The following is a 72089-nucleotide window of genomic DNA, read 5'->3' on the forward strand; positions in this document are numbered from 1 at the left end:
AATGGGGAAAGGATATAATAACTTAGAAACTTCTATCGGGCTATATGTAAAACCAATCGAGTAGACTTGATATGAGTCGTTCGAGAACCAGCTCTCTCCAATGCGTTCAACCTATTAGCCTCCATCTAAGCTATTTTTTTTAAGATCTGAATAACTCCAAAACTCTTGCTACATTATCTCGAGCTTGATTTGTTCTCTTTCCCTACAGAAAATGTATTAATAACTATATTTGATGGAATAATTGAGATGGGCTCCTGCCATTTATGCATCACAATATGATCAAACATTTATTGCAGCAAGTGAGCAAACGATGCTAATAATCAGTATAACTGAAGTCTATAGTAGTCATATTTCATGACTTTACATCCCGATAGTTGAGAGTTAAGTACACATTACAAGATTACAGCTCAATCATTTTTCACTGGTCTTCTGCTAATCAAGGCTCAAAATGAAAAATGTTGAAAGCACCAGCTTGCTAGCATCATGGATGTTCATCATTAATTGCGGTCCGCGGGTGCTTGCTATACCCCTTAGTGTTGGTTGTTTAAATGATTTCTAGCTTTCAGACGTTGGTAATTGAGTGAACACTTGATAACCCATATCTGCACATGTAGTTACTGAAAGAGGCCCGAGACACTGATTGAGTAGCCATCCACTGTAGAAATTATCAAATCACCAAATGTGTTGAAGAAGAAAGGAAACGGAAATGCAGCAGATATGAGCAAAGAGAAGAAAGAGACGAAATATGGCATTGGGCCATTTAAAACATTGGGCTCAAAGAATTATCCAACTCAGGCCCAAAGATGACATCAATTTTCAGCTGATCAAAGTTCAGCCCAAATAATGATTTCATCTCAACCATCCAAAGTTGACAAAATCACATGAGCCACACGATCAAGACAATCTTGATCAATAAGCATATTTAGATAGTTATGGGAAGATTTCATTATAGATAGGACAAAGTTTGTTATAGTATAACAAATAGAAATTAGACAAGTGTATAAGATTTTTTCATTATTCTTTATTTTTGAATTGACTATTGTTTGTATATATAGGCATGTCTTGCAATGAAATAAACAAGCAAACAATTTCCAATTCCAGTGTTTTATTTCATGGTATCAGAGCAAAAGCTCTAAATCATCTCTAATCAAACTCATACAACACATCAGTCATGTCTAATAACAGGGAAAATTTCCCAGCTAATGTCACTGCAGGACAAACTTCCACTGGTACTGGTGTAGACACGTGATTTCTGACCCTCCCGGAATGTATGAAAAAAAAAATTATAATATAAGTTTTGTTTTCATTTGTGACAAAAGCAAGAAAATTTACCAAAAAATACATTTTTTTTTTATATTTTAGTTAATTTCCAATTTTAAAGATTGTAATAAAAGAGTATCGAGTAACGGAGTATTTTTAATCTTGCTTTTTAAATTAGGAGTAGTATTTTTATCGCTTAAAAATCAAAAATAGAACCAATAGTGTATTGCCACTTGGCAAAATTTCACTCTTCCACACAAAAAGCACATTCCATTTTGGGAAGGAATATTTCATTCTTCCTTCCCAAGATATTTTTTTTACACATGGGCATTTTGGAAAAAAGGAAAAAAATAAGCACACTTAAAACCCTACATCTAGACACACTATAAATAACTAAAAATAGAAACGTAATGGACCCTAGAGTCCATCATCATCAGCAACCGTAAGACTCTAACATCATCAATATCCAGCCGCAACACACTAAAAAACACACAGAATCAGCTGCATACAAAAATGAATCAACAAGTCCTTCTTCATTTTTTCTAGACTAAGCACCTAGACTACGTACACTAAGCAACCACAATAGCTCATACACACAAAAACTAGCAACTCTTAAACCTCCATAGCCATGAAAACAAGCTCTTAAAACTCCATAGCTACCACCAAACACCATATGGATTTCCACCGTTGGTAATGTCTCTTGTTCGAGGTCGCCGACGTGATTTTTGATTTTAAGTCGGACTCCATTAAAGGTCCTGCTTTTGTCACGATTTTTCTCATCTTTTCCGAACAAAGGTTTCTGTTGATGTACTTGGAGATTCATCAAATATATTAAAGGCATTTGGCTGCTGTAAAGGTTCATTTTTATATATCTTACTCTCTTAGGTTCATTTTTATATATCTTACTCTCTTACTTTGATTCATGAAAGCTATCTTGAACTACTAGTTTTGTTATTCTTCTTTCGTGAAAATGATTGCCATGTTTAGAATTCATTTAAAACAATACCTTTGTTAGCTGGGTTAGTATAACTTGGACTCTAAATGTTTAAGATTTGTTTCATTTATAAAGGGAAATTTTATGATTTTTTGTGAATGCCTTTCCATCTCTCTTTTAGCGAGTTAAATGCAATCTGAGTTGATATTAAATGTCTGCATGTGTATGTAAGTTCTCATTTTTATTGGCTATTGGCTTTAATGGTAACTGAAAGATATATGGATTTGTCAAACGATTTTTTGAACAACAACAACAACAACAAAAAAAAAAAAAAAAAAAAGAGCTCTGGGGTTGATAAATGAGGAAATAACATCATTTGGTTATGTAGATTTAATAGTAATTAACTCATGTCTTATTTTGACTCACTGGTATATTGCATTTATTTATCTTAGTTCAATTCGTTCTGCCAGTTATGTTTCTGTAAATGCCTTATTCGGTCTAATTTGGTCTGATGCATTTAACTGGGCAAGGGGATCGATCTTAAGCACGAAAAAGAACATTTGTCGGCTTAAACAAATATTTAAGGCCTAATCTATATATAATATAAAGCTAGGCATAGACAAGGTGATGTGGCACCTCTCTATGGCCAGCATTGCTCTTTATCTTTTTTGTGGTTTTTTTGCCTTTTTCTCCTATTTTTTCTGTTTTTTAAATATTTAAAAGTGGCTAAATAATTACATAATTAACTGAGAAGGAAATAATTGCATTATTAAATGAGGGGAAGCTTGAAAGTTTCCAGCATATGAACCCACGATTTAACTGTTACCAGAAGCTTAAAAGTTTCCAGCATATTACTATTTCTTTATTGGCAATAGAAGAATGAGCCATTTCAAGGGTTGCTGGTTTCTTATTTTCCAAGATCGCATTTTTTCTTTCTTTCTAAAAGCTATTCCTACTGTTTTTGTTTCCGTAAAGTGTTATTCCACTATCTTTTTTCTTTAGGTGTATATGTGGAAAACATAATACTTTATTATAAGAATTTTTCCTCCATAACTCATATGTATGGTTGGGTTTATAATTTTCGTCAGTTTTAATTTTCGTATTTCTTCGTCATTCATCATCTTCTTCCCATCTTCATTTATAATATCTATTGCTTTCTCTGATTGTACAACCTGACTTATTTGATTAGGGTAAGCTAATAGATCTTTACTTTTGTGTCTTGATTGCAGAAGAAGATTCACGAGACTTTTAAAATAATTTGGTATGAAGAGCATTACATCATCGAATACATGATTGTTCTCAAAACTCTTAGAAGCTAGATAAGGTATAGTTCCTTTGTCCCAATTTATGTGATATTTTTGCCTCTTAAGAGTTAAATTATGTAAAGTTTGATCAATATTTTAATTTGAAACTAGATTTTGCCATATTGACATGAGAAGATATCCATATTTCAATTTTATAATACTTAGTTGATTTAATCCAACATAAAAGTCAAATTAGTCACATAATTTGGGACGGAAGGAGTATATTTTTTTCCCTTTTAACTCAAGGTCTTAAATTGTCCAATTGTTGCTTTTCTTTGGTTTTAACTCTAACCAGGATGAATTTTTATTTTATTTGGTGACATGTAATTAGGGTCGGATTGAATTTTTTTTGACAGATTTATAGATTGGTATCTATATATCTGTTTACAGGATCTACCAAATCAACAAATTATAAATGTTATAAAAGATTCGAAAAGGGATTAAAGAAAAAAAAAAGAATGACAAAACAAAAGCTACCACAATTCTTAAAAACTCCCATGTCATTTCTATTCCTACCGATCTATTCCCCTTGCACCACTACATGCGAGTTTGCTTTTTAAATTTGAAATCGTCATAAAAAAAAATTGACAATTTATAACTGTAAAATATTTCCAGATATTGAGCTATTCATTCCTATAAACTTTTTGAACTTTTTTTTTTAAATTTTAGGTCGATGTGATCAGAGAGAGGCTCACGGCTAACAAGCACGTGTGTTCATAATTTTTTTATGGACAATGTATTCAATATCTTTGTGTATTAAAGAAGAAAAAAATGGCTGGCTTTAAAATTATTCCTTAATATTTTATTGATCGGCATGTAAATATCATTAGCTTTCTTAAATTGATTTACTTCGTACTTTTCGACTTGTAATTTTTTGAAATTTTAATATTTTTATTTGTGTCAAGTCAATGGGCTTGTATAACATTTATAATTTGTACTGTGCATGAAATCTGGAAGAGAAGTTCATAATTTGTAGAAGAAAGAATAGGGGAGGCAAAAAAGTACTAATAATTGGCTCATAACTTCTTATAATTATGGTAATTAACTGTTGCATAGAAAACTTTTCATTTGTATACTTTACTACATTCTTATTGAATATGATATATGGCTAATAAATATACAATTACTCGTAAAATAACCAAAAACCGTTTTAATTTTGAATCGTAAAAAGGAGTTACTACTAATACACAGTACGCAACTATTCCCTCCGTTCACTTTTAATTGTCCACTATTCTAAAATAGATTTTCACTTTTACTTGTCCACTTTCGCATATCAAGAGAAAAAAAAATTATTTTTCCTGTTTTGCCCTTGGCATTAATTACTCATTCCAAATCATTTTTCAAATCCAATACAATTATACACCAATTAATATGGGTATCATGGTAAAATATGAACTTTATTTATTATTTCTTAAAGAATGTACAAAGTTCATAATGGACAAGTAAAAGTGAAAGGAGGAAGTATTGTTTTGCAGACAGAACCTCTCTTTATTGCATTACTAAATGCACAGCCAAATACTGCAATTGAGAATTGAAAAAAATGGGAGAAAAAATAGGAAGAAGTGGAGTATTAATTATTGAGCCATTTAATATTATTAGAAAGATACATTGAAAATAGAAGGGAAATTACAAAAAAAAAAAATAGAGAAAAGTAAAAAAAAAAAAAAAAAAAGAGATAAATATGATTCTTGGCTTATGAGAGGTTTAAGACCGACAAACATGTTATGTTATTATTGCCCTTTTTCATCTTTTTTTTCTCCATATATTTCTCTTGCTTTTCAGTACATCTACAATTGTTATGCTTATTAGCATGTGTTCACTTTTTGTGCATTTATCTGTAAAATTTTATTCCCTCGGAAGAAATAAATATTTTAAGCTAAATGTGGAGATTATCTATATTTTAATTTATTTATGACAAACTTTTTGTATCTTTTATTTTTCTTTCATTAAATCTATGATTCTATATGTGTAAAACAAATTCTTTTCGACCGCGCGAAGCGCGGGGAAGTACACTAGTTAATTAATAAATGTGAGTTGAGCAAGATGGGTGCGAATTATTTCAAACCCCGTTGTCTAGTATAAAAGAAAAGAGCGGAAAAATCAATTGTGAGGGAGCGAGATGGGTTGCGAACACGTTTCAAAGCCCGTTGTCGAAAGAGTGAAAATTAACCAATTAATAATAAAGTCTCGGATTTTAGAGACAAACAACTGTTTCTAACGGAAGACTCTTTAGGCATGTCTTAAATTGTGTTGATCATGTGGACTGACCTGTTCCTTAGTTAAATGCATATAATTAAAGAAAAGTCACGTGGGTCATCCCGCTCCTTGACCCTCTAATAATAATTGTGTTGACCATGTGGACAGAATTATTCCTTGGTTAAATGTATATAATTAAAGAAAAGTCATGTGGGCCACCCCGCTCCTTGACACTCTAATAATATAATTAATGGAAGACCTTGTGTGCATACACGCTCCTAAGTTTAAAACAATTAAAACCCGTTTTATCCAAGAATTAATTATAACCAATTACAAGTCGATAAAAGCGACCGTGCTAGAACCACGGGACTCGGGGAATGCCTAATACCTTCTCCCTGGTCAACAGAATTCCTTACTCGGTCTTTTGTTTTCACAGACCAAAAATAAAGAGTCATTTCTTTTTTATTAGGGATTCAATAAGGTGACTTGGAAAACCAAAACTCAATTCCAAGTGGCGACTCTACAAATAAAATAATCCCTACTCAAAACCGTCACTTCAATTGGAAAAACCCTTTAATAATAAATCTTGCGTGTTCTTCAGGGCGCGAAAAAGGAATGTGACAACTCGGAACATTGATTCAAACCATGCTTATTATCTACATTCTTCTAATACTCCAGGAATGGCATTCATTAATAATCCATTTGATGGAAGGGGTTATCAAGGGTGGAAGAAGACTGTTCTCATTGCTTTGTCCGCTAAAAACAAAATTGTATTCATCACAGGTGCACATATTGCACCATCAACAGATTCCAGTGATTTTCAACTATGGAGCAGATGTAATGACATGGTTATATCGTGGTTGCTGAACTCTTTGTCAAGAGACATAGCTGATAGTGTCATATACTCCAGATCTGCTAAGGAGCTCTGGACAAGTCTTGAACACAGATTTTGCTAATCTAATGGGGCTAAATTATATCTCTTACAAAAACAACTAAGTGGATTAGCTCAAGGTACTTCTAATGTTGCTGCATATTTCACAAAATTGAAAAGATTATGGGATGAGCTAGATTCACTAAATGCTAACATTAAATGTAGCTGTCTTGGTACTTGTGAAGGGAAAGATAAGTTACAGAAATCCCTAGATGATGAAAGGTTTATCCAATTTCTTATGGGGTTGAATGATGTGTTTTCACAGGCAAGGGGAAACATTCTTATGCTAAACCCCTTGCCCTCTATCAACCATGCTTATTCTCTCCTTCTCTAGGATGAGAATCAGAGGGAAGTGTATGTGAACCCTCTAGTTAACACTGATTCTTCTTCTTTTATGGTGGTAAATCAACCCCAAAAATCTTTCAGAAATGGTAAAAAAATCCAAAAAGGATTAGGTTCTTTCCAAAGATCTAATGTTGGTTTTAAGAGGAATGGTAATGCGGGACAAGAGTTTCCACCTAACATCTACAGGGCTAGAAAAGTAAGTATAACCCTGATGTGTCTTGTGCTTATTGCAAAAAGGTAGGTTATGTTATGGATGACTGTTATAGGTTGATAGGGTTTCCACAAGATTTTCAGTTCACAAATCAAAAAAACAACAACCAAGGAGACAACAACCAAGTGAACAAAAGGGGAAATGCAGTCAATACATCAGAAGAAACAGAAAAAACCAATGCTTACAACAATGAGGATCTGAATTTCATAAGCCAGCACCTTAATAAGAATCAGGTTGCTTAAGTTTTGCACATAATCAAACAAGTTAAGCTAGGAGAAGGAAGTTCAGGAACCACTTGAGGTTCATAAATCAATTGCAATGTAGTGGCTAGTACTATATCAAAATATTCTGGAACTTGTTTTTTAATTTTTAATTCAAGCACCTGGATCATAGATTCAAGTGCTTCTGAGCATATGTGTTTTGATTCCACTGGATTCATGTCTTTAACAACCCTTGACAAACCATTAAACATCAATTTTCCTAATTCTCATACCATTACAGTCACTCATATAGGACAGGTTTCTATATTTCCTAGTCTTATCTTGAAAAATGTTCTTTATGTGCCCAGTTTTAGATATAATCTTTTATCAATTAACAGATTTTGTTGTCAGTTTTCTATTACAGTTTTATTCACTTTCCTTGGGTGTCTCTTGCAAGGCCCTTTATTGAAGAGGCCACAAGCTTTTGGTGAGACAAGACTTTATCTTCTTCGGCCTAGTCAATCTAAGTCTAGTTTTTTATCACAAGAATATATTTATTTTCTGTCTTTAGGAAGCCTTAATGTCAATGTTTCTAGTAAAAGTTTAAATTCAGTTCCTGTTTCTAAATTATGTTGTAATAGTGTAAGTGTTTTTACTAAACTGTGGCACATTAGGCTAGGGCATTTGCCCTTTTCATCAATGAGAAATATCAGTTTTATTCAATCTCCTTCTTCTTCTGATTGTTATTGTGATATTTGACCCTTAGCTAGGCAATCCAGACTCCCATTCCTCACCAGTCATTTTCTTCTACATCTAAGTTTGATTTAATTCATGTGGATACTTGGGGCCATATAAAGTTTCAAATTATAACAACTATAGTTATTTCCTTACTATAGTTGATGATTACACTAGGTGCACATGGACCTATCCCTTGAGTACAAAAGGAAATCCATTCTCAGCTTTACAAAATTTCTTACACATGATAGAAAGGCAATTCAGTACTAAAGTAAAGATAATCAGATCTGATAATGCTATGGAATTGGGTAAAATTTTCAATCACAAGGAATTGTTCATCAAACATCATATGTAGGAACCCCTCAACAAAATGGAATAGTTGAGAGAAAACATAGACATTTACTGGAAATTGCAAGGGCTTTGTTATTTCAATCTAAACTACCTTTAGTACTGGGGTGAATGCATTTTGATTGCTACTTATTTGATCAATAGGTTTCCTTCTAAGGTACTTCACCACAAATCGCCTTATGAAGTTCTTTTTGGGCATGCACCTAGTTATACTTCTTTAAAATGTTTTGGTTGCTTGGCTTATGCTTCCACTTTGAGACAAAACAGGACTAAATTTGATCCAAGAACAAGGGCTTGTGTTTTTATTGGTTATCCAAATGGGCAGAAAGGTTTCTAACTTATGGAATTGGCTACTAAGAAGATTTTTCTTTCTAGAGATATGATATTTTATGAAACTATTTATCCATTTGCTTCTACAACCAATCACTCTACTTCATTTTCAGTTCCTGATCTTGATAACACTGATCATCATCATCACTTTTCCACACCTACTTCTTTTCCTCCAGTTACATCAGATGATCCAACTTCTACACCTTGCACTCTCATTCATACCACATTTAATTCCTCAGATTCCACTCCTACTTCCTCATCTACTTCCTCTCCAAATTCTTCTACTTCTATTCCTCTTTCACCAACTATCCCTAATACTTCCACCTCTGCACCAAATATCCCATATTCTTCCATTCCTAATACCTCTTTACCAACTCTCCCTGATACTTCTACTCCTTCATCACCATCTATCCCACCTATCCCTGCTAACCAACCCATTGCACCTTCTACTATACAATCCAGTAGGTCAAATAAAGGTGTTCACCCTAGTTATTTGCAAGATTACTACTGCAATAACATCTTTCTCAGTAATGTCACTGATTTTTGTCTAGTTACTCCTACTCAACCCACTACTCTTCCTATTAACACTTTTTCTTCATCCAACCAACACGTACTTCATTCAGTTTCTTCCATTACTGAACCAAATAGTCATTATCAGACTTCTCAACACCCTGGTTGGAGACAGGCTATGCTTAATAAGGTAGACATTTTGCAATCCAATCATATTTGGTACATGATGCTTTTACCACCTAATAGAAAGGCTTTACCTTGTAAGTGGGTATACAAGGTCAAGCATATTTCTGATGGAACTATTGAAAGATTAAAAGTAAGGTTGGTTATCAAGGGTGATATTCAAAAGGAGGGGGTTGACTATACAGAGACTTTTCCCCAGTTATCAAGATGACTACAATAAGGTGTTTAATTGTTATTGCAGTCAAGAAGAATTGGGACATCTCACAGTTTGATGTCAATAATGCATTCTTGCATGGTGAACTACATGAGGAAGTCTACATGAAATTTCCTTCAGGTTTCAATTCTCCTAATCCTAACTTAGTATGCAGACTAAGGAAATCTCTATATGGCCTGAAGCAAGCTTCTAGGCAATGGTATGCTAGATTGGCAGGGGCACTTAGTTTCAAAGGTTATGTTGCTTATTTAAATGACTATTCTTTGTTCTTCGAAGTCACGGAGGATCTTATTTTTATCATTGTTGTATATGTGGATGATATCCGCATTATAAGCAATCACACCTCTAAAATCACTAGTCTCAAGCATTTTCTTAATTCTGAGTTCAAAATCAAAAATCTTGGTCACTTGCATCACTTATTAAGGATAGAAATTCTTAGAGAACCACAAGGTGCTATTCTCAGCCAAAGAAAATACACATTGGACCTTCTTAATGAGTTTGATGTTTCTCATCTTCCTACTGTTTCTTCTTCTTTGGACCTCTACTAACTGATCCTACTCTTTATAGACATTTAGTAGGTAAGTTAAACTATCTCACACACAAAAGGCATGATCTTTCCTTTGTTATATTGACTTAAAGTCAATATATGTAGCAACCTTGTGTTGGTCATTTCAATGCAGCTTTAAGAGTTCTACAATACCTGAGAAAAAAATCCTAGACAAGGTCTATTTATGTCTTCTAATTCTTCATTCTCTTTGATTGCCTTTTGCGATGCTGATTGGGCTTCATACAAAGACACTCGAAGATCAATCAGTCGTTTTTTCATCAGTTTAGGCGGTTCCCCCATTTCCTGGAAATTAAAAAGGCAAGCATCAATTTAATTATCATCTGCAGAGGCAGAGTATCGATCTATGAGAAGATTGGTAACTGAACTTATGATTGCTAGCAGATCTCTCCATTTCTCCATCTCTTCCAGTTCCGATCCATTCTGATAGTCAAGCTGCAATTCATATTGCTCGCAACCCCGTCTTTCATGAGAGAACCAAACATGTGGATCTTGATTGCCATTTTATCCGACAACAATACTTGGCTGCTTAATCTCTCTTTCATTCCTTCCTTCGCGAGATCAATTAGTCGATTTGCTTACCAAATCGTTATCTGGACCAGCACATTTTGGTGTTCTTCGCAAGTTGGGCATCATTTCATTCCCCTCCAACTTAAGGGGGATGTAGAAATTATCAAATTACCAAATGTGTTGAAGAAGAAAGGAAATTGAAATACAGCAGAATGACCAAAAAGAAGAAAGAGACGAAATATAGCATTGGGCCATTTAAAACATTGGGCTCAAAGAATTATCCAACTCTGGACCAAAGATGTCATCAATTTTCAGCTGATGAAAATCCAGCCCAAATAATGGTTTCATCTCAACCATCCAAAGTTGACAAAATCACATGAGCCACACGATCAAGACAATCTTGATCAACAAGCATATTTAGATAGTGATGGGAAGATTCAATTATAGATAGGACAAAGTTTGTTATAGTATAGCAAATAGAAATTAGACATGTCTATAGGATATTTTTCATTATTCTTTATTTTGAATTCACTATTGTTTGTATATATAGGCATGTCTTGCAATGAAATAAACTAAGCAGAAATTCCAATTCCAGTGTAGTTCTTTCATCCACGTGCCCTTCAGTTACCTTTCCCGATACAGAGTGTACTACTGGAATGCTAGTCGAGTGATACCAGCTCAGTCTATGCATAACAATGCATCAATATTACTCAAGGATATGGTCAGGACTCAGCTACCCAATTTAAAATAAATCATGCAACTTTCATGATCATGCTGATGACTATAGTTGATGAAAAAATACATGTAAATATAGTTGATACTGAAACATGCAACAAATTGGCATTTTGTTAAATCGTAAGATGTAGGTCAAATAATTTGAAAGCTCTCCAGTTCACAAAACTGAACTTGCTTACAGGTATGCGCTCATCCTAACATATAAATAGTATAATCCTGAACTAGTTTTCAAGACATTCCTTCCGGTCTCAAATCATACAATATGCTAGTTATCAAAATGAGCATCTGGGGATAAGGTCTCAACTTACCCCTAATCAAAAACTAAAACTACTATTACAAAGTATCAAGAATTAGTTGACGACCGTTAATATATACCAACCAAGGTTTAATAGTGTATGTTGATGATGTTAGCTCAAATATATTTATCGAAGGTAGCACGACTTTATGTCACTCCGAGAGTTCTAGTTATTCATCTTATTTATACATTGTATTTATTTATACATATGCACATTGACCCATGACCAGAAGGCATTATATTCGCGTATATTATATGTATATGGGGTATGGGGAAAGGGATAGGCATTATATACGCATTACCACCTGATCAGCTGGTACACAGTGATAATGATGATATATGGATCGGGTCGTACGTTCCTCGATACTATTATATAATGTATGGATAGGGCCGTACGTTCCTCGGCACTAACATATGGGATATGGATCGGGTTGTACGTTCCACAGCACTGACAGTTATATTATGACCTATGCATATCATACGCCCTCAGAGGCACTTTCAGTTATACAGATTTATGTAGATATTTACAGATGTTAGTCACAGATGCATTCAGATATTCAGATGTCTCTCATATTTCTTATGTACTTGATGTTCTTATATGTCTTACATACTCGGTACATTATTCATACTGACTCCCTTATTGCCTGGTGGGGGCTGCATTTCATGCCCGCTGGTCTGCAGATACAGATTGGTGATCCATCTAGTAGGATGTCAGCTCAGCGGTTAAGATTGTTGCACTCCATTTGTTTTGGAGATGTCAGGGATCAGCATGATTACTTATGCATGGGTATGGCGGGGCCTTGTCTCGGCCAAGTTATGTTATGTTTCCAGTAGAGGCTTGTAAAAAGTTATGTACAGTCAGATAATGTTTAGTCCTGTTGTTTTATATATTTCCACACAGATGATCATGACAGCCTTGTTGGCTCATATAGTATGTTCAACATATCCATATAGATGAGTCTTTCAAACTATTTAATACAGACACGTTTTCCTTATGAGTCTATTGAGTATCATATGATGGCCCTACTGGCCCACCTATGTTTATGTTGATGTCACAGATGTATGTCAGATGGTGCTTGACTAGTACAATCAGGTGCCCGACATGGCCCTCCAGTTTGGGTCGTGACAAATAGTTGCAAATACACCCATACAAGTGAATACCCAAACTTGGGTTTTGAGTTAAAAACAAGACCAAGTATAACTAATCAAACTCAACAAATCAACCAGTCCATTGCTTTCTAGGTTACTCGCTTTGTAGGTTACTCATAGTCTTATTCGCCCATTATAGTCCTCTATGTTCATTAGATTCAAATCCCAAAATTTTCAATTTTGGAGTTTTAGACTAAACTAGTGAACTTTTATAGTTTGATCTAATATTTGAAGGCTAAATGATGTGTACGTTCACATATTTAACTTCAAAATAGAAGTAGGGGCCTTATATAATATTAGATGTTGATTTAGAACGAAATCACCCTCAAACCCGAGCTATGATCATTCAAAAGAGTGTTGAAAATGAGAAAAAATCCCAGTATTCATACTCAGGGTTAATTTCTCAAGTGATCACCCAACTAATAGTTATCATCTCATAAAATCACATTTCTTCTTGATTCTAGTAATTTCCTTCAGCAAAGAAAATGATTTTCTAAGATAATAATTATTAGTAGAGTGACCAGAGAAATGAACTCTTCATACTCATATACTTTTCAGGACTCTGATCACAACATTACTCTGTTATAGGGTTGGGCTAGACAACACCTTTATTGTAGGAGCGCTCCTGCTATCACAGAAAATTAAAGTAATCGCCTTGACTTGGCCAACCTTGATTGTGATCGCATATTCGCATGCGATCGCAACTTTGCTGGGTCATCCAAATCATGTGAGCGCGGCTCAAATCCTTACAATCGGCAGGTCATTATTTTCTTTTGCCTTTCCACTTTGTTTGATACAAAATTGCGGTCAAAGTTCTACGATTGCAGCTACACTAGATTTATTTTACACTGAAGTTTATTAATTAAGTCCATATTAGACCCATATACATAGTCCGAACCCCTCTAAACTCAATTTTAACCATCCACACAAGTCACAAACAGTTATAACAACTTAATAACATATTCAAAATACCATCACTATAAGAAAGTATAGAAATTGCAAGCAGCTCTTTTGGCAACAAAATAATATAGTTAGCAAAAGTCAATATTTGGCAACAACTTAGTTTTATTGTTGGCATATATGATAAATCTTTTAAAAATGAACTTTTTTTTGTTGCCAAAAAGTTAATTTTGGTGCTATATAGTATTGACTATTGTTGCAAAAAGTACTTTTGGCAACTAAAAAAAGTTGTTGCACGTCATTGCAATAATAGCCGTTGGGAAAAGTTTATGCAACAACAAAAAAAATGTTCTTGCCAAAAATACTTTTTGCAACAATAACCTCTCTATGGCAACAAAAAAAAAAAATGTTGTCAAATGTCTTCTTTCTTGTAGTGCATTTATAATATAAATTCAGAATGTGGGTCAAGAGTGTTACATAATATTCTCACTACTAGAAAAACTCGAATTACATGGGGATTTTACCTAGAAAGTTTTTTGCAGATAATTCCTGCAGACGTTCATGCGGAAATCTAAAAATCCCTAAACTCTATTATTTTTACCTGCGGATATAATTTCCCCAGGTAAATCCACAGGTGAATTTGGCGCCGTTTAGTGCCAAAAATTTTCATGGGGATTTATTTGAGGAAAATAATCCCCAAGTATCATTTTGTAGGTAATTCCGCAAGTAAAAGATCAAAAATATGAAAATTCTATTTCCTTTGTGAATTCGCAAGAAATTCCCCATGTAGCAATACTTGCGCATTTACCTGGGGATTATTACTTAGGGATTTACTTGGGGATTTATTACCTAGAGAATTACTTAGGGATTTTGTTGCTGCCGATTTACCTGGGGATATTTTTTGGGGACTTATCTGGGGATTTTGTTACCTACGAAATTACTTAGGGATTTTGTTGTTGCGGATTTACCTAGGAATTATTTCATGGGGATTTACTTGAGGATTTTATTACCGGGAATTACTTGGGAATCTGGTTTCTGCGATTTTAGTTGGAATTATTTCTTGGGTATTTATCGAAAATTTTATTTCCTATGAAATTACTTGGGTTTTGTTTTTTTGTTTCTTTTGCATCGGTTTTGTCGGATTTAACTGGGATTATTTCTTGAGGATTATCTAGGGATTTATTACCTAGGGTATCACTTGGGGGTTTTGTTGTTGCGATTTTAGTTGGGATTATTTCCTTGGAATTTATCTAAGAGTTTTATTACCTAGGGAATTAATAGGAGATTTGTTGTTGCGATTTTGTTATGGATTATTTATTGAGAATCTATATATCTGGGGTCTATATACCGAAATCATTTTTAATACAAATTCTATCTCTCGTATATATTTTAAATTAATTTTATAATAGGTGTACTATTTTAAATATTAAATTTCAATATATTTTAAATATTAAATTTTAAACTTATTTATTTATATATTTTAAATATAATACTCCATTCATCTCACATAAAGGTTGATGATATTATATTTATTTAGATTGAATATTACATTTCATTACACATGATGGCCGGGTACAAATCCAATCCTTCATCCGTTTTAATTTTAAGTGTCTTAATTTGACTAAGCGCATAAATCTATATATAATATAAAGCTAGGCATAGACAAGGTGATGTGGCACCTCTCTATCGCCTAGAATGTTATTTATCTTTTTTCTCCATTTTTGAATTTTTTCTCACTTTAAATTAATGTATCATATATTAGATAGCCAAAACTCACTCTCAAAATTCTAATTACACCTCTTAATTCTATTAATCACACCTTTTCCTCTTCCTCTCAACTGCTAAAAATGTTTAAGAAATTTTCTACGTTTGAACGATTCACTTACTGTCAAACATCAATGTTTATTCCTCATTCTGAAAGCAAGTGGAACAACTAGCATTTATTTCCCTATAATTAGCATTTATTGGTACATATTAGTAGTAGTAACATTCACAGACTGTTAGCTAGCAGCGGAAATAATGAGCACGTAATCCTCCCAATTAATTAGTAATCAGCACGTAACCCTCCTAATTAATTTGCTTCATGCAGCTTTTTACTTCATGCGGCATGTTAAAAGCAATGGTCATCCAGTGAATTGCTTGAGCCAGGTAACACATCTCTCTCTCTCTCTCTCTCTCTCTCTCTCTCTCTCTCTCTCTCTCTCTCTCTCTCTCTCTCTCTCTCTATATATATATATATATATATATATATATATATATATATATATATATATATATATATCTTAATATAATTTCTTTTCTCTTAATGTTTCTCTCATCCTTTTTACGATATTTAATTGATCGAATGTTGGACGTCATGTTTTTGTTTGATTTTTCTTCTCATGGGTGTTTTTTATTTTTGATTTCTGATGATTATTATTGAGCTTTTAGTGACAATGTATTATACAGAACCACGAGAATCATTTGAAGTCTTCATCTTGTGGCAAAAGACCAAAATTTCACAGGTAGAGATTTCAAGTATTTTTCATTTGAGTATTTCTTTTGTTGTATGATATTCGAAGTATTTGTTGAGAATTTTATTTTATTATGTTGAATTTAATTGAAATAATATCAATATGTTTGTAGGAATATCATTTGGATTACATGTGAGTGAATTGTACTTGCAAGAATGAAAAGGGAGTCTCGTGAGAAGAGATTTTTCCAGAATTAGGATTTTGTATTGTATATTAAAGTTAGGCATAGACAAGGTGATGTAACACCTCTCTATAGCAAAAAAACTCTATTTATCTATTTATCCTTTTTTTTTTTTTTTGGCCTTTGATCTTTCATTTGTTCATTCAACATATTTTAAAAACTCAAAAACTCTTTAGTAAATTTCTCTAATAACCTGCTTAGAAACACAAAATTTTCTACAAAATCAAGAAAAAGAATGGCGTTGCTGATTAGCGATTGGAGTGCAGTAGCTATTCCAACCATAAATTCTATACTTGTCTCACTTATGAAGAAGTACTGTTTCAATTTTAATTAACCCATCTTTCGTATTCTTCAATGCAGAAAGCTTAAGAGTCTCTAATATTGTTATTACTTTATCTTTTGGCATTCCCCTCCATTATTGTTATAAAGCACTTAGTGTTTTCAGTAAGTATGTTAGGGAAACTAATTTGGGCCTAAATGATGTTCAAGGAACTCTATTGGACATGGCAGAAATATTGGAGGTTTTTATGTATGTCAAATGAGAACTTCAAAAGGTTTATCATTTTTATTTATAGATGTCTACCATGTAGTTTCTTTAGTATGTGCACTCATCTTTATTATATGTTATATTTTACCTAAATCTTATTGTGAATCACTTAATCTTGTATGTCTTAAATTTTTGTTCCTCGAACTATCTTGAGAAACTGATATTGGAGGAGGGATCCGTACTGATTCCATGACTTTGGAGCCTAAAGTAAGGATTGGTTATGCTTATTCATTTTTTCATGTGGTCTTCTTTATATTGTTGCTTTTATACTATTAAAAAATTGTGAAATAAATAAAATTTAACTCTCTACTTAAGGAAAAAATAGATAATACAAAGAAAAAATTATATTTTAAAATATGAATATCAATCATAGATATATATCTTACTAATCCCATTGTTTTTTTTCCTAAACGGAGCCTGGATATTTCATTTTTTTAGTCCAACCAAACTAACCATAAATTATTTTAATTGATAATAGTAATATGAATCCCCTAAAAAAATGTATCTAATTGCACTTCACGCTCCAAATTTTTTATGATTCAATGTATCGTTCTTGTGTGAAACGGGGCATATCGGGTAAGAGAACGAGAAAATAGCACATGACCCCATATATCTGACAAGTCGAACTACACGTTCGACCCAAGATGCATTTTCTTCTATTTTTGTAAACATATAAGCTTATATATATTTTAAATAGACAAAGAAAAAAATATGTATGTTATACACATACACACATAGAGAGCTTCAACTTTTTTAAATGATATATATTACTTTTTTTTACAAAAATAAACGGGGTAGTTTCAACTATCCGAAAAGTATCTTCAGAAGATCGAAGACTCTTAGGCAATTCAAGTACAAAAAAAATGTAAAAATTAAGTATATATTAATAATAAAATAATTTAAAACTCGATGAAATCCTATATATTTGGAGTTGAACACTAAAAGAATCTTTAGAATATTTTAAGCACTCAAATGTTTAAAAAAATTTATGTAAAAAATTAGCTATGGTATTTTACAACCGAGCGAAGCGCGAATAAATTCACTAGTAAGTAATAAAGAGAGACTTTCGAATCTCGTGATTTTAAACTAAACATGTTTAATGGTCCAAAATCTCTTTAATTTTAGTATTATTATCTTAAACTTATCATGTAGGATGTTTGAATTAAAAACTTACTAAATTAACACACGTACACTTTCAGTTTCAAAAGGAAACTAAGGCCACTTAAATCGGAGGGAGTGACAAAAATAATTCTCATAAATCTTATTATATTTAAAATTAAGAATTTAATATTGTTGATGTAACAAAATATGACAAAGTAAATATACAATCGCATCAGACATTCAGCTGATCCAACTTTGTATAGGAGTATATGTTATTTCTTCACAATTATTAAACATGGTGTAATTTTATTGTAGTATGTTACTTAATGATTAATATTAATTTGTAAATATTAGTGCTAAGATTAAGTATCAAGTGACCAAATAACTTTATTATAAAACATCTTCTCGGTTAACTTCTAACATTATTGAAGTGACTTGATCAAAATAATTTAACTAATTTATATTGTCCACATGTATTTAAAATGAATTTATTGTGCCAATGTAAATTGAAAAACAACTGAGAGTTCCTTTTATAAAATAAAAGTAGCATAGTCATAATTTAATCCACTTTCTGCCACTTGAATTGTTTAGTTTCATTGTGAATTGTGGAAGCCTTAATTTGATATAGAATAACTTATAGAGTAAATGCAAATAGGGAGAGAATGAGGGTAGTAGACTAAAAAAAAGGTACGACATCGATTAGGAATATAAAAGTTCCACAGTTTATTAAACATGAGTCACATTGCTACTGCCAGCTCAGCACACAGTGGGGCATTTGCTGGGAGTTGTACATCAAAGCCTAGTTTGTCGAATCTATAAGCTTAGTCGGTAAGGGAATTAGCGGAGTTGAATAGGTGTTAAAGATATAAAATTGGATAGGACACGCCTGGGGGTGGGTTCGGATAGATGTTAGTGATAAGGAAGTTGTAAAATTTTCTAAAAACCTCTCAGTTATTACCTCTTTTAAAGGAGGAAGGATAATGACTTCTTAGATGAAAGGTTGACGAATTCTAGCTCAAAACTTAACTCTTTATTTTCAAAAATGATCTCAAGACTAACTTTGAAATTGAAATCTGGTCTGGTAATAGTTTAATGGGCCGTGGTCCAAAAATCCGATTCTTTGTTGGTTTTATCAAAAATCATGACAGTTTTCAAGAGCAAAGCACAATACTCATTTTTTTGATTTGTCTTCGAGTTTACCACAACACTAAGGACCTTTTTATCGCTAGTTTTTACAAACTGGGTTTTATCATGAAAAGAGACATGTCCCTTTTAGTGCTAAAAACTTTAGTGAATGATCTCAATAGAAAATCTTTTAAGTACTAGCGTCTACACGAATTTTTATTTCCAGTTTATTTCCTTATAGAAAAACACCTGTTTTGCCTACTGTTTTAGAAATTATTTTTGAAAGTGAGAAAATAAAAATAGGTTTTTGAAAATTCGCAAAGGGGCCTAAAGTCAAACTAAACAGCTTAAGTACCGTTTGCCTAAAACGTCTAGTTCCAACCATTTAGTTTCCCATAATGTTGTGAGTTTTACAAACACAAATGTGAAGATAAAACATATCATATCGCAAAAAATAAAGCAAGCAAAGTTTGGGGTGTACCAAGCCCCTTAACCATTTTCCACCATGGTTGGGCCTTCATAGACATATATATTAGCTTCCCTTTGTTTCTCGTATTCGGCAGATTTTGAAAGAATTATCCTATTGGGCCTTAGGCCTAATAGGGAGGCTGCCCGACCCAAGCGGACATGTGAAGAGTGAGAGAAAGAGGGGGAAAGGAGGGGGGGGGGGGGGGGGGGGGGGGGAAGAAAAGGAAATAGGTTAGACTGAATCCTACGAAAATTCACACGATATACACTAAAAATATACACATATAATAATAACATTTAGATAGGAGGAACCAAGTTGTCCTAGCATGGTATTTTTTTTTCCCATGATGCATTATAGTGATGTGTGGCTGAGTGTATTGGAGTGATACTAGGTGGTTGCCACCCTCCTTATTCCAAGTGTCGCACAAGATCCAAGGGGTTTCATCGAACCCCAGGCATGGCTGGCACTGGGGGAAGGTTTGGCCAACCCCAAGTGATCCTCAACCTTACCACAATCAAGCACAAGTGCATAGCTAGGATCCAATATCACTAAATAGTTTTAACTTTCATCCCAAGATGGAGTACATATATAACTCTTGAGAAACAAGACACTACTTCATACCTACATTCATCACTGCCCTTTAATCATCAATGAAACAGGAGCAGATTCATTACATCATGCATGGTATTTAGGCTAGGGGTGGTTTATACCAAGTAAACTTATCAGTTCCTATATATAAAATGTACAGTCATAGCAAATATCAATATAAAGCTCAATTACAAACTGAACATGTATAATGAACCAAACAGACCCTAGTAAATAACGAAATGCATCCTAAGTCACGGTTTATAAAGGCCAAGTATAGACTGAGCAGGCAGACAGGTACTATCATAAGAGAGGGACTATCTTTAAGTCAAAGTCAAGATACATGAATCATGGAAACAGGTGAGGAATTCCAGATCCCATTTGGACCAAACAAGACGAAGACACCAAGCAAGAAATAATGCAAGCTACACTTATAATATAAAGGGGTTATACATAACATCATTTGTCTCTTTGGGTGATGTTCCTTTTAAAAGAAAAACTGTATGATCTTTAATAATCTCAACAACTCTATTTCAGTTTTAGCCCGTGATTGTTCAAGTTTCTTACCTTCTTTTAAAGTCCTTCCCTTGGTATTCAATGAGATCATGCACAGATGTTTCATTGGTTCATCAATAAGTCTTTACTAAACCTTTATCTATGTGTTTCTGACTTAACCTATTCCTTTAGGTTCTAGCAGTAAGTCTACATAATTTTAGGGGTATGTATTCAGCCAACATGCACCACCATAGGCCCAGGAAAATGCCATGGTGCCTTTTATACAAAGGGAAGATGTGGTGGATCCAACAGTGTTATGATCACCCCTTCTTTAGATCCCTTCTCAAAGCACCTCTTTTTGAAAAGACACTTCCTGGCCATGGGGTTTTAGTTTGCCTTCAATCCCTTCCAATTATAAAGGCTATTTGCTACCATATATCTTTTCTTACAGCCAAGTGTCTTAATAAGTTCAATTACTAGAGTGTATAAATGATTGGGATTATTTAGGCTAGAGTCAAGGTTTTTTCAACACTAGAAGCCAACAAGTTCATGCAGGTTCACAAGACAAATCAAATGTCATAAGCAAGTTTTCTTAAGTCACTCGGCAGAACTACCCTAGATCAACTCAAGAATGTATTAATGTTGTGTTATATCACAAACCACACTTAGATAGACCATGGAAAGTGTACATGAGACAGTCAAGGAGATAAAGACAATCAAACATCTTGACAGGGCATTGAAAGTCAAGTCTAAAACATAAAATTACTCAGGTATTGGGCAGTAGGCAACTCCCCTTCTTATTTTAAGCTAGCCAAATTCCAACAGAGTCCATACAAAACATTTCATGTTCTAACAACACTGATCAAAGGGAGGGAAATTTGAACTTAGAGATGGGATCAATCACTTCCTTTTTAAGAAGACAGCATTCAGAGCCTCTAAATAGAGCACAAAGGAAACTCAGACTGCCATTTACCAAATGGCCATGAACCAAGCATTTATATGTTTTTAAGTAAACTACTCCATTTTTCTAAAGGGACATATCCTTGAGCTTTGAAACATAACAAGATTTCACAGAAGTAGAAAAACAAAAGGAGAAGGGAAGAGCTGCATTAACTGGCAAATGAAGCACACTTCTGAAACTGACATACAAGTGCAAAGAACAAAATGGCATTTCATGAATAGGCCATATGGCAAACATTTTAGGTTTCTAGTCCAATTCTTAAGAGACCAGTCAATTAGCAAAAGATTGACCTAAACCCCCTCCCTTGTTAACCTATTCTCTAGGCAGAATCCTACTTAACCTGCACATGGTTCAATCTAGTCTAAACAGTCTCACCTTTTTCTCCTTATGTTATATCCCGTGTTTTCACACGTTTGGAAAAATTCGATAAATAATGGATTCTTGAGATACGAGGTCAAATTTGATATTTTGTTGAACGTAGGAGTTATGCATGAAAGAATAGAGTCATGAAAGTGTGGGACAAGGTTAAGGGTAATTTTGGAATTTTGGAAATTAGTTTCGGGAATTATAAAATACGATCCATAAGTTATTGGGCTCAAAAATTGAATTGTAAGTGAGGCCCAAAAAGGGGTGTATGGCCGGCCACATTAGGCCATGATCCAAGCCCAATTTTAGTTGGTCATGTGACCAAGCACTTCAACTACATATACCATAGAAGACTTAAGAAATTAGAGGTAAGAACAACAAAAAAAATAGAAGGTGAGAAAGAAGACCATTTCGGGTTTGAGGTGCAAACATAGCCACCATAAATATTGTTCTAAAAATTCAATTCTTGTTGTTTTCCTACTAAGTCAAGGTTCCTTTGCATCTTGGTATAGTTGGTTTGGAGTGGGAAGCATTAGATTCCTCAAAGTGAACACAAGTTCAAGTGAAGAAGACTTGAAGAAAAGGTAAGAATTTCTACCTTTTTATTGTGTTATGAAGTTTTGTTTGTGTCGTAGTATGTAGAAATGTGTTGATTATATGGAAAAATGGAAGTTTGTAATGTGGGTTTGGAATTGGAGGTGTAGCCGTGTGTATATATATGTTGTATAGCCAAAATGTATAGAATTCATGTTATATTCTAGTTGTGATTGTGATGAAATGCATATGGGAATTGAAAGTTGGATGAATTTAGTTGATATGGAAAAATAAGCATATGGCCGTGTGGTATATTGCATTTGGAATAGAAATGAATTAAGTTGTTTAGTGTATTGGAGTGTTGTTGTAATGCTTGATATGTAAATGAAGTTAGAATGATATAAGTTTGTATTGAATCGGAATGTAAACACTTATGTCGTTTTAGTATGATTTTCCGACATTAAGGAAATGAAGTCGTTTGGTTGTGAATTATGATGATCATTGATGAATTTGGAAGTTGGAAACTTGTTATGAAATTATATGCCAAAGATTTGATGTTTTGCATAAGTTAAGACTTTGGCGGAAAGTTGTATATTATGTATATCGAGTGTATACCTTAAGGAAAATGAAATGAAATGTCTCTAAATCTATATTGTGATGATCTTGAGTGATAATGGATGTGAAATCATGATGTTAGTCGAAAGTTTGGGTTGAATTGAAGATTATGTCAACTTGTGAGAAAAATGACTAGTTGAAGGATATTTGTGTTTTTAATGTTCATTGTTGATATTGATGTTGTCGTTTGGGTTGTTGTTGATGGATTATAGCCGAGTTGAATTCTCGGGGTGCTATATGTATAGGGGAAGTGCTGCCGAAATTTCGGTAGCCAAATATGCATTAAGTTGGAACTTTGGTATTCATAGCTTACAATTGGTAAACTTGACCAATTGCAGTTTTTCGACGAAACGGGAAGTGAGTTTGGAAAGGCTTAAGGAGCGTGAAAGGTATGTAAAGCAACCCCTATTCTTCCCTTGGCATGCCCTTAGTGTGTTAGGGTCGGATCCGGGCCTCGAAGGACCTCTTGGCCCTCGGAATCCGCAAGAGAAAATTTCAGTTTTTCCTTCAGTAGAATTGAACCATTTTAATACGCTATTTCTTGGAATTATGCAATTTTGTTCTAAACTACTTGGAAAGTCATAGAATGTTTGTAGAACCTTTTTAGGTGATACCATAAGCTTAGAGGGCATGATTTGAGCCCGCCGCCTTATTTGTCCCGAGGCGGGCCCACTATTTCCGGTTTTGCCCCTAATATGCTAAAGCTTACTTTCTAAGCGATTTTTGAAAGAAATGTTTTGATTACCCTACTAATCGCTTAAAGAATATTATTTTAAATATTCTATTAAATCTTATAAATTATTTTGACACTCGGAATGACTTCAGGAAGGTTATATTTCTGTAAATTATTATGATATCTGAATTGTATTAATTCTGATTCCGTCCGACTCCATTGGATTTGTTTGGCTTTGATACGCTTCATCGAGTCTTTGAAACCATTTATGATATTTTTAAATTGCATTAGTCTCTCACTACTCCATTCGTGGATGTCCCAATGTTTCCCACACTGAGCCCGGGCCAGGATATGTTGTCAAGCGTGATTCTCTGCATTGTTCGCCGCGCCCCGATGTGAGGGGGCAGGTATACGCGTACATGGGTCTGTGGAGTATGATGTGCCATGTCCGCCTATTCTGATTTGATCTGTTATGGCCATTCTAATATGACATTTTATGATACGGGGCCACGCCCCTTTTTCTGATTCCTCTGTATTGTGGCACCAGTGTCGGGAGGGTGACCACGTTCTGTCTGCCGAGTCCCGTGGCAGGGACCGGATATGATATGACATATGTTTCTGTACCCATTCTGTCTGATTTGGAAGTATGCATTTGACACTCTGGATTATGTACTCATTTTCTGTAAACATTATGATTTGACTTCTGTGATTCCGCTTTACATATTCAGTACATATTTCGTACTGACCCCCTTTCTTCGGGGGCTGCGTTTTCATGTCGCGCAGGTACAGACGACAGGTTTGCTGATCCATCTGTTTAGGATCCCACTTCTGCTATTTTGGGGCGCTCTCTTCTACAGAGCCCATCTTTTGGTACAGTCTGTCACTGCTGTCTGGATATGTACTTTGTTCAGGGTATGACGGGGCCCTGTCCCGTCTTATGATTATGATATGTTCTGTAGAGGTCTGTGGATACATCTGTGTGGGTTCTGTACATATGTTTGGGATGTTTTGTTTTGTGATAGCCTTATCGGCTTCTGTGTGCCAAGTCTGCTCTTCTGCTAAATTCTGTAGCATCCACTAATGTTATTACTATATTATTATTCTGATAATATGCTAATTTGGGTATCGGGTACGTATAGGTGCCCAGCTAGGGCACTGGTCGCGGCCCACGGGGTTGGGTCGTGACAAAAGTGGTATCAAAGCGGTTCGTCCTCGGATTGTCCACAGATTGTGTCTAGTAGAGTCTTGTTTATCGGTGTGTTGTGCACCACACCTATAAACAGGAGGCTACAGGGCATTTAGGATACTACCCTTCTTTTTGTCTTAGATCGTGCGATAGAGCTGTGTTATCAGGATGACCCCTCCCTAACGAGTGGCTATATTTGCAGATATGCCTCCAAAAAAGGCAACAGCGGCCCAAAAGGCCAAGTCAGCAGCCTTGGGAGAGACTAGCCGGGTCCAGAGGATTACCAGGGCCCAGGCACATATTGCTCCGGAGACTTTGCCCCAGACAGAGGGTTCTTCTACACCGCCACTCGTGGAGGAGATAGGGGCAGTCGTAGCTGCAGATCGGGGGGCGGCTCCACCGCCAACTCCCGCAGTTCCAGTACCAGAGCCTCCAGCTCCGCGGCCAGGCACTGAGGATCAGTCTATGAGGGAGGCAGTCCAGTTGCTGACGAGACTTGTGGCAGGGCAGGTTCAGGGGCATGGACTGGGAGGTGACCGGGCAGTCAGGCGTGACAGTTCGAGAGCCCGTGAGTTTTTGACTTGTAGTCCTCCAGAGTTCTTCGGGACAAAGCCCGAGGAGGATCCTGAGGAGTTTATCAGGAAGATGCGATGCACTCTAGATTTGATTAATGCTTCCGAGACAGAGTCAGTCGCGTTAGCTTCGTACCGGTTATATGATGTGGCGGCAACCTGGTACGAGTCATGGGGGCTATCCAGAGGGGACGGCGCTCCCCCAGCAGTTTGGGGCGATTTTTCTCAGGCATTTCTTGGACATTTTCTGCCCCAGAGTTGCGACGAGCCAGATCAGATAGATTCTTATTATTGAGGCAGAAGGGCCGCAGTGTCCGGGACTATAGTTTGGAGTTTGATTCCTTAGCCCGATATGCACCTACTGTGGTGGCTACTATAGCGGACCGGATGCACAGATATATTATGGGGCTGGATCGGTATTTTGTTGATAGCTGCTTAGTATTGGCTGCTCAGCCCGGTATGGACATTGCCCGTATTCAGGCCCACGCCCAGGGCATGGAGGATCGGGGCAGAGGAGGACATCAGCCTGACAGGGGCCAGGATCGGAGACAGCCCAAGAGGGCCAGGTCATCTGGAGATTTTCGGGGCAGACAGCCCCAACAGCCGCAGCAGCCTAGCAGATTTTCATCTCAGCCGGCGCAGAGCGCGCCTCCCCAGCCTACCGGTCGCAGATTTGATAGCCCAAGGTATTCAGGAGCAGGCCAGAGCTCCAGGGCTTCAGGTTCACGGACAGATAGGGGTTCTGGTCAGATGAGGCCACCCAGGGTTCAGTTTTCTTTTTGCGGCAGATACCATACGGGAGAGTGCTACAGAGCCACCGGTGCATGCTTTTCTTGTGGTCGTCAGGGCCATTCTGTGAGAGATTGCCCGTATAAGGGTAGTTCGGGTGGTGCAGCGCAGCCTACCGAATCAGTCGCTGGGTCTTCATCTTCGTCAGTAGCTATGCGCCCTACGGGGCAGGGTATTCCAGCGCCAGCGGGTCGCGGCAGAGGCCGTGGTGGAGCTTCTGGTATTAGCGGTCCTTCGAACCGCATTTATGCTTTGACCAGTCGCCAGGATCAGGAGGCATCTCCTAATGTCGTTACAGGTACTTTATTGGTCTTCTCTCGGTCTGTGTATGCATTAATTGATCCAGATTCGACTTTATCATATATTTCACCCCTTGTTGCTGGAAAAATTGGTATTATGTCTGAACCTATAGAGCCATTTGAGGTAGCCACACCGATAGGGGATTTTGTTATAGCGAAACAGGTTTATAAAGACTGTTCTGTGATTGTTTGTGACCGTGACACTAAGGCAGATCTGGTAGAGTTAGATATGACTGAATTTGATGTTATTATGGGTATGGATTGGCTAGCTTCCTGTTACGCTAATGTTGACTGCCAGAATAAGGTAGTTCGCTTCCAGTTTCCCGGGGAGCCAGTTATAAATTGGGCTGGTAATACAGCATCGCCGAAAGGTAAGTTTATTTCATACCTTAAGGCAAAGAAAATGATTAGAAATGGTTATATCTATCATCTGGTACGGGTACAAGACTTGGACGCAGAGACGCCGACACTTCAGTCAGTCCCCGTGATTAATGAGTTTCCAGATATTTTCCCCGACGAGCTTCCAGGTCTTCCTCCAGAGCGGGAAATAGATTTCTCTATTGATTTACTCCCAGGCACTCAGCCTATCTCGATTCCTCCGTACAGAATGGCGCCTGCAGAATTAAAGGAGTTGAAAGAGCAGCTGAAGGATTTGTTAGATAAGGGCTTCATCAGACCCAGTACTTCGCCTTGGGGAGCCCCGGTATTATTTGTGCGTAAGAAGGACGGGTCGCTGCGTATGTGTATTGATTATCGGCAGCTGAATAAGGTAACTATAAAGAATAAATACCCCCTCCCCAGGATTGATGATTTGTTTGACCAGCTGCAGGGCGCTAGGTGTTTTTCGAAGATAGATCTTCGATCCGGCTACCACCAGGTACGAGTACGAGAGGCCGATATCCCTAAGACAGCTTTCCGGACCCGATATGGGCATTATGAGTTCAGGGTTATGTCTGTTGGGCTTACTAATGCCCCCGCAATATTCATGGATTTGATGAACCGAGTATTCAGGCCATTCTTGGATATGTTTGTAATTGTATTCATTGATGATATCCTGGTTTATTCTCGGTCCGAGGCGGAGCACGCAGATCATCTGAGATTGGTATTAGGGGTACTCCGGCATCGGAAATTATATGCCAAATTTTCTAAGTGTGAATTCTGGTTGTCTTCAGTGGCTTTCTTGGGGCATATTATTGCAGCTGATGGTGTCCGTGTGGACACACAGAAGATCGAGGCCGTGAAGAATTGGCCCAGACCTACGACGCCCACAGAGGTACGCAGTTTCCTGGGATTAGCAGGTTATTACAGGAGATTTGTGAAGAAGTTTGCTTCGATTTCAGCGCCTTTGACAAGGCTGACTCAGAAGGGAGCTAAGTTCCAGTGGTCTGACACTTGTGAACGGAGCTTCCAGTTGCTGAAGGAGAAGCTGACTTCAGCCCCAGTCCTGACTCTTCCAGAGGGACCGGACGGGTATGTTATTTATTGTGACGCTTCTGGCATGGGGTTAGGCTGTGTATTGATGCAGCACGGCAGAGTTATAGCGTATGCTTCCCGGCAGCTCAAAAAGCATGAGAAGAATTATCCTACCCACGATCTGGAGATCGCAGCGGTGATTCATGCTCTGAAGATATGGAGACACTATTTATATGGCGTTCATGTGGATATCTATACTGATCATAAGAGTCTCCAGTATATTTTCAGACAGAGAGAGCTTAATTTGCGGCAGCGGAGGTGGCTGGAGCTTCTGAAAGATTATGACGTGGATATTCTGTATCATCCAGGCAAGGCTAATGTTGTTGCAGACGCGCTCAGTCGGAAGTCTATGGGCAGTTTGGCCGATTTACAGCCAGACAGGAGAGAAATAGCCCGTGATGTTCAGCAGTTGGCTAGTCTCGGGGTTCGTCTGGCCGATTCTGGAGATACCCAGATTTCTGTTCGAGGGGTTTCTGAGTCATCCATCAGGAACGATATTAAAAGGCGTCAATACGAAGATACTGTCTTAGCTCGGTACAGGGACACATCCTATGATAAGGAGAGGACTCCATTCGAGTTTTCACCGGACGGCACTTTGTTATACAGAGGCAGGTTGTGTGTACCTGATATTGCAGGCCTACGGCAGCAGGTTATGAGCGAGGCACATTATGCTCGCTATTCGGTCGATCCTGGGTCTACGAAGATGTACCATGACCTCCGATGCTTATACTGGTGGGACGGTATGAAAAGGGATATTGCAGAGTTCGTCGCCCAGTGTCCTAATTGTCAGCAGGTCAAGATTGAGCATCAGAAGCCGGGTGGACTATTGCAGGAAATGGAGATTCCAACTTGGAAGTGGGAGGTTATTAATATGGACTTCATTACAGGTTTGCCTCGCACTCCACGGAAGTATGATTCCATCTGGGTCGTTGTGGATAGGCTGACGAAATCAGCCCACTTTCTTCCCGTCAGGACTACTTATTCCGCCGAGGATTATGCCAGGCTCTATATTAAGGAGATTGTGAAGCTTCACGGAGTTCCTCTATCTATTATTTCTGACAGAGGCGCCCAGATTACGGCGCGTTTCTGGAGGTCGTTTCAGGAGGGCCTAGGGACTCAGGTGAGTCTGAGCACAGCATTTGATCCTCAGAGCGACGGACAGGCCGAACGCACTATACAGACGCTGGAGGATATGTTGCGGGCCTGCGTTATTGATTTCAGAGGCAGCTGGGATGATCACTTACCATTGATTGAGTTTGCATATAATAATAGTTACCATTCCAGCATCCAGATGGCTCCATACGAGGCTTTATATGGCAGGAAATGCAGATCGCCGATTGGCTGGTTTGATATTGGCGAGACAGAGTTGATTGGCCCAGATATGGTCCAGCAGGCCGTGGACAAGGTGAAACTTATTCGAGAGCGACTGTTGGCAGCCCAGAGTCGACAGAAGTCATACGCGGATAAACGGCGTCGACCGTTGGAGTTTCAGGTAGGCGATTGGGTATTTCTGAAGGTATCGCCTATGAAAGGCGTGATGCGGTTCTGCAGAAAGGGTAAGCTCAGTCCGCCTTATATTGGGCCTTGTCAGATTGTTCGGAAGGTTGGAAATGTCGCCTATGAGTTAGATTTGCCATCTGATTTGGAAGAGGTACATCCGGTGTTCCATGTCTCTATGCTCCGCAGATGCATTGGTGACCCTTCCAGAATTTTCCCTGCGGATGATATTCAGGTGTCGGAGCAACTATCGTACGAGGAGCAGCCCGTATCTATTTTGGATCGTCAGGTAAGGAGGCTCCGGAATAAAGACGTAGCCTCTGTTAAGGTACTGTGGCGGAACGATAATAGGGAGGAAATAACGTGGGAGGCTGAAGAGGAAATGAAGAAGAAATATCCTCATATGTTCCCTATGCCCACAGGTAACCTTAAATTCCTGTTTAATTTCATTTCAATATCAATCGTATGACGTATGTGTTGTCTATAATCAGAAACTCCCCCAAAGTATTTTCCATCCCTATAAGATTAATTTTACATTCGAGGACGAATGTTCTAAAGGGGGGGAGGATGTTATATCCCGTGTTTTCAAACGTTTGGAAAAATTCGATAAATAATGGATTCTTGAGATACGAGGTCAAATTTGATATTTTGTTAAACGTAGGAGTTATGCATGAAAGAATAGAGTCATGAAAGTGTGGGACAAGGTTAAGGGTAATTTTGGAATTTTGGAAATTAGTTTCGGGAATTATAAAATACGATCCATAAGTTATTGGGCTCAAAAATTGAATTGTAAGTGAGGCCCAAAAAGGGGTGTATGGCCGGCCACATTAGGCCATGATCCAAGCCCAATTTTAGTTGGTCATGTGCTTGGTCATGTGACCAAGCACTTCAACTACATATACCATAGAAGACTTAAGAAATTAGAGATAAGAACAACAACAAAAATAGAAGGAGAGAAAGAAGACCATTTCGGGTTTGAGGTGCAAAAATAGCCACCATAAATATTGTTCTAAAAATTCAATTCTTGTTGTTTTCCTACTAAGTCAAGGTTCCTTTGCATCTTGGTATAGTTGGTTTGGAGTGGGAAGCATTAGATTCCTCAAAGTGAACACAAGTTCAAGTGAAGAAGACTTGAAGAAAAGGTAAGAATTTTTACCTTTTTATTGTGTTATGAAGTTTTGTTTGTGTCGTAGTATGTAGAAATGTGTTGATTATATGGAAAAATGGAAGTTTGTAATGTGGGTTTGGAATTGGAGGTGTAGCCGTGTGTATATATATGTTGTATAGCCAAAATGTATAGAATTCATGTTATATTCTAGTTGTGATTGTGATGAAATGCATATGGGAATTGAAAGTTGGATGAATTTAGTTGATATGGAAAAATAAGCATATGGCCGTGTGGTATATTGCATTTGGAATAGAAATGAATTAAGTTGTTTAGTGTATTGGAGTGTTGTTGTAATGCTTGATATGTAAATGAAGTTAGAATGATATAAGTTTGTATTGAATCGGAATGTAAACACTTATGTCGTTTTAGTATGATTTTCCGACATTAAGGAAATGAAGTCGTTTGGTTGTGAATTATGATGATCATTGATGAATTTGGAAGTTGGAAACTTGTTATGAAATTATATGCCAAAGATTTGATGTTTTGCATAAGTTAAGACTTTGGCGGAAAGTTGTATATTATGTATATCGAGTGTATACCTTAAGGAAAATGAAATGAAATGTCTCTAAATCTATATTGTGATGATCTTGAGTGATAATGGATGTGAAATCATGATGTTAGTCGAAAGTTTGGGTTTAATTGAAGATTATGTCAACTTGTGAGAAAAATTACTAGTTGAAGGATATTTGTGTTTTTAATGTTCATTGTTGATATTGATGTTGTCGTTTGGGTTGTTGTTGATGGATTATAGCCGAGTTGAATTCTCGGGGTGCTATATGTATAGGGGAAGTGCTGCCGAAATTTCGGTAGCCAAATATGCATTAAGTTGGAACTTTGGTATTCATAGCTTACAATTGGTAAACTTGACCAATTGCAGTTTTTCGACGAAACGGGAAGTGAGTTTGGAAAGGCTTAAGGAGCGTGAAAGGTATGTAAAGCAACCCCTATTCTTCCCTTGGCATGCCCTTAGTGTGTTAGGGTCGGATCCGGGCCTCGAAGGACCTCTTGGCCCTCGGAATCCGCAAGAGAAAATTTCAGTTTTTCCTTCAGTAGAATTGAACCATTTTAATACGCTATTTCTTGGAATTATGCAATTTTGTTCTAAACTACTTGGAAAGTCATAGAATGTTTGTAGAACCTTTTTAGGTGATACCATAAGCTTAGAGGGCATGATTTGAGCCCGCCGCCTTATTTGTCCCGAGGCGGGCCCACTATTTCCGGTTTTGCCCCTAATATGCTAAAGCTTACTTTCTAAGCAATTTTTGAAAGAAATGTTTTGATTACCCTACTAATCGCTTAAAGAATATTATTTTAAATATTCTATTAAATCTTATAAATTATTTTGACACTCGGAATGACTTCAGGAAGGTTATATTTCTGTAAATTATTATGATATCCGAATTGTATTAATTCTGATTCCGTCCGACTCCATTGGATTTGTTTGGCTTTGATACGCTTCATCGAGTCTTTGAAACCATTTATGATATTTTTAAATTGCATTAGTCTCTCACTACTCCATTCGTGGATGTCCCAATGTTTCCCACACTGAGCCCGGGCCAGGATATGTTGTCAAGCGTGATTCTCTGCATTGTTCGCCGCGCCCCGATGTGAGGGGGCAAGTATACGCGTACATGGGTCTGTGGAGTATGATGTGCCATGTCCTCCTATTCTGATCTGATCTGTTATGGCCATTCTGATATGACATTATATGATACGGGGCCACGCCCCTTTTTCTGATTCCTCTGTATTGTGGCACCAGTGTCGGGAGGGTGACCACGTTCTGTCTGCCGAGTCCCGTGACAGGGACCGGATATGATATGACATATGTTTCTGTACCCATTCTGTCTGATTTGGAAGTATGCATTTGACACTCTGGATTATGTACTCATTTTCTGTAAACATTATGATTTGACTTCTGTGATTCCGCTTTACATATTCAATACATATTTCGTACTGACCCCCTTTCTTCGGGGCCTGCGTTTTCATGCCGCGCAGGTACAGACGACAGGTTTGCTGATCCATCTGTTTAGGATCCCACTTCTGCTATTTTGGGGCGCTCTCTTCTACAGAGCCCATCTTTTGGTACAGTCTGTCACTGCTGTCTGGATATGTACTTTGTTCAGGGTATGACGGGGCCCTGTCCCGTCTTATGATTATGATATGTTCTGTAGAGGTCTGTGGATACATCTGTGTGGGTTCTGTACATATGTTTGGGATGTTTTGTTTTGTGATAGCCTTATCGGCTTCTGTGTGCCAAGTCTGCTCTTCTGCTAAATTCTGTAGCATCCACTAATGTTATTACTATATTATTATTCTGATAATATGCTAATTTGGGTATCGGGTACGTATAGGTGCCCAGCTAGGGCACTGGTCGCGGCCCACGGGGTTGGGTCGTGACACCTTAGTCATGTTTTAGCAAGTTGAATTAATAGGGTAATCACATTTTATCAGACCAATGGTTCATTATTGATCTAACTTTTCCCTTCCCCCCATACAGTCTTGTTTCAACACCACCTAGACTTGTTCTTATCATGATTCTATTCTTGATTTACCTATTCCCACTTTCATTTTAGTAGTGATTAATTACTAAGGCTAAGTCTACTCAACAACTCCTCTAGCCCTACACTTATTGTCAACAACAACAACTGATCATTTTCATAAGTCAGACCTGATCAAGAAAGCACAATTAAATAGAGCTCCAGACACATCAACCTCCCCTCAAGGGAGAAGAGAAACACATACTAGATTGTTAGCCCTGTTTTAATTTAGCTTGCTTTTACAAGTAGACAGTAAATCAGGCTGATTCTCAGAAAAAGGAAGCGGTTCCTTACTTAGTGAAGAAAAGAATGTTTGATCATTCTGCGTCTCTAATCCCTTTTCATCTCATTTACCCAGGTTAATACAATTATTGCACATTCATAGAGTTAACCAGCTAACAGGAAATGAGAACAAAATCACATAGAAGAGCAGTCTAAGTTACTTAGTATAGCAAGGTGGCACCAACCATAGAAGACCCAACACATCTGCGCACACACTCTTTTAGGCAGAGTCTTAAAAGAATTTTCAACTCAAGCATGATAAGGTAGAAGCAGGGCAGCCCCACTTTGTAAAGAGATCTCACAAATCAAACTGGTGACAGTCTCAGATAGGTTCAAATAAGGCAAATCAAGAGGTCCTCACACACAACTAAAAATACTTAAGCCATGAATTCCTTTTGGAGACAGGTATTAGCATGTCATGATAAAATATTACAAGGTTGATCCCAAGAACATGTCAAGATGATTTTCTAACATTAAGCAGTGTCCACCAAACAGTAAACCAAACTAATACCCTGAGCAAACTTACAACAATCTAGGTATTTCTGATTAAACTAGACTCTTTTGTTTCAATATATACATATTAATAGTGTATTGTGACCCTCATCAAGATTCAAGATCACACAAGCCATTTCCAGATCCCAACAGCCTCAAATATCTTTGCCAAGGTATAGCACTGATCTAGGGTACTCGCCTTAAACCAAATAATCACAAGTAAAGTATCATGTTTGTAAAGAGCTTACTCTAAGCCTGCTAAACAGTACCTAATTTAACAATTATACTACAAAGCCAGCAACCAAGAGCATTTTAACAATACATTCTAACTATTAACTTATAAAAATGACAAAGAACGTAAAAGAAAGGTTGGGTATTACCTTTTTTCGATGCAGCCCTTGTCAAGAATGGATTCGCAAGCCTCTTATGCTTCCAACCCAAACTCAACCTCCATAAAAATAAAAAGAGTAAATAAATTTTTTTACTGAGAGACTCAAACCAAACAGAAATGGTTTTCCTTTTGAGTCTAAAATTATACTTTGATATCAATTTCAAGTTTAAACTTAAAATTCTTAGCTTTTCGATTTTTTCTAATGCTGAAAAACCCTCCCTTTTTGAATCTGTCAATTTCCACCGTAGAACCCCAAGACTGTGAGAAAACTTAAGAACAATGATGTGGGATGAACTAGTTTTGTCCAAATTACTCTTGCAAATGAAGATCTACGGTGGAAATTGACAGATTCAAAAACGCATGGCCAGATCTGAGCATGATTCTACTCGATCTGGCCCATTTGTACTCAACCAACAAGAATCGAACAAGAATACAACAATATAATAGTGAAAATAAAGAACAAATGCAGAAATCGTGTAATAAATTCAAAAACTAAAAGGAAAATCGAAGATGAAAGCGACCTATACCGTGTTTGGAACGATTTTGAGTGAGAAATAGACAAACCATTAATTGTTGCATGAATTTGAATACGCAAAAAGCTATTGAGGTTTGAGACCTCTGCATCGTTTGCCATTTTTTGCTATGAGAGAGAAGGAGAGCATAGGCGGCGTTAGGGTTAAGCATGGAAGAGGAAAGAGAGAAGGGGAGGGGGGTGTTTGGCCCTTTCTTTTTTTCTGAAAATGATAAGTGAAGGGGTAATTACCCCCCTAATTATTTGACTTGGGCGGGGTCAACCCTATTGGGTTTGGTCTCGGTCCACTGATTCTTAAGGAGTAAAAAATGGGCCCTTTTCTTGTGTATACACCAAGTGTATACACATGTATCTCATATATATGTGTGTATACTTGGTGTATATGCTGGGTATATTTAGTTATTAACTAGTCATAATTAAAGAAAATTCAAACCACGGGGAAAAATAGGTTACCACGTATTTTATAATAATAAAGAAAAGACAAAAAATAATTTTAAAGGTCGGTTGAATCGTTGATGGGCTTGAAACTTTAATTAATTGGCCCAACGTACTTATTTCAATTCTGGCCTTATAATTTAGAAAATTAGGACAAACATATGATTTTAAGTTAAATACCAACAGGCTAATTTCTTTTTTTTAAAAAAAAAAAAATATATATATATATATATATATATATATATATATATATATATATATATATATATATATATATATATATATAAGCTAATTCCTTTAAATGGAAGAACAATTGAATTAATTGTAACCAGGGCAAAAATTGAAAAGGAAAATACATATCTGATAAGGGGTTAAGTTTTGCAAATAATTATTATTTAATTAGTTAACTAGCCTAATCAAATCATTAAAGGGCGATTATACTTATTTTTGTAAAAATCAGGAGTAGTAAAGAAAAGGTAAATAATTAATTACTTAAACTATTTAAATTATCCAAATTTTAGAAGTGGAAAATAAAAGAGAAATGTTAAACAAAATAATTTTAAATGATCAAACAAGGATTCCTCTTCTTTCTCTTTTTCCTCTTTTAAAATAATTCAACCAAATATCTTGAAAATCATTTATTATTCTCTAAACAAAACATGATGAATGAAAAATCTTTTTACTGATTTAAAAGGAAGAAATATGGACCCGGGCATTTTTTGCAAAAATCATTTAAGGCTATTAGAGATATTCAACTTATTCACTCATTACCCAGGGACCCCGAGTGATTAAAATGACTTACGGGAGGTCAAAAATTAGGTGTCAACAATAATTAACCACGAAGGTTCTTCCATCAGATTTCTTTTGACAGGAAAATCCGCAGGAAACTGAATTACCTGCGAATTTTCTTGTATAATCCCTAGGAAAATCCCCATGTAATTCGCATTTTTCTTGTAGTGTCTCATGCTAAGTACGTGGATGCCACCTAGATTTTATAAAAATAAAAAACTTCATATATAAAACCTTTAGGCCTGTTAGACTTTGTTGCCTCCATAAAATACAAACGAGCTAGGGACCCAAATGAAGGAAATAATATGGTAGTGAAAATATTGCAAATAAACTCATGTAAAAAAAAATGTGAGAATTCGACAAAAGAAGAAGAACAAGAGAAGATCAAGTTAAAACATAAAATGCGTGGCAAATACATCGAATTGAGTGATATTCTAAAAGCACAAACAATTTAGTCACAGAAAACAAAATAATTGGAATTTAATTGTAAATTTACTTGATAAAGAAAATATGGTGGATTACAAACTACTTATTTATGAAATTATTGAATAAAGTACAGTAATTATTTGTATCAACTTATTTCGTTAATGACCATCTTTCATGTCAACTCGTGAATATCAAAGGTTCCCTAGATATTGATGGGATTGACGAGTAAGGCTTCAATCACAGACTTCACGTTATTCTTTGGATTACTATATCCGTCTTGATTGTTCTTGTAAACAACATCAATCAGACGTGTGAGGTTCACAATACGCATTAATATTTCAGCTGGCATAGAAGTAGGCTTAATGCACTCTTTGTTCAAATCCTTCCACGCATTTTCAGCTGTTTCAGAAAGTTCTGCACTTGCTTCTTCCACGGATAAATTGTTCTCTTGCATATAACATTCTATCCCCGTGATAAGTTGTCCTTTTTCTTTCTCAATCTAAAAGGAAAAAATGATTCATGAGAATGTTAGAAACAATATTTATACATTGGTAAAAATATATGTACAAATTGTATAGAAATACCTTATAAGTAGCTATGTCATCAATGACTCGACCAATTAATGCTGAAGCCACAAGAATTTTAGGCTTATTCATCATCCAATCAAATGCGGTCTTTGATGCTGACCTCATGCCCAATAATGATGCTGGTGCTAGTAGGTAATAAGTTCCGGTGATCAGTGCATTGCTTAGGTATTCTTTAAATGATGGAATTTTTCCTTCGATGAACCATTGAGCTTCTATATAGTAACTCCTCACGATTTCTTTCATCTAATCAAGAAACAATATTTATTAAAATTATGTATCTTCCATTAAATATTCGAAATTCATTAAATCAAAGGAAATTATATTAGTGTTTTAAGTCTCATACCGCTTCTTTGATGTAATAAACTCCATTGAATCTATCTTGTTTTCTGACCTCGATTTCATACTCCTTGAAGAGATCGAGAAGAATTGTATATATCGGTTTCATATAATTTGGCAGTCGATCCATTTCACTTACATTCCACCTGTAATGATAGGAAAATATTTTAATTAATGTATCTCATTCCATATATAAATTACTCCGTAAAGATTTGATCTAATATTTTACGAGTTTAATTTATACACAATCAGGTCACTTTTACTTGTTATAGCAGGTAACTTGCGTTATTTTCAAGATTACAAACACCACATTTTAAGGAGCTTATTTGTAAATATCCTTTAGATGACCTGATTGTGTAAAAAAAACTCTTTTCAAACAATGTATATAATTTAAACTCTATTTTTATAGTTCTTTGGAAATAATCTTAGAAATAAAGAGTTAAAAATCAGACTAGAGATACTATGAAATTGCTAACTCAATTACTAGATAAATTATCTGACAAAATTCATACCGGTCCACCGCTTCTGTGAATACTTCTAGTTCATCAAGAGTACCATAAGAGTCATATGTATCATCAATTACTGAAATCATAGCTATGCATTTCGCAAGCATAATCCGAGCTCTAGAGTATTGAGGTTCAAAGTACACGCCTACGGTCCAAAAAAAGCATTCCACCATTCTGTCTCTGACATAAGAAAGTTTAGACGCAAGATCCAAATCTTTCCACCACCTTCAAAATAGAGAAGATTAATGTTTAGTTAACTTAAATAATATATTTACAATTATATAATATTCAAATGAAAAGCATAAAGTAACTCAAAATAACTTACAATGTGAGTTCTCTAAGCTCTTCCTTGTGTAGCATTTGCAACAAATTGTAATCTAGTTTTGCAAGCCTCAGTAGCTTTTCATTTCTTGAATCCACATTCTCATATATTGAAATGTAAAAGTGTGCTTCAGCTCTTGGGATGCCTCTATGAAGAGATTGCATTAGGGCATGTGTTATTTGTTTCTCAAGAGTAGAATCTAAGGTGGATGCTATACTTTCAAGATAAGATGTTGCCAAAATAAGGGCCTCTTCTAATATGACATCCTCATGTCCCCTAACATGTGCCGCTTCATACAGACTTAGCAGACCCTTTGCATCTGTAAGTAGAGTTTCCTTGAATTTTTCATTGCTGCCCTTGAATTGATTGAAATGATCTAATTTACAAATATTTCATTATGTTAGTTATTGTTGAGTATGTGATCAAAGTCTCATATTGGCAGTTGAAAAAAAAAACTATGTATAGGTATGGATAGGGAAACCGTGGCGACTTGCCCCAAAACGAACAATGTCACCATGTTATTAAGACTATTTTTGAGCTAGTTCAACAATTATATAATACAAACTTATGACATTCATCGAAAGAAAACTTGTGAGATGTGTATATAAACATACCAGAAGAGACCGGATAGCCATGTTGCCTAAACAATCGAAAATATAAAGCAACCTTGTATAGATCATCCTCTTCATGGATGACATTTAGATCAAACATCTTGCTTATTTGATCTTCAATCTCCTCCTCAAAGTGATACGAAATACCAAGGCGTTCAAGAGTGTCAATCAAATGTATTTTCTCTATGGTGGCATTGTTAGTAGTACTTATTATCATGTGCTTGATTTCTTCTTTCAAGGTCTCAATCTCCTCTATATTTTTCTCGGATACCTGTAAATGCAATGCTCATTGTTAGTAATTTTGTCAAAGCTAATAGTAAAGAATGAAAAAGGCTTACTAAGAAATAACTAAAGAAGCATATCCAATCAGACATCTCTATAACGGTTATCCTCTATAACAACATTTTACTATAACGGCCAAGTATTATTTGAAACGGACTTTCATATTTATGTTATATTATATGCTCTTTATAATAACATCTCGCTATAGCAGTCAAAAATTATCTGAACAAACGGCATCATTATAGAGAGATTTGACAGTATATATATATATATATATACATACCTGATTATCCATAGTAGAATAGCTAAAAATATTTCCCCAAAGACTAGGAGAAAAATTAGCCTCTGGTCGAAAAATACCATCTTCATGGTTTACATTTGCAGCCAATGAAGTCATTGTGTCTATATTTTGGTATACTTGCAAAATCTGAAAACTTATTCGAATGTTGGGTTTTCAGTGTTTTTTGCTTAGTCTTTTGTCATTGGTATCACTATTTATATAGAGGAAATTAGAATAATTTAAAATGTGAGAGAAACACATTTTAGAAATTCAAGTAGTGTTAGGCAGCAAGCCATGTACAAATTCAATTGATCTATGAGTCTTAACAAGAGAGTATTATTGTTGGTGAATAACCCGTGACCTTCAAAGGTCTAATTAAGAAAAGTAAACTAAAACTTTAATTTGGATCATCTTAGTTTTGTTGATACCGTTCCAAGTTATATATACCGATACTTTATATACGTTTATAAACTTATTATTAAAGAGGATTAAACAAGATTCCTTTTGGATATGTATATGGTAAAGTTTCCTTGTTTCTTTTAAATATTAGAGTGTATTTAATTCCGTCTCTCTAAAATAATACTCCCTCCATTACAATTTATGTGAAGTTATTTGATTGAGCTCGTATTTTATGAAAGAGAAAAGGTCTTTTGAAATTTGTAATCTTAAGCATATTATAAACATTCGTGTGGGGCTATAAAGCTTCTCATTAAGAATAAATGAAAAGTTTAAATTAATTTGTTTCTAAAGAAAGAAATTATTCTTTTTTAAATGGACTATAAGAGAAATAGATTTACATAATTTAAAATGGGGAAGTACTAATTCAGATAATACAGAAAGAAAACAACTACTAGTCCTTTTCGTATTAGTTTATATTAAAATTAAAATGTTAATTTGGTTGATTAGTTTTCGTAACAATTGTTCTAACCATCTCAAATGTGCTTGTAGTACTTTACAACTTACAAGACTATTTCTAGAATATTGACTCTTCTTCTTTTTGTCTCTATCAACTACAGTATATTTCTAACTGGCTCAGTAGATGGCTTTCATTTCCTTTTTCATTCTTTCATACAAAGTGAATTTATTTGATCCAATTGGCGGCTAAAATATGATGAGCACCATGGGAGCCGACATTTTCAGAAACCTTAATGTTAGGCCGCCCTCAACATTTCTACCAAATCTATATCTATATTATATTAAAAGCATGAACTTCTAAACTTAAAAGTTAAATTACTAAAATATTTTTAAATTGATTTATTTACTAATAATATATTAACATTAAAAAATAATATTTAAAAAGAAGAGGAAGCCAACTGATGCATTTTATAGAAAGTGTCTATTCCTAAAAGTAGTGTCCTTTAGATTTATTAACTAACTTCTTAAATATATGGTTCAACGTTAATTCATTGATTGAATAGAAGAAGTTACATTGCATTAGCAAATTCGGAAAGTTGCCAAAAATACCAGACAATCAATAGGGTAAATTGGTAAGACATAAATATGAACATTTCAACAAATGTAAGGACGTATATAGATCTCTATCAGTTTACATTCCTTGTCCCAACAGTAAATTGTTTGACAATTTTAATTTATTTAAAAATATTTGACATTTTAAAGAAATACAAAATCATTTATTACTTTTCTGTTCAATCTACCCTTATACTATTCTAATTGTTGGAGTGTTAATAAAATAAGATATTTAAGGAGATTCAAAGTGTATTTTAGACATATACTTCTATCAAAGAAAAGTTTAGACATAGGCTTTTACCAAAAAAACAGTTTAGACATATACTGTTATAATTATTACTATTAAATGTATTTTTAAAGAGGTGCAAGAACCATAAATGACATATAATATGGACGGGATGGAGTAATAGTTATTTGATAGAATCCTTGGCTTTGACTCCACCTATTAAATTAATGTGAATACTTAATTTTGTCTCGAGGGTACTTGAATCACAAACACATCTATATCTATTTATACTATTCTAAAAGTGTGAAACTCCATATAAGACAGTCGAGTTACAAAAAACTCATCAAACGTTGATGGACGTTTTTACTCTTTCAAAAGTCGTACTTATTAACTACTCTACATTATTATAATACAAGCTTTCTTTCACTCTTCCGATACAAAAAATCTACAATATCAATTTTATTTTGTTCATATGAAATTTTTCTTTTTCGTTGAGATTTAATGCATAATGTAAGTGATACTCATTAAGATTTCGGTAAGTTACAAGGTATTCGTTGGATGTCGATTTTACATTAAAGAGTCCAGAATGGTCTGCTTTTTCATTTACCAAGTGGAAAAATACCCAACGTGTTTATTATGTTTTCTATGTATCTCATAATTAATATTGTTTTGTAATTTTGGGGGGAAAATCTATTATATTAATCAAGAAAATGTCTTTATATACATGATTGATGTTTGAGAGACCATTTGTATCGGCCCCATTTTTTTGGTTATCAACTTAAAAAACAAATGATCTTTTTTGTGTGTTTATAAAGGTCCATGCGATACAATTTTAAACATATCAAACTCTTCCATGTTTTAATAATCTGGGTATCAAAAGTAGTAAAAGATATTAAAGATATGTATAAATATGTTATTTTCTCTATATAAAACCATGCGTGACACTTTCATCTCACACGGCTCCAAAGTGATAAAAGAAAGAAGAACCCATTTTCTTTCTTTTTTGATTACCTTTCTCGCGTATGTATAATGCCGAATCCATTATGAATCAATTCATAACCATAAGGGAGTCATTGGAAGAATGAGTCACAATACATATTTTGGTCGAAAACCGATAACAATGGGATTTCAATATGCGCATATGCAGGAAAGAAAAGAAAACATCTTACTTGGCTTTATAATTAAACAATGAGCCAACACAGGAAAGGTCGTGAGAAGTACAATTCACTTTAATACTTCATATTTTATATTTCCGGCCTTTACCCTAGGAATTTTATTCATTAAATTTTCTTTTTAAAAAAAAAAACTATAGTCTGAATATGATAATAACATAAAAATACACTTATGAAGCACGTGGAGTTATATTAACAGTGGGAAGCCCTTAAGCTTACAAATTAAATTATTTAAACATCCTTCTCATTTAAATAAATCTTTAATTTAATTAAAATATCCTTTTTATCTATTTAAATATCTCATTTATTAATTAAATTTAAACAGACCCTTCGAATAGACATAAAGCTTATCCTGCTTTAAAGAGAATTGTTGCTCTGCGAAAAGGTGAGTTGCCACCCCTTTTTTAGCTTCCTTTAAAATAAAATTCCTCAATGCAACTTTATCCTCATTCTATCGTTGCTTTGCGAAATGTTGGTGGAGATCAGAAGAAAAATGTTTATGAATTTTGACTTTGTAGAAGATGTAGTATTACTCTCGTAGTTTCTTGTCCTTTGATTTATGTTATTATCATATGATTTTGTGGCAGTTATGGTATTGTTCCTCCTTTTGTTTTTCAGAATAATTTTTGTTATTATCTATTGTTTCTGCACTTTTGTTATTTCTTTTCTCAGATTGCTTTTTTTTTGCTTTTTTTTTTTTTTTGCTTTTTTTTTCTTAGCCGAGGGTCTATTAGAAACAACCTCTCTACCTCTCAAGGTAAGGTCTGCGTACACTCCACCCTCCCCAGACCCAACTTGTGTGACTACACTGGGTATGTTGTTGTTGTTGTTGTTGACTTAATTTAATTTGCAGAAGATCATACGACCAATTACCATCAACAAAAATACATAGTTATTTTGACACCAAATGATCTTCACTCGCATAGTTACATCGTCAAATCATTATATCATTTACGTTTTTCTTATTCTCTTACTTAATGTATACTATATTAATATGTATGTATATATTTAGGTGTTTACATATACGAACAAAAAATTTACATATTTTAACTTCCCTTAAACATGTTATTTTTTCAATAGGAAATGCACCAATCATGCTACTTAAAAATTTAGATCCCTTCCATGGATTATGCAAATGATAAAGGGATTATTTGTCGTGGATTTAACAACAACGTCATACAAGCAGAAATTAGAACGAGTAAATTCACTAACAAGCATATGTTCATTCCTAAAATTTAACTTTCTCCCCCTAAAAATGAAGGATATACTTTCAAATTCGTTTAAAAATACTATTCATTACATTTATGTTTTGCAATAACAATAAACAAAGCACAGGCTCACACAATCCTCAACGTTAGATTGTATCAACCGCAACACGTTTTCTCACATGGGAAACTGTATGTTACACTTTCAAGAGGAGTTTCAACATCGGTAACAAGAGTTTTGGTTATGACATAACAATCGAAATGAATGAAACAAACATGCACTTGGACTATCGGCTTTAAGGAAGTACTAGGTGAGATACGGTTAATTACATGATTGTACATCATAAAAGAAAAATAAGTAAAAACAATTGCATATTCTAACTAAACTTTGATTGTTCATCTTAATAGGTTCAGACGATATGCATCTCAACATGACAAACAAGTAACCATTCAACAATTAGCATTAATCATTCAGAAATCAATTACTATATTCATTTGTGTATAGTTTTTAAGTCAATTTTTTTACTTAAATATTGATATCACTTAACAACTCCAATGCCAAGCGATATGATCATCTTGACTACATGACTTGACAATCACATGCAACGCACGTGTCGAGAGACTAGTTATTTTAAAAGCATGTATATAAATGTTGGTTGGTCAAAATATCCTTCAAATATTAAACGACTTTTATACCCTTCAAAAGTTAAAATATATTATTGAAAAATAATTATTGATTGATTAAGATTGTAATATCTAGGCCTCATCCTAATACAAATCTGCATGTAATTCGTCTACCGTGAAGTGTCCTAATACTACTAAACTACCGGTTGGTCCCTTGAATTTAAAATAACGAAGCTTTTCCCTACTTAAACCAAGTCACTTAATGATGTTTTTTAAGCCAAACATCGGCTAAATCTTGGATGTCGGACAATTCAAAGATGACGCATCTATAACTTAGTCTTTTTAGTAAGATTCCAATGCTTTTTAGAATTAGGAGGAGTTAATTAGGCATGTGGAGCATCAATTTATAATTTTATGTTTGAAATTATAATAGTTGGAATGTTTAAAGGAGGGGGTTCAATTTTTTATTTTTTTTAAAAAAAGATAATTTGCAGAAGTTAAAAACCTCTGCTACTACTTGAGATAATTTGTAAGTGTATTAGCTTCTCATGGAAAAGTAAGTTAAGATATTTAAAAACAATATGATCCATTGGTGCTACCATTATAATAGAATAGAATAGAGAAATACATACGAGAGAGAGAGAGAAAAAAAACTACGTGTGAGAAATATTTTTCATAAATAATATATTCCTATAAAATGTATTTTCAATTGTTTGGTTGGTGAAAGAAAAATATCTTAGCAAATTAAAGATTAATAATAATTTTAGCATATTACTTCATAATAGAATAGAGAAATACAAACAGAAAAAAAGAGTTGCGTCAGAGAAACGTTTTTTGGGATAATGTTTTTCATAAAAAAATACTCTCTCCGTTTCAATTTATGTGAACTCATTTGATTGGGCACGACATTTAAGAAAGAGTGAAGACTTTTGAAACTTGTGGTTCAAAATAAGTCTTGAATATTTGTGTGGCTGTAAATAATTTCATAAAGTGAATTTGTTTCCAAATTAGGAAAGAGGTCATTCATTTTGGCACGAACTAAAATGAAATAGGTTCACATAAATTGAAACAAAGGGAGTATATTTTACTATAAAATGTTTTCAGTTGTTTGGTTGTGAGTGAAAAATATCTTAGCAAATTAAATATTAATAATAATTTTAACATGTTACTTTTGTTATTGATAAAACTTTTTCTCATTTACTAATGTTGGATTATTTTTGACTTAACATATTTTTAATTTCGACAAAGGTAAAAACATAAAGGATATATACCAGAAAACATCTTAATGAAAGAGTATAAGTGGATACAATCAAATACTCATTTTGTACTCATAAAATATATAATATGTAATTTTAAATAATATTATCTAACATTTTTTATGGTTGACAGGAGATAACGTGCGAGACACGTTTATAGAGACTAGTAGTGCTAAATATAGGATTACTAAAGAAAAACATAATTGAAACTCCTCTGAATTTGGCATCGTTTATATGTTCATCTAAACTATTTTTTATACCAATTGCTCTCTTAAACTTGGCATTTTTTATACTAACATTTACCATCGGGATGTTGGCATGGCACATTTAAGTTATTACTTGTACTAATTACTTTCTTTTTAAGTGCATGAGATTGGTGCAAAAAAATCAGCTTTTAAGTGGGTTTTTTAGTCGTTAATTATCATATAGTCATATATAATAATTTATTCCATTTCTGTATTTCTTCTTACTTCTTCTTGATATACCAAGCAAATTTTACTTCAACCTCGTATTTTTTTTTTCTTTTCTTCTTTGGAGATAATAGTTGTTTTCTTAATTTTCGGTTTAAAATGTCCCTCATTTCACCTATTGAAGCCGATTGCCCTTTTCGATTAAAAAATGTTCTTCCTTTTAACGGAATTATAAGATGCCATATGTGAGGCTTTAATTAAATAGATGGTACTGACTTATTGATCCGTGTGGATATTAGACCAACCCATAAATAACCTGAGCCATCCGAATTTATTTATTTGATAATTGTTGGGACTGAACTTTAAGAATCTACCATTATTAAAGGATGAAATAAGTTGAGTTAAACTAGATCTAGAATCAATTGGTGTTTGCACCGATTTTAAATGAAAAATCGCATCTTCAAACGAAGAAGACATTGTTGTTTTTTTGAATCCGTTGAGTTGCCAACATGAAGCATCGAAGAACTAGTTGCAAGCAAATGGTTTCTTATTGTTTCGGGTTAACCTAGATGGGTCGGACTATTTATTATTGGGGTCACATTGATAAATAAACCAGTGTCACCTATTAATTAAGTGAAGCCCCACATGTGCCATCTTTTAATTTCATCAAAACTGAGGGGCATTATTAACTCAAAAATTAACGTTAAATGGGGTTCAATAGATGATTAGGAGGGACACTTTTAACTCGAAAATTAACGTACAATTTAAGTCCAAAAGGTAAAAGGAGGACAAAATGTAAGTCATTTCCAATATGTGAAGTGCATTTTTTACTTTTCCGTTTTATTAATAACAAAAATCATTAAAATAGTAAATGGAAAAAAAAATATAAAAAGAAGGGGATTAAAGCTTGGGTGGTGATTTACAAAGAAAGTTTTAGCGGAGAATTGGAAATGGGTGTAATTGGACGTAATTACACAGTTTGGCATGTTTGTTTGGTCAGGCAATTACTAAGTTACAGGGGAATTTGGTGTAATTGAGATGATGTAATGACACTATCCAATTCTCAAAGGGGGAAAAGAGAGGGGGGGGGGGGGGGGGGTTGAGAATTGGATCATAGCAACTTTTTAACTTCTTTTCTGGGAAATTTATTTTTAATTTCTATTACTTTAGTTTCTTTCTTTTTAATTTATTTTTTGTTCTGACTTTTATATTGTTTTTATTTTTAAAATACATTTTGTATACTATTTATCTTTCATTTTCTTTCTTCTCATTTTCCAACCTTTAATTCTTGTGATTCCATGTAATTGCTCGTAGTTTTTTATTTTCTCCATTTAGTGTATTTGCGTTATTATAGTTTTGAAACTACACTTGCTAATAATATTAGGAAAAAAATGAGTCGTTAACAAACTTGACATATAATGAGTGATGTCATTAAAGTATAATTTCATTGTTGAATGAGGTTACAAACTTATTTTTCCTTTTCTTTTGAATTATATTTACTTAAGTTATGTTGGAACTTATTTTCTACTATCTTGGAATTTGACATAAGTTTATTACGTTAAAAAAAATGAATTTCGGATTTATGTTATATTTTCGGTTCCAATTTATTTGTTTTAGTAATATTGACTTGTTATTTCCCCTTGCATGCCGTTCATTTTTCAATTAGAATTGATAGATTTATTTTTCAAACATTATTATGTTATGGCATTAAAGTTTTAAATATTAATCTTTTTACAAACATGCGTCAACGGTATCCTTACAAAATATATGCTTTCACTTTTTATAATTAATTAAATTAAAATATTATTAATATGAAATATATATATCAATTATTGTTTACAATATTAGTTACAAAAATATAATTATTAATTAATATATTTTCAAGAAACAATATGTATCTTGAATATATAATTTATGAGCCTGTTTGGATGGGCTTATGCCTATAAGCTGCAAACAGCTTATAAGCTAAAAAAAATAAGTTGGGGTAGTCTAACTTTTTTTTTTTTGGCTTATAAGCTGTTTTCAGCTTATAAGCTGCTTTAGATAAGCTAAGTCAAATGAGCCCAATTATTTTTTTGAGCTTATTTTAAGCACAAAATGACTTTAAGCTGGCCAACCAAACACCCAAAAAAGCTTAAAACAACTTATAAGCAACTTATAAGCCAATCCAAACGGGCTCTATATCATTTATAAAGGCACATATTAGTCAATTATTACCTTTATTTTTTATAATTAATTTTTATTTTTATAAAATTTAATCAAACTGTGCAATTATACTGATGTAAGCAAACAGTACGCATTATGAGAAATAAACAAACCGTCATAATTACTATACTGCATAATTACTAGGCTGTATAATTACCACTCTACTAATTAGGTGCCTGTGAATAGAATAGTGTAGTTCTACTAGGAAGAAATTACACGATGTGTCCTTTGAATGGGCTGTGCTTTAAATTTTGTCCTTAGCAATAGAATTTCCTTCTTTTTGAGCGGATTGTTCTTCATTTGGGTGGTCTTTAATTTTTGTCTTTCGCCTAATATCCCGAGGTTCTGGGTTCGAATCTCAGCTCAGTTAAAAAAAATAAAAAATCGCAAGGCAGAGTTTTTCTGCCCATGCAAAACTCTGCCTTGTGAATTCAAACTCTACCTTGCGAATTTTTTTAAAAATTTTTGACTGAACGGTGGTTCGAACCCGAAACCAAAGGATTTTTAGCGAAGGTTAAAAATTAAAGACCACCAATTTGAGAGGCAAAAATTAAAGACCACCCCCAGCGAAGGGCAATCCTGCAAATTGCCCATCGAATTTATGCCTCGAAGCACAAACTCTCTAGCATAGTTTTATATACAATACAGTCTAATAGAACCGCATACTACCTTAGCAACATAGCACTAAAAAATGTAGAAACTGTTTGCATACGCTAATACGTCTCAGATAGCATCTTAATTCATCATTAGCGGAAGCTGTAGTCATTAGATTCATAGCCAACTTTTGCCATTCCAAAACCATAGCTTGAAGAAAAGTTTCAGAGAACCTATAAAAAGCAAGTAACACGAATCAACAAATAAAAGTGAAAGGAGAGGTAAGCCCGTTAACCAGGTCAAACCGGACCGGACCGGTAACCGGTTACGGAACCGGCCGGTTTCCGGTTAAAAAACCGGAACCGGCCACCGGTTCCGGTTTACCGGTTACAAAACCAAAACCGGAACCGGTCCGATTCAAACAGTCCAAAACCCCTTTTTTTTGTTTTTCGTATAGTATATATATATTATAGTATTTATTAATATATTGTACGTATATTTACATATATTATATAAGTTTATAAGTAAAGTTTAAATATTTACTGACTAACAGGCTAACAGCAAGTCAGCAATACAGCATTTACGTGTATATACTTGAAAAATAACTAAAATATATTAAGAATATACTTATAATATATAGTATATATTTAAGTATACATATACTATACTTAAACATATAGTTTACATATAGTATATATATATATATATATATATATATATATATATATATATATATATATATATATATATATATATATATATATGTTACTATACTTATATATTTAAGTTATACTTATATGTATACTATATATTATAAGTATATTCCAAATATATTTTATGTATACTATATATCCTTAATATATATTATATGTATACTATAATATATATTCTTAATATATTTTAATTATTTTTCAAGTATATAACTTTCTAGTTTTTAATTTAAGTAGATGTATATTATAAGTATATTCTTAGTATATTTTAGGTATATTCCTAACTTAATAAAAGTAAAAATATGAACACAAGTAAATAGAAGAAAGATCAATGAGCCATATATTTTATTCATTCTTGGATAACATTTATTTGCAAGTTGTAGTTTTTTTAACTTGCAAATAATACATGAGTTGTAAAGAAATAGTAGAATAATAAAATCACCAATTCTGAATCATTTCGTTAATTTCCCTCATATCGTATTCGTCCATGGAAATATCTTCAAAGTCTTCCATTTGGTCCGGTCCACTTGCTATCAAATCTTCAATTTCTTCCTCTTCGCCTTCCTTCGCTTCTGAGTTTTGGTTGCGTCGCTCCGATCTAATCCAATCGCGAATGCACACTAGTACTTGCAAGCTAAAGCCGAATAATGAATGTCTATGGTCTCCAATTTGCTGTCTTCTTTGGCTAAATGCGCTCTCCGAAGCCACGGTTGATACTTGAACCGTAAGGATATCTCGAGCCATTCTTGAGAGTATCGGATGACTTGCCTTGTACTTCTTCCACCATGCTAAGACGTCCAATTCATCCATTTCCTTGATATCCACATTTGGCTGCATCAAATAAAAGTTATATTCATCAAAGTTTGCATTACAAGAAGAAGTTGGCTGTGAATGTAAAACTTTTAAATGCGACAAACCCGACAAGCCCTTTTTGCTACTTTGAGAAGTAGTAGGGCGTGGAGCAACGGGTGTAGCACGTTCTTCCAAATTAGAATAATGAGTAAAAAAAATTCTAAACTCGTCATCAATAGCGAGTTCGGCTTCAGCTAAAGATGGTTGAACTCCCTCTTCAATTTCTAAAAATGTATAAATTTGACCAACCAATGCTTTAGTATAAGACACTTTTAAACAAGGATTTAAAAGAGAGCCCAAAATAAATAAAGTTGGGATGGGAAAAAAATACTTCTTAAATTTGATTATCATTTCAAAAATAACCGCTTGATAACCAGGTTTATATTTATACTCTTGTAAAACTCTAGCTATTTCCGCTAAGTAGGCTAAAATTTCGGTTACCGTGGGATAGAATTGTCTAGAAAAAGCAAGAGTTGCATTATAAAAATTTTCTAAAAGTTCAACACATTCTTTAACATCTTCCCAATGCGAAAAATTTAACCAATCATCACTATTAATATTATATTTGTTGTGAACTTGTTGTATGGGAATCCTATACTCATATGCTTATTGTAGCATAATGTAAGTGTAGTTCCACCTAGTCTCAATTTCTACTTGAATTTTCCTAGGTCTAAGGTTATTTTCCACACAAACATTCTTAAAATCTCTAAGTCTTGCCCTATTAGCATTACAAAAAAGAAACACAACCGCATCTCTAACTTTTTGAATAGAATCGTCAAAACACACAAGACGATCTTTAACAATTAAACTTAAAATGTGACAACTACAATTAAATTTAAAATGTGACAACTACATCTCACATGAAAAATATTTTTTAGCGGAGGGTTTATTTCTCTTTTTAAAAGACCAATCGCCTTTGTATTATTAGAAGCATTATCTAAAGCAATACAAACTGTGTTTCTATAAATATTAAAAAATCTCATTATAGTAGACATTGAATCCGCTAAAAATTTTCCATCGTGACGACCTTTTCCTTCATCATATAAAAAAGCTATAATTCTTTTTTGCATAACCCAATTGTCATCAACCCAATGACATGTAATAGCAAAAAAATCTAACTTGTTAAGACTAAGACCCAAATCAGCAATAAGAGAAACATTACAATTTAAAGAATTAAATACATGGCGCAAATAAAATCTATATTTTTTATACAAATCTATAACATCCGCTCTACAAGTACTTCTAGGAATACCCTCAAATAACGGATTATAACAACGTTGAATGTAAGTAACAAACCCGAGGGAAAGGAAAATGGTAAACAATCATAAGCTACCATTTTAGCTATTTCTACACGCTCTTTTTTCTTGTCATACTTAAAATTTCTACCAGTTCGTGGGTCTATCGTCATTTAAATACCCCCCACATTTGAACCTGTTTGCTCTCCCCAAACATCCATATGTTTGTTTCTCATATGACCATTTAGTGTACCCGTTCCACCATCCTTACTAGTTCCTTGCTTAAAACTAAATACTTGTCCACATAGGGTACATGTAGCTGATTGGTTTTCCCTATTCTTAGTCATAAATTTCCAAATTTTAGCGATTGGCTTACGAATTATAGGCGGTTTGTCTTGTGTATGTGATTGGGCAGGACATGTATCTCCTATGGAATTTTCGGGGGGGTTGTGTTTCATCATCATCACCATCATCATCAATTTCATTAAAAGTGTCGGTAAAATGTTGTTGCATTGCCTCATGGCCTAAAAGTGGATTATTTCCACCAACATCAATATCTAAATTAGGTGTTTCTTCCACAAATGTTTCCTCATTAAGCCCACCCCTAACAATACCACTACTACTACTACCGACACCACGTCTAAATCTCTTTACCATTATTAAATAGAATTAATTTAAATCACAAGAAAATAAATTGCAACAAATTAAATTGCTAGAATTAAATTGCGTAAATTAAATTGCGAAAAATAAAGATAGAGTTGGAACGAAGGTACCAAATTGCCGGATTAATTTCCAACAAAGTGAGGGCGGCTAGAATTGCAAATCCACCAAAGCTACTTTGGATTGTTGCAAAATCACCCACTCCACCAACAATATTATAATTGCAAAATTAATAATTGAAACTAGAATAAGACTTTATAATATTTATTTGAGAGAAATTTAAAGTGGATAATTATTGCAAAGTAACTATAATTGAGAGATTGAGATTTGAGAGAAAGAGAAGAGTGAATTGGTGTGGATTAAAATGAAAATGAAGAAGGGTTTATATAGGGGTGGAGAATGGGTTAAAGTGTTAAAAAAAAGTTTGGGGGGTTGAGGGGGGCAAAAAATGAATTTATGGCCGTTTGGCAACGGCTATTTTTGCAAATGGACCGTTGCCAACGGTCCAATAACGGTCAGCATAAGCCCAGCAACGGCTATATTTAAAAAAAAAATCAAAAAATTTAATTTCACCGGTTTAACTGGTTCGTTTCCGGTTTCAAAAAAATCGAAAACGGACCGGTAAAAAATAAACGGTTAACCGGTTCTACCGATTCCGATTTTACCGATTCGGTTACCGGTTTGAACCGGTTAAACCGGACCGGTTGACACGTTTAAGGAGAGGAATGAAAAAGATGGATATTTCTCCTTTTGTTTTAAAAAAAGGAAGATATATATTGTGAAGAAGAGGTGCAGTACTTCGAAACAAAGCATGTGTCCAGCTATAACGACCCAGGAAAAAAAAAAAGGAGCATTTACATTTTAATTGGGTAAAGAGAGTTCAGAATTTTGAAAGGGCAATTCCCAGAATTGCCCTTTTTTTAGGGGTAGTATTTAAATTTTGCTCCTCATATTTGTGGTCTTTAAATTTTGCCCTTCGGCTAAAACCCATAGGTAAAAATTCAAAGCAGAGTTTAAATTTCGCTATGCCCCCTCCGGCAGACTTTTAGTCATGTTTAACTAAAAGTCTGCCGGAGGGGGCAGACTTTGCCTTGAAGCATATATACGTATTTTTTTTTTTAACTTTTCAAGGTAAACTTTTAGTAATACCTTAACTAAAAGTGTGCCCCATAAGGCGTAAGTTTTCCTTAAGGCATAACTAAAAGTTTGTCTTATATGAAAAAGTTTAAATTTTGCTATGCCCCCTCCGGCAGACTTTTAGTTGTGTTTAACTAGAAGTCTGCCGGAGGGGGTAGACTTTTAGTTGTGTTTAACTAGAAGTCTGTCGGAGGGGGCAGACTTTTAGTTGTGTTTAACTAAAAGTCTGCCCCCTCCGGCAGACTTTGCCTTGAAGCATATATATATATATATATATATATATATATATTTACTTTTCAAGGTAAACTTTTAGTTATGCCTTAACTAAAAAGTGTGCCCCAAAGGCATAACTAAAAGTATGCCCATAAGACGGAACTTTTCCTTAAGGCATAACTTAAACTTTGCCTTATAAGGCAAAGTCTATGCCTTAAGAAAAGTTCTTGCCTTATGGGACATAATTTTGTTATGCCTTAACTAAAATTCTGCCCCATAAGGCATAACTAAACTATGTCTTAGGAAAAATTCTGCCTTATGGGGCAGACTTTTAGTTATGCCGGATACGGCATAACTTTAGCTTTTCCTTAAAGATTGTATGCTGGATCCGGTATACACTCCCCCAGTTCTGCCTGGCGAATTTTTTTTTTTTTTTTATGCCTGAGCGGGGGTTCGAACCCAGAACTTCATGTATTCGCCCACCTTTCCAAGCAAAGGGCAAAACTTAAAGACCACAAATATGAGGGGCAAAATTTAAAGACCACAAATTTGAAGGGCAAAATTTAAAGACCACAAATTTGAAGGGCAAAATTTAAAGACCACCCCAAAAGAAGGGCAATCCGCGCAAAAAAAATGATTTTGAAATGTGCTTATTACAATAGTAACAAGGAAAGCTTTGGATGGAGAAAAAAGGACGAATATATTTGCTCATTAACACAGTGAGCTATAATTAAATAATCAATTAGTTGTCTCTGCTTGGCAAATCGTAACGTGAAAGACCGGTAGCAACTAAACAAAGTTTTGCCACACAAACGTTTCAAGGTTTTTTTTTTAGACCTAGCCTTAAACTTGAAATTTAGGGAAAATTTAGATTTAACCCATCAATTGACATTAAAATTGGACTTGACTATTATATGTGGGAAACGCAACGCGTCCATGTAAACAATTTTGGATTTTGGACCGTTTACCTGAGGGGCGGGTTGAGTTAATCAAGAGTTGACTTTAACCCTGAGGTGTGCTAAAATTGTGGGATTAGATTTTAGAGACTAATTTGGATCCGTAAACCCCATGTGTATTCAATTTTTAGTATTTTATACATTAATAAAATAAACATGTAAATAAGAAAATACATTAAAAAAAAAATAGTAGGAACATGTATAATCTATTATTAACATGCTAACATGTGCACGAACCACTAAAAAAATCTTGAAAAAGTGAATGACATAAAGATGTATTACATCAATAACATGATTATAATGAAACATAATTAGAGTTGTAAAAATGATACTCTATCCTAATAATTCAAAGATAAAAATGAAAATAGTAGAAGTTACTATTTTAAAACCTAAAAGTAGATAACAAATTAATACTCATCATAATACAAATAGCAATAATAGAGTCTTCAAAATTACATTATCTAAACTAAAAACTATCTTGAAAAAGTTAAATTGAAGAATATGCTAAAAAAATCCTGAAGAAAATAAAGCATAAAGAAGGGAAATGCAAGCATGGAAGCATAGTAAGAATTGGAGGACAAAACTATTTGTTTTGTAGTTGCATTTTGCATACAAAGGTCTAAAGTGTATTTGTAACACCCGTAAACAACAAAGAGAAAAGATTATAAAATTAGGATAGAAAATTAGAAAAAAACTTTTGACTTTTTGAGATTTTTAGTTTGAGAATTTACTATGAGTTAATTTTTGAATATTTAACCTTTAAGAAAATTGATTAAGCAAATTTGGCTCAAAGTTGAAAAGGTTCTCGGGGCTTACGCCCCAAATGAACCCCCAGATCCGGAAAGTTGGGGCTTACATCTCGGTGCATATTTGGTATGCCTATCCCGCGGCTCGCCCAGAGAACCCCTTTTAAGATATTGTATGAGACTTACTAGGTACCTTTGGGGAGACTTAACCCGTTTGGGCCTGCCATGTCGTGGGGCAGGTGTTGAGTGTGCATGTTGTCGCACCCTATTAGTTCATAAATTATGGCTATGTTTCCTCTGGTTTTGAAAATATTCAGAGTCGCCACCTAATTTTAGAAAACCATTTGTAAAATGTAAACGTCATTTCAATCTTTGAAACCTATGAGATTCTAGTTTTTGAAACCTATGAGATTCTAGATAAGGGATTTATTTATCCTGAGGGGGAGGTTTTAAGCACCCCAGAGCCTGTCCGAAGACAGTCCTTAAACTTAGTTTAACTAACACAAGAGGGGGATTATTTATCTGCTTCTTATTTATTGCTACCTATTTTTAAAGAAACGCGAAAAGAGACTACTCCCTAAAATAAATTGTAAAAAATGATTTTTTTAAAGTGATTATATCTACATGAGTAAATGCACATTTATAAAAGAGATAGTTAATGATAATGTATGTAGTTAATGATAATGTATGCATGAGAAAAATGTGTATCGTATATAATAATAATATATGTAGAGTAGAATAAGAAAATATATATTTTTATAAGAAAATAACATGTATATCATATGTAAAAATAGTAAAAAAAAAATGCATACTTTCAAAAATAGTTATCATATATATATGAGATAATATATATGTATATGAAAATAAGATAGTATATATGTTTATGAAAATAGAGTATGTACTTTGTAGTTCTTGTAAAATAGCTCGGGCGATTTGTCTTGTTTTCAACTTGAAAAATGATGCTTGCTCAATGTTAGTTATCAAAATAGATGATTTTTAAAAAATAGCATTTGGGCCTGTTCCCGTTAAAGGTCAAACCAACCACTATTTTCATTTTTTTGCGTCGATTGTCCTTTTGGGGTGGTCTTTAATTTTTATCCCTCGCCTAATATCCCGAGATTCTGGGTTCGAACTCAGCTCAGTAAAAAAAAAAAAAAAGAATTTCGCAAGGCAGAGGTTTGAATTCGCAAGACGGAATTTTGCCCAAGAGTTTTCCCCTGAAGCAGGCAAAATTCTGCCTGCAGGCCCAATTTTGGCCCAAATAGACCTAACTTTGCTATAAAACTTTGCCTCGTGATTTTTTTTTTCGACTGAACCGGGATTCGAACCTCAAACCTTATGGTATTAGGCGAACGGCAAAAATTAAAAACCACCAATTTGAGGGACAAAAATTAAAGACCACCCCAAAAGAAGGGCAATCCCCCACACAAATCCCCATGAAAATCTGCACTTTTAACTCTAAAACACTTGCATTTAGAGGTTTTAAAAGTCTCATTTTCTCCTTCAATATCTACGTTTGGACTTCTGAAAATCAGCATTTTTATCCTTTGGAAACCCCTGTTTAGATTACTCATTTTCGCTAAAACAAGTTTAGAAAAGGAAACATTAGTATGAGGAGCAATTAACTCAAAAAGGAATTTTTCATTTTCTTTCCTTAAATAATTTTTTTTTTTTTGTACCTGAAAGTGCATATACAAAAACTGAAAATCATTTTGGCGATTATTACTCTAAACGTGTCTTAGCTATACAAAACTGACATCTAAAGAGGGAGAGAATGAATTAAACATACTGTCATACTTGGTCAATTTTTTGCGAGTTCACATATAAGCAAGAAATATATATATATATATATATATATATATATATATATATGCTACAAAGCCAAACAATAGAAATGTTAGTCAAGAATATAAACTTGTATATATGTGTTAACACAAAGACGCGAAATTTAAAAAGAGGAAGGAGGACGTAGACTCTTTGACACGAACGAAGGCCAGTAGCCACGAGCAAAGGAGGCTACTACTGATTTTTCTCTGATCTGGGCAAAATCCGGAGTTTCCATAACTCCAAATGCTCCTAATCACAAACGCAAAACTAGTTAATGAAAATAATTACACAATCTAAAATGAAGCACATGTTTAACTTGGTTTCCAAAATTTAAACTAGGCATCTCATTTAGCTTTGGAAAGGACTCGTTACAATCCATATATATCTCAAGCATCTTTACCATTACTCATAAGACATCTAACTTCATGATTCAAACACGAATACGCAAGCTGGAATTTTTATGACTAAACTATTTTTTATAAATGAAGAACCTTTCAGATGTTGACATTCCACGGTTCAAACAGATTCAACATTTTGTTTTAAGGTTCAAAGAGTACAAAACACAATTATCAAACAATATTAAGCTAACTGAAAAATAACTGAAAAATAACAAATCAAACACCCTTCAATTGTTGATCACAGAAGTACAAACACATTGTTAATGATCTCTTATATTAACATCATGAATTTCAGTAGTTAGCTTATTTCACAGACCAATTCTCAAAGGGATTCTGAAAAAAGAAAAAAAAGACGTAAAGATTCTCATAATAAACTGCAGCTAACACTACATGGACAGGTGCCCCTTTTACACCAGTTTAATTTCTCAAAGCATAACTAGAATACCACAAAGGCTGCTACAACAATAAGAGGACTTAAATATATGATTTCCAGTAATCAGGTTTTAAATCCTTATCCAAAGATAACTTAACCAGAACACTTTCAAGAATTTTTAAGACGGTGATAAAACAGCCCAAAAACCTTAACAAACTCCACATGCTTTACAAGTTTATGCTATCAATATTTTAGGGATACACAAGAGAAACAAGAAACTGGATTCATACATGTTTTAACTTCGTGAATGGATGAAGAAGAGAAGCAAACACTCTCATAGCAAACTCATTTACTATCTAGACATTTTATAACAACCAGTCATTAGAGAAAACATACTTAGCAGTTAGCGCACAACAGACTTCAAAACAATGAAACAACCACTGTTCTTTATTCCGTTTTTCAATATCTTAAATTATACAAGCCCAAACCAATTAAGTCAAAAGAAGGTAGTATATTCATGTTTTAAAGATCATTTTTTCCAGAATCTAAAGAAGAGAACCTTAAACCACTAAAACACAAAGAAGAGTTTACAACAAACAAATTCTTGAATGGTTTCACAAGTTTAAACTCCTAAGTAGGGCTGGGCATAAAATACCGAAAACCGAATTACCGAACCGAACCGAACTGACTATTTCGATATTTCGGTATTCGGTAATTCGGTTCGGTATTCGGTACTGAAATATAAAATTCGGTTTCGGTATTCGGTATTTACAATTATACCGTTCGGTATTCGGTAAATACCGAATACCGAAATTAAATTACCAATATTATACGTCTGTAGGGCCTAAAGGAGTAAAGGGCTAAAGGCCCATTGTAAAAATATTTTAAGTCCAGCCCAAATCCGTAAAAATCAAGTGTAATCCCTAAGAGTCTCAAGACCCTAACACGATATTTTAAGTCCAGCCCAAATCCGTAAAAATCAAGTGTAATCCCTAAGAGTCTTAAGACCCTAACACTTCAGTACTTCACCACCTTCATCTCATTTCCCTTTCTATTCATCCAAATCCTAACCGAGTAAATAACTTGGACAGCTGTCGTCTTCATCCAAATTTCTCATCCAAAGCCTGTGATTTCTCCATCTTAATTTCTGATTCTGCTCCATCTTCGTACCTCCTCCTTCTTCTTCTTCCGTGAGGTGACTGCTGAATTTTTGTTATCCGCTGTTCTCTGTCTACTTACTTGGGTCCTTTCTTGATTTGTTTTTTTTTTATCTTGTGGTTCATGTTGGGAGCTTGGGCCTTAGGGTATTCATCTATTCAATTCGTTTTCTTTTTGTATTTCATATATTGTTCATGCTGATGTGGGAAGGGCATCGGGGAATATGGGTGTAGTCACACAGAAAAGGGAAAATTTAAGTTGTTTTGGTTCTTTTTGTTTAAGTTGAAGAAAGGACATAGGAGAAACATAGTATAACAATTTAGAAAATAGAACTTATTTAAGCTTCTTTAATAGCTTCCGTATTGTATTTTTTGATTTTGTTTTACACTTCCAATGCTTCGTTGTTGTTGTTTTTGGGAGAGAAAGATATGAATGGATAGTATCCATAGCAGTAGTATTTGGGAGAGAAAGAAAGAAAGATATTTGTTAAAATTGTCTCTTTCGTTTCTGAGAAATTAAATGGGTTGCAGATTTTCTCCTTTTTTTGTCTTTTTTCTTTTTGGGTGTGATCAGTTGGGATTTGCTTTCGGGTGAGAAAACTTAAATTAAAGAAAATAAGTTATTTTTTGCAGCAAGCAGAAAACAAGTAAAATAAAGTGATCATGTTATGTTAAGTAGAAATGATACTTAATCCCTTGCAATTTATGTCTTATAACATTTGTAATCTCTTCTATGTTTAGATGGAAGATGAAACAAGTCGAACAATCAATGTCAGTGGAAGCGCACCTCTTATTGAGTCTCTTGATTCAACACCGGAAGTTGAACAACATTCAGTGACTGTGAAGAGGAAAGCTATAGAACCAAGATCTGCTGCTTGGCCGCATTATGATAAGCTCATAGAAGATGGAATTAATAAAGCAAAGTGCAAGCATTGTGGTAAAGTTCTCTTAGCTGATGCAACTAAAAATGGAACAAGTGGACTGAATAAACATTTGAAAACTTGTCCTAAAAATCCAAATAAGGTTAACACTTCTTGGCATCGGAATGTGCCTTTAGCACCGGGGGCCGTATTCTTGATTCATTTAGGAGTTCTTTGACTCCGAAATTGGTGCAAGCTGTTATTTGTCTTCAAGATTGGCGTCGAAATGAGCCTTATCCCATAAATGTTGAAGAAGATTTTAATGATCTTATGAAACTTGAACTTGGTATGTTTTTCAGTTTTTGTATTTTATTTTTATATTTTTTTACTTAGTTTAATTGTTGACACATTTTAAATTCTTTTTAGATATGACTGATAGCTCAAAAGATTCCCTCGTTCTTGATTTGTAATCGCAAGATGCCTCAGGTATAAGGCTCTGAATTTTCATTTGATTATTCCACATTATTTCCACCAGTACTTTTAACTTTTGATAATGCCAACTGCTGCATCTTAACCTGCTTCTTCACCTTGTTAGTTTGCCATTTGTGTAAGTCTTTAACATTGCTAAAATAGGAGAGACACTGCTAATTCTTTGGTAGTGAAAATAGAACTTTTCAATGGCCAGTCAATCTGTAGAAGGCAGACAAGTGATAGTACATAGTATTTGTTTACATGTAAGGCAGATAGTAATGATACTTAGGCACTTCAGCTCCTGTCTGCATTGTAATCTGTAATCTTCAGATAGTGATGATACTTCAGATACTTCAGATAGTGATGATAGTTGGTTTAGTGATAGTGATACTTAGGCACTTCAGATAGTTGGTTTAGTGATAGTTGGTTTAGTGATGGCACTTCAGATAGTGATGATACTCAGGAACAAAGTGATAGTTGGTTAATTTGGAAAAGTACTTCTCATGAAAAGTATTTGGAAAAGTATCCTGTCTTCAGATATTTGGAACAAAGTATTTGTTTTAGTAAATGGTTAGTTTACATGTTTGATGTTTGTAGTGAGAACTAAGTGTACCAAAGAACTAAGTAGGAGTGCACAGAATTATGTCTCAAAGAACTAAGTAGTAGAATTATGTCTCAAAGAACTATGTACTATTCTGAATTAGTAGTGAAGTACTATGTCTCACAGTTTACAGTAAGTACTATTGCTTACAGATATTTTAGCTGAAGATATCTAATAAATAACTTGCATATATGGATTGTGCACATTCTGACATTCATGGGAAGCTCCGCTCCAGCTACCATTCTTCTGTGCTCACTACCAAAGAATTAGGAGTGCCATTTATTTAATCTTTTTGGTCATTGATATGTGCTCATGTAGTTAATGTTTTGTTTTCTTTCTTGATTTGCTTAGGCTTTTGCCTATGGACCTTCTTACTCAAGTTTGAGTTTTTATTATTCCTCTGCTTCTTTCGGAGTCCTGATATAGTCTGAGTCCTGATATGGAACCGTAAAATCTAATTCTCGTAAAATCTAATTGGAATTGCCACACTAGAAATGGAGAGACAAATTATTGTTTTCGAAAAACTAAGGTTGCTTGTTCTGGTGATTGCTATACTTGCTGCTATGGTGGGGAGCCAAGCCATCATCACTGGAACCTTTGCAATTATTAAACAATGATCCTCTTTGGGTTGCTTTCCTAAAGTTAAAATAGTGAATACGTCATCAAAAATACATGGACAAATTTATATTCCAGAGATCAATTGGACCTTAATGTTACTGTGCTTGGCTGTTACTATTGGCTTCAGAGACACCAAAAGGATGGGCAATGCTTCAGGTATGGATGTAATGATATGAATAAGGGAGAGTAAAAGTTTGATTTGTCGAAATCATTTAACCTTCCTAGATCAACTGTTAAAGTTTATAGTCTCTGTCACAACTCTCTTTACACTTCTGTCCTAAAACAAAATTACTTATTGGATCTGTTTGGTTATATATACTAACAAATATTTCTCTTCCAGGTACAAATAATCCAGCAGATAAATCATGATGGAGAGGTCAACCGGGCTCGATATATGCCCCAAAACCCATTTATCATTGCTACTAAGACAGTGCTGATTGCTGAAGTTTATGTTTTTTACTATAGTAAACATCCATCTAAGCCTCCTCGAGATGGTGCATGTAATCCAGATTTGAGGTTAAGAGGCCACAGCACAGAGGGTTGTCGTTTGTTATTGAAATAACTTAAGGATTTTTAAAGATCTAACTAGAATGTCTTCAATTCTGGAACTTTTGTCCAGTTGGTATACAATTTCTGCCCAATTTATTTTAAGAATATGTTGTTGTTGTTACTAATTACATTGACCCCTTGCATAGTATACTTGCATTCTAATACAGTGGACTTCGACTTCAATATGGTATTACCGAATACCATACCGAACCGAAGTTTAATTTACCGATTACCGAATTATCGAACCGAAGTTTGAAAGTTCGGTATTTGGTATATACTTTGAATTACCGATTACCGAATTACCGAACCCGAACTTTGAAAATACCGAACCGAATACCGAACGCCCAGCCCTACTCCTAAGTATACATCCAGAGGCGAATCTAGGATTTCATGAGGATGGGTTCACCATTGCTTTAAGATAAGATACAAAATTTTATAGTGACATCGACTTCTCGTTGTAGATTATCCCATGGAGTTTTTTGTGATTTTTTTTGCTTTTTGGGACTTGGTATAATTAGAAATAAAGGAAAGAAAAGTCATCCGATGCAATATAAAATAAAAACACGTTTTTCACTTGGTTAATAATTGGTAACGTCCAAATTCACTCCTCAAAGAGAAAGTGTACACGGTCGTATGCAATATAATTTACCCAACTATGAGCCGGGGTCGATCCCACAGGGAACAATATACTAGGCGATTAAAAAAGTAAGGAACTTTCACTTACTAAGCTAAGCCAAACGATAGATAATATTTTATTTTTTTGAGAAAATTATAACTAATGCGGAAATGTAAACTAACTTAGAAAACAAGTAAAATGATCAATGGCCACAAGCATAGATAATAGGAGATTACACTCAAGTAACGTATTTTACAATTTTACAACTAAGAACGAGGTTATGCTAATAGATAATGGTTTCTAAATCTCATTGAAAGTCTCTCAACCAAATCAATGAATTTCACTCTAAGCTTTCTCAAGCCTTAGAGTGTGATGTTAAACACAATCAATTCAACTTCAAGTTAACTATCCTATCTCTAGCTCAAGTTATTAGATGGATTTAATGACCCAAATCCTTGCTATCTAACTCTTTTCCTAACTTTCATTTTCTTTCTCAAGCAAAGTGAAAGTACTTAGGCACAAATAATGTTTGCAACCATTAAGAAATATTTAAGCATGAAGAGTTGATAGAAAAACATTAATCCACTTCATTAGAAATAAAAATTATTCAATATATAAGCAAAACAAGAGATTTAATTCAAGCAAAACAAGAGATTTAATTCAACACTTGATAATGGATATTCTCATAAACAAGATGCAAGTGAGAGAATAAAATACAACACACTTAAATATTCAATACATAACAAGGAATTGAAGAAAGGGTTAAGAGTTTTATCATTCAAGGGCTCCAATCTTCTCCTCCAATGGTGTGGTTGATGATGAACCCTAGCTCCAAGCTTGAAATGTGGCCAAAGATGATTATAATTGCTCCCTTGTCTTCCTTTTGTGGTTCCCAACTTTTTCCAAGTCTAAAAATAACAAAATAAGCCCCAAGTTTTCAGATTTGCAAATCTGTCCCGCTTTTGCAAAACTGTTCACTTTTGACAGTTTTGCAAAACTGTGCAGTTTTTGTCCAATTTGGCCTCTTTTTGACTTTATTTTCACTTGGTTTCTTCCGATCACTTCTAAATCACATAAACCTATAAAATGGAAGTAAACGACATTAAATGCACTATTTTCTCAATCAAAACATAGCAACAATCTAAGATTAAAGAAGAAATAAGTTGGTAAAATATCAACTTATCAAACCCCCAAACTTAAACTATTGCTTGTCCTCAAGCAAATCAAATTACAATTTCCTTCAAAGGACTCCATTCAAAAGTGCACCAACATCATACCAAGTCAAAAAGGTCCACTTTAAGCACAAACACATGACTTTGATTGGTACCAACAATTAATCCAAAACATATGAATCACCTACTTCTTCTCAAAAACTTCATTTTCATTTCAAGTGCTCAAACACCAAGTTAATCAAAGTAGCAATCAAGTCATGACACTAAAGCTTCAAAATTTGCCTTCATTATCACAAAACAACTTTCTTTTGTTCATTCCTCTCAATTGGAAAATGGAACAAATTCACAACTTAAATTCTCATGTGCCCTCACAATCAAGAGAGAATCCCAAACTCACAAAATGCAATTCGAAACACAAATGGGATATCAAATGGAAAGAATTAACTCTCTTCTCTCACAAAGATGTTCAAATGCACAATTAGTACCGTAAGCTTGCCCTTCATGTATTTCTTCACTAATGTAGACACACTTGGTTCAAAATCAATTAAGACTTAAAGGGTTGTAACGTAGGCTTTTGGTTAAGGTAGGGCACAATTTGGAAATAGTGACTCAAAAACCCCCCTAAGCACTACAATTTTCAACAATCAAAGCACACTTCCTTTAAAACTTTTCCACCATTTTCTTCATCTTTTCATTTCACCACCTAGTCTTCCCATTATTCACAACTCTTTATTCTTCCTTCATTTTTCTTCATTCTTTTTTATTGTTGTTTGTTCTTTTTTTTTTTATTTTTTTTCAAAATTTCAAGGAAGACCACTATTTTTTTTTTTCACCTTTCAAGAAACTTCCACATCACACTTTACCAACCATCACCCCCAAACTTAGGCTTTTAGCCTATGTTTGCACTTTCAACGCACTTAAGGAGGTAAGGTACCAAAAGATGGATCAATGAAGAACGGGGTAAAACTTGTAACATAGTTGTCAAAGAAAAGGTTAAAGGCTCAAAAGGGGTTGACTAGGGAAAATATCCAAGGTTAGGAAATTTAAGGCACAAAAAGGGTCCAAGGAAGGCCTAACATCATTTTCCAAACCAAGTGTAGTCTAGAATTTCGCCTTGAAACTCATTTCGGGCAAGTTCTAGACCACAAATAATGCAAAATAACTCACAAATAAACCTCACCACACATGGCACATGAAAACTCAAGTAGAATATGTATCCAAGAACCAATTGAAACAAATGAACTCAACAAGTCACTCATAGCCTAAAGAGACTAATTAGTGAAAGTAAGAGCCAAAAATTGAGTCTAAAAGTCACAACAAGAATCCTTACTTCAATCATTTTTCTTTTTAAAAAATCAAGAATTCATATGCCAAGGTATAAATGTGTTGGTACCAAGCAAGCCATAATTGGCCAAGGAGCAAAAATCACATCCCATCGCCATTCCTACAACTTAACTACAAAAAAACTAAAGAAGCTAGTAATAAAAAAATCATACTAATATAAATGTCATAAAAAAATTACCAAAATAAAATCAATCTACCAAATTATCATCCATCATGAAATATCACACCCCATCACAATCCATCCAAATGAACTCTCACCCCCCAGCTAAAAATGTTGCATTGTCCTCAACGCAACTATATAATTAAAGAAAAGTAAGGAGGACTCCCTGAAAAGATATGGTGCTGAGATACTCCCCTGTTTCAGCTTCTCCTTGAACTGTTTCAAAGTGTACAACTGCAAAGCATCTTGCACTATCATTACCACTTACTTGCAGCTACAAAAAAAAACAATTTTAGAGTAGCATAACTTCAAACACATTTTCAAAAGTCATTGCATTTTTCTTTTAAGCATTTGTGCCCAGATTCTTGCACCTCTAATGTTTCACCATTTTACGCAAGCTATAACAACAACAAAACATTCAAAGCCTTCAAACATTATCAGTAACCACAACATTTTTGTCCCAACTCAAAACAATCCATGGCTAACATATTATGCATCCACAAGCCTCCATGTCAATGTAATAACACCCTTAATTGAACTTAGTTAAAGCAATGAGATGGAAATTCACAAGCCTAGCTAATAGTTCGATGGTGAATGATCGAGTGATCTGACCAAGAAGCAGTCCACGACCTACTTTACAGCCCAAAACTTACTCACAATCGACTCCTAATAGCGCTCGGTTACTCAGACTTCACCGGCGAACTAATTTTCCTTTCAGAAAATTCATCAAACAAGTTATGTGCATCACTTTAACCAAGCTATTTCTCACACATTGGTCATTGAATTACCCTCCCAAAAAGTTGGGAATTATAGTTCAATCATCATAGCATCATCTAAATCAAACAATCAACAACAAACACCAAGAATAATTTATAGAATCCAACAAGTTCCACAATTAAAGCCCAGAATTTTTGCACTTTGCTGAGATTTCGCTCCAAGAGGGACAGAGAATGGGTTTGATAGCAAGCGAGAGAGAGAGAAGAGGGAGAAAATAAGCCGATAAGGAAACTTACATGTGCTGCAAGTGTGGAGAGTGTGTGCAGGGGCGTCTTGCGAAGAGCAAAGGGCAGGGGCGTGAAATATAATAGGAGTGTGGTGAATTGTTTCAAGTCTTTAAAACACTTACCTGGACCAAAATGGATATCTAAGCAAAAATAAGTGGGGTTGCACTCTAGCCTACAGTTGCCAACCCTCCAACTAGCCAGATAAGTAGCACTTCCTTTTAGCATTATGAAACAGTTCACCCTTCAGCCTAAAGCAGTTTCTTTTATTTGTTTGAACTGTGCACCCACTCAGACACTCTAAATCCTGTCCAATTCAATTCTAAAAATTGTGAAACTCGGTAGATAACGCAAAATAAAAATAACAAATTATTCTAAAGAAGAAAATAAAATAAAAAACGACTTGAAAATTTAAAAACAGTGGGTTGCCTCCCACCAAGCGCTTAATTTAACGTCGCGGCACGACGGTTACGACTTTACCACTTCTCCTTCCATTTGGAAGATATGAATTTGCGTCCCATCTTTGAATCAAGATTACAGTGACGCTCATAGGGCGGTGGTAGAATAGAAATAAGGTCAAACTCTCAGGTATCGCATTTTGCACTTTTTGGCCTTTAAGTGAGGGATGTCATTTTGTCTTCTTAAACTTTCAAAGTGCAAAATGTAAGGATCTTGTTTTTCCTCTTTGCAATCCCACATGGATTCATGTGGTTCAATTTCCATATCACCACACAACTCCAATGTTGAAAAATGCTTGGAATGAGAAACCAAGCTCCCAAAGTGCAAATTCTCCCGAATTTTGACATCCTCATCTTCACTCGAACTAGAGTCAATTTCAACCATATTTTCTATGACACTGTTTGACTTTAATTCTCTTTCTTCTCCGGCATCTCCAATAAGCATAGAGTCGGTTGGCCGATGTTCAATTTTTGATTCCTCACAATTAAGATCACTTTCTCCCTCGAATATGGACCTTTCTTGACTACTTTCAACATCCTCAAGTTGGTGAGCATTATGAGCCTCAACTAATAATTTCATCTTATCCTCCAAGGTGTGAATAGCTTTGTCATTGCAATTAATTGCTTGCCTCAAGTCATTAAGTGGTTACCTTAAGTCCTTAAGTGCTAAGTTCAACTTTTCTTCTTTTTCAAAAATGGTCTCCAACATGAGCATTATCCTCTCATTTTGAGCATTTGAAACTTCTTCCACTTCCATATTCCTATTATCATCAAAATCAAAAGTAGAATCGTCACAGTGGGGGTTCGGGGAAGGGGAGGACAAATAAGCACAATTAGCCTAATGACCATTTTATCCACCACATCTATCACAAATACTCCACTCATAGGTTTGAGATTGTGCGCACAATCCGCCCCCGGGAGAATTCAAACAATGTTGCCATGAGTGTGGTCCTCCACAATAAGGACAAGGGTCATCAAAGTATGAACAACTACCATCCGACCAATTTTCATTACATGATGCCATTTACAAAAACTAAGAAAATAAACAAAGACAAAGAAAATAACTACACAAATATTCACAATTTTGGATCAAAGCAAGTAAGCTTAAAGCCCAAACTAACTCAAATACACCAAATTGTTCCCCGGCAACGGCGCCAAAATTGATAACGTCCAAATCCATTCCTAAAAAAGAAAGTGTACACGGTCGTACGCAATATAATTTACCCAACTATGAATCGGGGTTGATCCCACAGGGAACAATATACTAGGTGTTATACCCCATTTCAACCGGGTTGAAACGAAGTACAACATATTGGAGATTCCTATATTGTTTCGTTTAAAGAGTCGCCACCTAATTGATTTTTACGGTGAATCAGGACACCTAATCATTAACTAAGGTAAAGTTAAAACTAAACCTCCGTTAATGGTCTGCTTAACCAATGTGATTCTGGGTAAGGGTTCTATATCATTCTAAAGGGAAGGGGTTAGGCATCCTTTAGAATCCATTAAATACGGTTATCCGGCCAAACTTAGGTTAATTAATTAAGATTTAAAATTTAAGAAAATAGCCTTGAAAAAATAAAAAAAAGAAAAAGGATAACTTATAATTAACAAAATTTAAAATACTATTATGTGAATGATGCACTCTATATGGTGAAACTAAGTACTTAATGTTCAGAGCGGTAATCCTAAATGATAGAATCTACCCCTTTCTAATCCTACATGAATCGTAGGTTCTCCACCTAATTTTAAACCGCACACAATCCAAAACACAGACAAAATTAGCAATCATAAAGATGGATGAGAGGAAATGAATGATAAGAAAAAGAGAATAAAATGTTGCAGGAGATCTCTGACGAGTTTCGCCTGCCTGAGGTGATTTAAGAATTGCGACACGAGATGACTCTATGGATGGGTGTGCCGAGTCTCATCTTGAGACTTTATTTTGATAAAGTCCCGAATTAAGACTCCGTTTGCTCCGATGTGTACATGTAAGAGAAAGGGGAAAAGAGATAAAGATTAGCATCCGATTATGACAAAGCTATTATTGTTCTAAGAAAAGTAACAGATTAATTAGGTACAAATGAACAGACTCTTTGGTGCACAATATACCATCAGCTCTTATCTAAGGGAAATAACAATCAGCACAGCAACTATGACATAATCAACTTTAAGAAGCCATGGTATTATGCCAGACATCCTGAACATTTAATACAACATATTGAAATCCTTACTAGCTCGCTTGATCAAACAACATCTAAATCCGCCTACTTAATCAATTCTAACAAAAACAACCTGTAAATCATGATTAACTAGAACACGACCAATATATATAGTGCACACCCAGCATAAACAGCCTAGACCAAATGACTTCTAAAGCATGTTTATACGAGCAGACTAAACATAGTATACTGTCCAATGAATGCAACAACAAACTAATCACCACTATAAAATTAGTTCACATAATCACTAATTAAGTTACTAGTTAAATTGATTCATATAATATTTACTCCTTTTCAATCTAAAATCAAGATTGAACACAAATACGACTCAACACGGACCAACTATTCTAACACATATACATATGTTTAGACTACGTACACAAATCACACAGAAACAGTAAAATGAACTAACACCGAAAAAAAACATTATTTAGCTAATTAACTCATCACATGAACATCCTTAATCACAAAAAAAATGGCAAATTTAAGCTAACACATAGCAACTAAAGAAACGAGAAAAATGCAAAAAAAATAGATGAAAAGGGGAATTACCTGCTTCGGGTGCAGCGAAGTGAGGCGCGGGGTCTCCGATTCACACTCGAATATTATCAAATCCGAGCTCGCGGTGCTCGAATTCACAGCGACGACAAGACAAGCAAGTGCAAATTGGATCTAGTATTTTGACCCAATATTAGAACAAGATTTCGGCTGCTAAAGAAACTGATTTTAAGGAATTCTACGCGGCTAAAAGGACTTGTATTTTAGAGATTTTTTTGGGATTTCGAAGAAAACAAAAGAAAACTCGTTTCGGAACTTGATTTTCAAGGGGGCATTCTATTCCAGCTCTAATTCTTGGGGAATTTCGTGACTCCAAAAAAAAACCTCCCTTTTGCAATTCAACTAACCACTATTTATAGGGTTTTTGCTCTTTTGGCGTTGAAGAAAGAGGGAGGAGCGGGAGAGAGAGAAGAGTGGGGGACAAGCGGGGAACAGGGACAAGTGGAGGAAGCGGAGAAGAAGGAGGAAAAGGGGGAGGGGTGTGCACGGCGGAAGAGGGGAGATGAAGGGGAAAAGAGGGAGCGGGAAAAGGGGGTGCGGCGGTGGGAATGACGAAATGAAGGGGAAACCCTTTAGGGTTTCCCTTATTTGGCTGAAGAATGAATTGGACCCGGTCCATTTGTGGACCGGGTCAAATTTTAGACTGGGTATTAAAAGAACGGACTATTAAATTAAACATGGACTGATCTAAAAAAAATTGAGATAAAACATATGGTCTAGTCCAAAAAATATTAGGAATTAATCGGACTTTGATTTGTGGTCCGGTAAGTCAAAATACGGACTGAGTGCAAGAAATAGTTTGGCTTCTAAATTTGAATAAGAGACACATTTTGATTGACGATGTACTAAGGGTGCCAGAATATCACCTAATACGGAAATATGTAATTATAAAAAAAAGATCCGGGTAAAAATTATATGATGTCGCAAATGACCGTGCTATAATATTTAATGACAAACGCTATCATTTAAATATGCGAAATAAATGCGATGTGTGTGCGGAAGTTGGTAGAAACGTCGAGAAATGCAAGTTTCAATAATACTAAATAATAGTAGCAAATAAATAGCGGTAGTAATACTGCTAATAATGATAACAATAATGATAATGCTGATAATAATGGTGAAAAAAATAATAATAGATATAATAATAATAGTACATAACAAATATTGATAATTAATAACAAATAACAATAAGAATAATGATAATAATTAATAATAATAATAAGTATGGTAGTAATTAATAATAAAAAAATGACAATTATTGATAATAACAAAAAATGATAATAAATTAATAATAATAACAGTAATAGTGGTGACAATAATGATAATAATAATAAGAAATAATAATGATGATAATAATAATAATAAATAACAATTATTGATAAAACAATGATAATAATTAATAACAAAAATAACTATGATAATGATGATTAATAATTAATAACAAAAATAACGCTGATAATAATGATTAGTAATTAATAATAATGGTAACAACAATAATAATAATAATAATAATAATAATAGTAATAATGGAAATAACAAGAATAATAATAATTAATGATAATTAGTAATAAATGATAATTTAAGAATAATAATAATAATAATAATAATAATAATAATGATAATAATAACTGCAGTAGAATAAAAACGTGGGTGTTAATAAAAGACAAATAATTATAGTAAAATTTAAATGCATATTTTTTAATTTCTCAAAATACCAGAAGTATAAATAGGTATTTCGGAGGAGAGGCGGGACAAAATTGGGTGTCAACAACTTGTCCCTCTTTGCCTGGTAATGATGAAAGAATTTTCGGGCAAAGACGTTGACTTAGTAGCCTATTTTGTCCCGGCTGAAGGATTGTGGAGGACTAAGGGTAAAGAAAATTACGGCCGAACTCTGGTCTCTGAATCGCCTACATATCTCGGGTTGCACGAGAATCAGGCCGTGTGTAGTTCTGGGAAGACTACGACACCTATGACTGGCAACTCATGATTTGATGCGAATCTTCGCAAAAAATATTGTCCCAGTGTCGAATTATGATGACACTGGGTATTGTGATAGAACTCTGAAAATTGAGTGTGCTCGAACGCGAACGGGATATTTGGAATTGGAGCTGAGTGTTCGAGGTAGATCTTTGACCCTTGTCGGGAAGTCTGCTTATCCTTCCCGACGTATTGCCCCAGTTCGCTGCCGAAGAAATAGTTCCACGTTGCTCTAAAGCTCCTG

At 34.6% G+C, this 72089-nt stretch overlaps 1 protein-coding gene and 3 long non-coding RNA genes across 4 annotated transcripts; 1 reads left to right on the top strand and 3 right to left on the bottom strand.

Annotated features, from left to right (window-relative positions):
* Positions 1-1327: 1327 nt before the first annotated feature.
* On the top strand, positions 1328-4402 carry LOC132614923 (uncharacterized). The gene is made up of 3 exons (XR_009572506.1): positions 1328-2116; positions 3424-3518; positions 4168-4402. It is a non-coding gene; the product is annotated as an uncharacterized LOC132614923 (long non-coding RNA).
* A 5666-nt stretch (positions 4403-10068) lies between these two features.
* Positions 10069-11405, bottom strand: LOC132614922 (uncharacterized). The gene is made up of 2 exons (XR_009572505.1): positions 10635-11405; positions 10069-10551 (listed from the first exon to the last, which is right to left on the bottom strand). It is a non-coding gene; the product is annotated as an uncharacterized LOC132614922 (long non-coding RNA).
* Positions 11406-19990: 8585 nt separating this feature from the next.
* On the bottom strand, positions 19991-35422 carry LOC132615744 (uncharacterized). Its single transcript, XR_009572817.1, has 3 exons — positions 35234-35422; positions 33405-34763; positions 19991-22216 (listed from the first exon to the last, which is right to left on the bottom strand). It is a non-coding gene; the product is annotated as an uncharacterized LOC132615744 (long non-coding RNA).
* A 1498-nt stretch (positions 35423-36920) lies between these two features.
* On the bottom strand, positions 36921-39986 carry LOC132614852 (vetispiradiene synthase 3-like). Its single transcript, XM_060329404.1, has 7 exons — positions 39816-39986; positions 39254-39521; positions 38643-39015; positions 38324-38542; positions 37819-37957; positions 37473-37718; positions 36921-37387 (listed from the first exon to the last, which is right to left on the bottom strand). Exons 1-7 carry the CDS (start codon positions 39927-39929, stop codon positions 37091-37093), a joined length of 1656 nt encoding a protein of 551 aa, XP_060185387.1. The 5' UTR covers positions 39930-39986; the 3' UTR covers positions 36921-37090.
* Between the last annotated feature and the right edge of the window lie 32103 nt (positions 39987-72089).

Source organism: Lycium barbarum, chromosome 10, assembly GCF_019175385.1.
Source record: "Lycium barbarum isolate Lr01 chromosome 10, ASM1917538v2, whole genome shotgun sequence".
NCBI lineage: Eukaryota > Viridiplantae > Streptophyta > Magnoliopsida > Solanales > Solanaceae > Lycium > Lycium barbarum.

Coding starts and splice junctions, on each gene's coding strand:
- LOC132614852 (XM_060329404.1), bottom strand. CDS start 39,929: ATGACTTCATTGGCTGCAAATGTAAACCATGAAGATGGTATTTTTCGA. Junction 37,958..38,323: donor TTCACAGAAGCGGTGGACCG/GTATGAATTTTG, acceptor CTATCATTACAG/GTGGAATGTAAGTGAAATGG. Junction 37,388..37,472: donor ATGACATAGCTACTTATAAG/GTATTTCTATAC, acceptor TTTTCCTTTTAG/ATTGAGAAAGAAAAAGGACA.